General features: G+C 40.4%; 2 protein-coding genes across 2 annotated transcripts; both read right to left on the minus strand.

The window, feature by feature from the left end:
- Nucleotides 1-26,607: 26,607 nt before the first annotated feature.
- Nucleotides 26,608-42,062, minus strand: LOC139353947 (uncharacterized). The gene is made up of 3 exons (XM_070998148.1): nucleotides 41,359-42,062; nucleotides 27,483-27,619; nucleotides 26,608-26,726 (listed from the first exon to the last, which is right to left on the minus strand). Exons 1-3 carry the CDS (start codon nucleotides 42,060-42,062, stop codon nucleotides 26,608-26,610), a joined length of 960 nt encoding a protein of 319 aa, XP_070854249.1.
- A 5,228-nt stretch (nucleotides 42,063-47,290) lies between these two features.
- On the minus strand, nucleotides 47,291-51,001 carry LOC139353948 (uncharacterized). The gene has a single exon (XM_070998149.1). It carries the CDS (start codon nucleotides 50,999-51,001, stop codon nucleotides 47,291-47,293), a length of 3,711 nt encoding a protein of 1,236 aa, XP_070854250.1.
- Between the last annotated feature and the right edge of the window lie 21,088 nt (nucleotides 51,002-72,089).

Here is a 72,089-nt window from a genome sequence, read left to right on the forward strand (position 1 = left end):
GACAGATATACGAAATAAACACCGTAAATGATAGGGCCATTTACAGCAAACAATACCCTTATGCTCTATCAGATTTTGTAAATTCTGAAATAAGTCGAATGCTAAAAGAAGAAATTATAAGGCCAAGTAGAAGTCCTTATAATTCCCCTGTACTAGTGGTACCAAAAAAGGGTTTCAATGAAGATGGAACTCCAAAACTAAGATACGTAATTGACTATAAAAAACTTAATGAAAATACTATACCTGATAGGTATCCAATGCAGGACCCTTCAGTGATTTTATCTAATCTGGGAAAGGCCAAATACTTTTCAACAATTGACTTGGAATCTGGATTTCATCAGATTCTCATGAACGAACCTGACATTCAAAAAACATAATTTTCAATAAATAATGGGAAATACGAATTCCTAAGAATGCCTTTCGGTTTGACAAACGCTCCTAGAATATTCCAACGAGCGATGGACGATATTTTGAGAGAACAAGTAGGTAAAACATGTCACGTATATATGGATGACATTATTATATTTTCTAAAACAATAGAACAACACTACAAGGACTTAATCGGACTTAATATATTGCTGAACGCAAATATGAAAATTTCAATTGAAAAATCAAAGTTCTTCAAATTAGAAACCACTTTCCTTGGCTACGTTGATCCCCAAAATGTAATCAAAACAGACCCCGAAAAGATATCTACAATATTAAAGTATCCAATTCCGAAAAACATTCGAGAGCTTAGAAGCTTCCTAGGCCTTACCGGCTATTACAGAAAATTTGTACAAAACTACGCAAAAATTGCAAAACCGCTAACAATGTATTTGGAAGGTCAAAATGGTAAAGTATCCAAAAAAATGTCCCGTAAAACTTCCATACAGTTGGACGATTCAGCTGTAAGAGCTTTTAACGAGCTCAAAGATAATTTAATTGCACAAATCGAATTGGTACAACCTGATTACAATAAAAAATTCACTTTAACAACCAATGCGTCCGATCTAGCTATTGGTGCTGTTCTTTCTCAGGAAGGAAAACCAATAACCTTCATTTCAAAAACTCTAAATAAAGCCGAACAAGTATATGCAACCAATAAGAAAGAACTTTTAGCAATAGTTTGGGCATTTAAAAATTTGCGAAACTATTTATACGGCGTTAACAACATAGAAATCTATACAGATCACCAACCACTGTCTTTCTCAATCTCTCAAAAAAATCCAAACATCGAGATGAAAAGATGGTACTCGTTCATTGAAAGTTACTCTCCCAAAATAATTTAAAAACCAGGATCTACCAATGTAGTTGCTGACGCCCTATCAAGTATTCAAATTAACAACCTAACGGACAGTAACAAGTCGGTCTCAGATCAAAACACTCAGCATTCTGCAGAGAGTAGTTTTGAGAATGTTATACAAGAAACCCGCAAAACATTTTAAGCAACAATTGCTAATAGCAACGGGAAGGTATACAATAGATGAGATGGTCAATATATTCGGAAATACCAGACATATAATAGAATTTGATACCCCGGAAAATTTGGTATCAATCTTAAGGGAATATATCCCTCCTAACATAACAATAGGTATTCACTGTACTTTAGAAGACTTATACAAAATTCAAAACCCACTTAAAGAAAATTTCACGAATAAATTCGTATACACAAAAATATTCGTCCAAGATGTAGAAAATCCTGAAGACAGAGCATTAGTAATAGAAGAAACTCATTGTAGAGCACACAGGGGATTGGACGAAAATTACAAGCAAATTAACAGACTATACTATTGGCCAAATTTGAACAAAAAACTCCAGGAGTACATAAAGAACTGTACAATTTGTAATAGTAACAAATATAAGAGACACCCTGTACTAATTCCTATTGGTCAAGCACCCATCCCAAATAAAGAAGGAGAAAATTTGCATATCGACATTTTATACGCTCAGAATTTAATGTTCATTACTTGTATTGATTAATATTCAAAATACTTAGTTGTAAAGGAGATTCAAACTAAACTCAACATAGAAACCAAAATTTCAGAAATATTGCAACATTTTCCACTTGCGAAAACTTTAATGATGGATAACGAGCCTAGTTTTTCATCAACACAATTTAAATCCTTCGCACAAAGATGCGGTATTAACTCATATTTCGCAGATCCTCGCCATAGTACGTCCAATGGACAAATAGAAAGGGCTCATTCAACCCTTACTGAAATTGCTCGTTGCATCAAAGATGAACTTAACTTAGTTGATTATTCTGAAGTTATAATTAGAGGAGCTCAGATATATAACATGACTATACATTCCATTACCAACCAACGACCGTACGATATATTATACAATAAAATCCAACATGATACTGTTCCACAGTTATTAAAACAGGCAAGTTCTCACAACAAAGGTAGAAAGGAAAAGGACTATCTCGTAGGGGAAGTCATTTATGAGAAAAAACACGGGGAAAGGAATAAGCTTAACTCTAGATACAAAAAACAAGTAGTTAAGGAGAATTTGCATAATAAGGTTATCATAAACAATAGAAATCGCACGACTCATAAAGATAACATCAAATCTTAAACACAGTTTGTCTTAAATTACAGAAAATGAATTCAATAATATTTGTATTATTGATAGTAGCGGCCACCAATCCCGAAATAATGAATTACACGAACCATGATTTTTTCCTCTACAAGGATACAAAAGACATTCTTATTTATGATTCATACGTTGACCTATTTCATATAACTAATTTAAGTTTATATAAAAATATAATCAAACTCGAATCAGCACACATAAACAAAAATAATAATTTACAGTGGGAAATTTCCTATGATTTAGATATTATTAAAATGCTCCTCTCACAAATTTTACCAAGTAGGGAAAAAATAGGAATTAATGAATTAGGCACCCTTTGGAAATGGATAGCAGGGACTCCCGATCACGATGATTTGATAACGGTGCAAAATAAAATTGATGACTTAATCCAAAATAATAACAATCAATTTGTTATTAACTCTAAACTATTTAAAGAGATAAAAACCCTATCTGAGAATCTTCAAACAGTTATTTCAAATCAAGAATTTTCATTCAGAAAACACCGTCTTCGCTAGCTCACTTACGATCTGATAAATTTAATGGATACAATTACATTAGCAAAAATAGATGTTTTCAACACAAAAATTTTGAACGCTGAAGAAATCCAAGAAATATATAAACACGAACATAACCTGTAGTAGTTACTGACATATTAGATATTTCAAAATTTAAAATCGCCATACACCAAGAATTAATTGTAATATATATAAAATACCCCAGCATAACAAACCGTTGCGAAGTGTATAACGCAAGATCCATCTCACACAATGATGGAAAACTATTAATTGATAATCATGTCGCCAAATGTAACAATAGGTACTATGTAATTTCTAATTTTAAGACAGAAATATTTAATAATTATGGCACTCTAAGCCCAGAAAGTACTTGTTTCACTAGGCTACTAAATGGAGAAAAATCCCTTTGTAATAAAATCAGGGAATATAATAAAAAATTGATGTAATCCAAGAAGGAGCCATTTTTATAAATGGTTATAATACTGTTAATGATACTCATTTAAATGGGTAATTTTTAATTACTTTTAACAGTACTACTAGAATAAATAATATATCCTACTCTAATCTCGACCATAAGATAATAGATTATATCACTGCTAAACAGTATTATGATTTTTTAGTATCCGAATATCTTGTGTCAAATGATTCGGAACTTTCATTCGATAACATTAACATATTAAACCCATTTATTCAAATTAAACAAACTCAAATCCCAATAACATTTATACTGATCATGTTAATTTAAATATATGTAATTATCACGCTTGTATTTAAATTAAAAAAATATCTAATATTCAAACGACGGCAAATTCATATTGAAATAACCCCCGAAAATAATATCACTGAGGATCAAAATATAGTCGAATTGACAAATCATCTAAATTCAGTTTATCCGACACTTCCAATGAATCGGGACGATTCAATTTAGAAGGGGGAGAGTTATCCAGCTCATGATCCCAGCCTCTTTACCCAATTTATAAACAAACTCTTCATATACAATTCTTAGCTGAGAACGCTTTCCAGCTCGAGCGCCCAGCCGCCTTACCCAAGTCGTAAACAATTTCCTATAAACAATTCTTAGCTGGAATCCCCTTACTCAGCGTTCCCACAGAATCTCAATTAGCTCCCCCACTTCAATCGAAGTTCATTATTAAGATTCAATTGCGCCGCAGTCCTCCTAACATAAACTAAGCTAGGTCCAACTAATGTAAACACAAGCATCCGTTCAACACCCTGCGAGCCCCAAAACTGCAGCGTAATCCGTTTGGCAATTGAGCAGAGAATTAGATCATCCGATTTGCCGACTCTCTTGAGTCCAACCCTTGTCCACTCTTAATGAGTTCACCAATTCTCTTAAACCGAGGTTTGATTATCAGATAAGCGGCCCTTGGCCAGGCAGTCCGTTTTTGCATCCGAGAAGATCTGTTGTATAAGAAGTTAATTGTGAACCGCCAAGAATAAAAGTCGATACTAAAGAAATGTTGTAAAGTGTAACTTAGTGAATAAAAAATAAAAATAAATTTTTTTAATAAATTCACAAGTGAAGTTATTAATTTGCTCACAAACCGCTCAAAACGGTGTATCCTACAGCGTTAATGCTAGAATATAAATTTTAATTGCATTGTATTGCATATTGTTTTGTATAAGCCGACCACAAACTTTAAAAAATCGCAAATACGCAGCGCCAGTTTGTCACTCGAACATGCCACGCCCACTCTACCGTTCACAAACCGCGCAAATCTGTAGAGCCCACATTATTCATGCTAGAAAAAAAATTTAACTGATATGTATGTGGGAGTGATATTACGAGAATCACCCTAACAATCCCGATCTAGACAACGAGAACGACGAGCAGTAACACAAATTCCAGAAGAAGACGACCCAAAAGAAGTAAAGGACGAGAACAACGACGATCAGACGAGAACGACGAGTAGAGGCAGTATTTGACGAGATCTTATCCAAAGAAGACGTGCTTGTGTGAAAAGCAGACAGACAGATTTAAGCGTTATGGCGTTAGAGTGGCCGTGTCAAATTTTTTTTTATCAATCGATAGGTATTGACGATACCAATACATTTCAGTTAAAATTTTTTTATCTAGCATGGAAACTGTGGGCGTCACAGGTTTGGGCGGTTTGTGGGCGTTTTGGGTCAATCGATAGGTATTGATGAGAACAATACACTTCAGTTAAAATTTTTATTCTAGCATCAAAACTGTAGGAGCCACAGTTTTGGGCGGTTTGTGGGCGTAAAAGTGGGCGTCGCACATTGCTGAAACAAACTTGCGCTGCGTAAGAAGCTCAGGAATCTTCACTCCAAATCTCAATAGCCTAGCTCTTATAGTTTCCGAGATCTTTATGGAGTCGGAAACGCTTCCTTCTGCCTGTGACATCTGCCTGCGACGAATATAGTATACCCTTTTACTCTACGAGTAACGGGTATAAAAACCACATTTACCAGTTTAGAGCATCCTACACTGCCTGAGCATTGACCTTTTTTGTGCGAATCCAAACACCATTTGAAGGTCCTGAAAATTTAAGATGATGTTAAACTGTTAAGAAACTTTACATCTACCACTTTTGAAAAAACTCGCTAGTTTGGAGGGAAAACAGCTTTAAATAGGTAAAATTCATACACATTCAACTTGCGGACTACTAAAGCTTCAGGCTTGTGCTCTACGTCGTTAGAAAGGTATTAAAAATAATATTTACGTCTTTCAAACAAGTTTTGTGTAAGAACAACCCTTTAAAAATTATGGGGAAAAGTTTTTATTATCCGACTTTTATCATCTTTTTTTCTGATTGCTCAAAGACGGCTCTAACAATTTTAAAAAAAATTTTAAGCTATATAGTTCATGAGATTCGTCAACTTTTGACGTACGACACATTGCTGTAAAAGTTTGAAATTTATAAATAACTTTCAAAAAGGACACATTTACCAGTTCAGAGCACTGCCTAGCATGAAACTTTTTTTGTGCGTATCCAAACTCAGTTTGTCAGGTATTTCAAAATACAATTTACGTCTTTCAAACATCAATATTCTAATAAATAAGTAAATAAATTAATCACTGTGGACGGCAGTCTACGTAGTGACGAAGCGCACTAGGAGGGTGGGCGAAGGCGACTACTGCATATACACGAAGAAATTAAAATCTACAGTAATCTTCCGATGGTTACGAGTGATCAATCGAATGGTATTTCAAAAACTAAAAGTATTGCATACCAAGATTTACAAAAATCAATTAGTTTGGGAGAAAAAGTAATGAAAGTGTATAGGTGAAAATTTGGAAAGTTGGGTATAAACAGCCCCGATATTAACCAAGTTATATTCTCTCGTAAAATACGTGTCGAATGACACCTCAACTGTCAAAATGGGTTTCTCCGTTCAAAAGTAATACGCAAAACAAGATAAAATAAGATTAAAGTGGGCGTGGCAACTTTTTTTATTTTCGTGGCGCAGCGACATGTGAATGCCCTAATATTTTAGGAGCAATATTGTACATAAAAAGAAAACCACTAATATTGTTTTATAAAAGTAAATTATTTGATTATAGTAAAATTGAGCAAATCGAAATTACTTTTAATGTTATGCTTACGTATTATACATTAATATTACCATATAATTTTTTAGTAAAGTTATAGAAATTGAGTACGTTAGAATTGATTTCAATATTTAAAACATTTGAATACTACCATTTTTAGAAATTTCGTATTGTATATTTATTTTAAGAAGTAAAAATTATACAGTCGGATATATTTCGCTTTAGAAAGGGTATAGGTGCAGTGGTACGCGCCAACGGCGAAGAGAAAACAAAAGAAATCAAGTAAAGGGGTGAGAGAAAGACTTGGTTCACTCGGTTTGAGTTATTGAAAAGGAAACAAGCCAATAAAGTTGTGCGCAGCAGATTTACTTTTTTCGTTTTTATACCCTTGCAGAGGGTATATTGATTTCAGTCAGAAGTTTGCAACGCAGTGAAGGAGACGTTTCTGACCCCATAAAGTATATGTATTCTTGATCTGCATGACTAGACGAGTCGATCTAGTCATGTCCGTCTGTCCGTCCGCTTCTACGCAAACTAGTCTCTCAGTTTTTAAGCTATCGGGCTGAAATTTCCCAAAAGTCTTATATCTTTTGCAGGTAGTATATTATTCGGAACCAGCCGGATCGGACAACTATATCTTATAGCTCCCATAGGAATAATCGGACAAAAAAATTTAAAAAAATTATATCTTTGGTGTTTTTAAGCATATAACCTCCTAAGCTTGGAAATAACATTTTTTAATTAGTTTTGAATTTTGAATTAAATTTTATCGAAATCGGACGACTATATCATATAGCTGCCATAGGAACGATCGGAAAATTGGTGGAAATATAATATGAAACAAATTATAGCTTCGGTGTTTTTCAACATATAACCTCCAACGCTTGGAAATAACATTTTTTAATTAGTTCTGAATTTCGAATTTAATTTTATCAAAATCGGACGACTATATCATATAGCTGCCATAGGAACGATCGAAAAATTGGTAGGAAAATAACATGAAACAAATTATAGCTTCGGTGTTTTTTAAAATATAACCTCCTACGCTTGGAAATAACATTTTTTAATTAGTTCTGAATTTCAAATAAAATTTTATCAAAATCGGACGACTATATCATATAGCTGCCATAGGAACGATCGGAAAATTGGTAGGAAAATAATATGAAACAAATTATAGATTCGGTGTTTTTTGACATATTATCTTATACTATTGGGAATATCATTTTTTGTGTTTTTAAATTTAATAATTATAGCTGCAAGGGTATATAAGCTTCGGCTTGCCGAAACATTAAACATTAAGTTTAAGATGTTGTGCATTGATCTTAGTTTAAAGTGCGTAAATTTTAAAGGTATTTAATGGGTTTTGCGACAATAAAAATCGTGCAAAGGGTAAAACACAGCTCTAAAAGGTAAATATGCAAATAAACAAATAAAACGCATTTTTTAAACATACGCCTAAACATTTTTTCAGGAGCGTTGGCCAAGGTCTTGGGAAACCGGACAAAGGTTTAAGGAAGGCGATGACCAATGTAAAAAGCAAATTACCGTAACATAAAACTAGGCTTACTAACAATAATTGTCCTTTAACAGAAAACCTAAATAACACTATTTTATTAAAATAAATTTAAAAGTAAATAAAAATGTTAAATTTTTTTTTTTATAAGTTAAAACTCATTGAAAAATTCTGATTTTCACAAGGGATTTCACTTGGGACGTGTCACCGGCACGTGGCAGGCCATACGAAAAATGAGTATAAGGAACAAGTGAAATCCCGTAGGACTTCGGAAAATATTCACTTGAAATTTCACTTGTGAAAATGCGGACATCCCATACCATTTTCTGTATGAAGCGTCATTTGTTCTTCACTTGTGCAAGAGGACATGTCCCACGGGATTCAGAAGGTGATTCCCAAGTGAAACTTTTTTTTTGGGTATTCTTTTTAGGGTGTTGATGAGAACAATACATTTCAGTTAAAATTTTTGTTCTAGCATCAAAACTGTAGGAGCCACAGTTGTGGGCGGCTTGTGTGCGTTAGAGTGGGCGTGGCACTCTGCTGAAACAGCCTTGCGCTGCGCAGGAATCTCAGGAATCTGCATGCCTCTTCCCAGTATTGTAGCTTTTATAGTTTCCGAGATCTCAGCGTTCATACGGAGATAAAATAAATAAACTATATTAAATTTATGTATTCGGCACGCTACAGCAGAAAATTTACGTGTAGCTAAATAAATATATACTTTTGCGGGCCGAAGTCATAAATTTAATATAGTTTATTTATTTTATCGAATGTAATATCATTTTTCGTCACAATTGTTGATATCAGACATTTTTGTTAAGAGCGCTTTCGCCACTACTTTTTACCTCGTTAAGAGGTGTTTTTGTTTGATCAGAAATATTGAAAAATATGAAGAAATTAGAATGTTTTTTTAAGAAATGCAAATTGGTTTTTTATAATTGTTTATTGATTTAAGTATAAATAAATATATATATTCTTTTACGATGGTTTTAACTATTTCTATTCTTAATTTAAACTTCTAGCAGGTTTAAAAAAATTGAAAAAAAACAAACAAAAACAAGTAAGTGCTTAAAAGCCGCATTTAAAAACCCATAAGTGGTGCTTTTATGTTGTGGTTTGTTCGCAGATCCCTTTACATCCAGAAATGGGAGTGGGATAAGAACCAAAACGAGCTCACATGTGGGTAAATTATGAATGAGCCCTCGCCGACCACGTTAGGGCCTTTTGTCGCATTATCAACATTGTTTTCAAATGGCCTTTGTGTGTTTTTGGCTTTCAGCCGCTTTAATGGGCTAAGAGTGTCGCCCCAAATGACCCAAGTACTACTTACCTCCAGATACATGATGGCGCAGCCGATGAGCGTGATCATCAGGAAGATGGGGATGGCCACCTTGAAGATCTTGACGCGACGATGCCGGAAGAGATAGCCGGCGAGTACAAAGGTGCCACAGGCACAGCCAATCGAAATGGTCAACAGGGATATTCTAAAATACAAGAAGATGCTTAGCTTTTATGTTACTAAACAAGTACCAGTGGTAGAAAGTGGTTATGTCCTCCCTCCCCTTATTCTTGTTTGGGATGCTGGATTGCAGAAATGTCTTTTGTGTGGTTTGAAATACCTGATGAATTCATAAATTGTGTTTGAATATTGTCTAATGCTTTACTACAAGCTAAATTAAAACCAATCTAAGCTGTAAAGTATTTAAAAGTAAAATATGCTAAATGCAATTATTTGTAAAATAAGTAGCCTCTTTAGGCAGTTAAAGCTGTAAGATCTCTTTAAATAAAATCTCATATGTATATGGCACTGTTTCTTAAAAGTTCCAGTATAGTTCATTCTATTTGAATTCGTTGCTAGGCCTTGGTTATGGGTAAGTATGGGTAAGTATCTTCCCTAATAAATTCTGTATGGATAAAAAACTGCCAGATGGAATTTGGAAAATATTATTATAAAAACCTCTTTAAAAAAACCTACTGCACAGCATTCCATCTTTATTTACTAACTGAACCAGTACGAGGCGGAGCCCTATCAATTCGGGAGTCTCCGCCAGAAAATGCAGCAGCTGCAGCAACAACATCGCCTCACGGCTCGGAGATCCCCGTTTTTGGGCGGCAGGATGGGGCTCATTGATGAGGGCACCATGAACGATCTGCAGGCGTTCCACAGCTCCCCCAAGTGTCATCGCACCTCCATGGTGGTGAGTACATAGAAGCTCCATAAAGGGTCCAAGTAAATATGCATAAGATACTTTTTATTTAGTGCATAAATATAAGTGGTTATACCTTAAATAGTATTTTATAATTTCATCATGGGTACTCCTAGTCATGGTATTGAGGTACTTAAACTCTTGTGCAAAAAAAACTTCTGATATCAAACAAAAACACCTCTTAACGAGGTAGAAAGTAGTGGCGAAAGTGCTCTTAACAAAAATTTCTGATATCAACAATTGTGACGAAAAATGATATTACATTCGATAAAATAAATAAACTATATTAAATTTATGATTTCGGCCCACAACAGTAAACATTATATTATATATATTACATTTTCTGCTGTATCTGATGTCCAGGTGCGTGTCCCTATTGTCCACGCCGGATGGCTGCACTTCTGGCTTTATGCTGGAAACTTTAAGAAATAAACGAAGCGATTTTAGAACGCGTCCGCACTCTCTGCTGTCACTCTGTACCATTAGCAGTTTAGCTACTATAAGCATTTTAAATCTGGCTTTTATTTTTGATTTTCCGCTAAACTAGCGGGTTTTTCCAAAAGTCGTTGAACAAACGTTTTCTATTTCAAGCTACTTTATACACCCATAGGGTTTCCAAAACCCTAAAACTAAGATGGGATGCATACAAACCCACAAACAAAGGGACAAACATTTTTATTTTGGGAAGAAGAAAATCTTGTTTTTTGAATTACTTTTGAACGGAACATCGGATTTCAACAACCAGTGCGAGGCGGAGCGCTATCAATTCGGGAGTCGCCGCCAGAAAATGCAGCAGCTGCAGCAACAACGGCTCGAAGATCCCCGTTTTTAAGCGGCAAGATGGGGCTCATTGATGAGGGCACCATCAACGATCTGCATTCGTTGCACAGCTCCCACAAGTGTCATCGCACCTCCATGGTGGTGAGTACATAGAAGCTCCATAAAGGGTCCAAGTAAATATGCATAAGATACTTTTTATTTAGTGCATAAATATAAGTAGTTATACCTTAAATAGTATTTTATAATTTCATCATGGGTACTCAGATATAAATATATTTTCATAAGAATAAAATTGTAATATATTTTATTGGTTCAAAGTTACAAATACGAAGCAGGCTTTAGTCCGAGTTACCCGTGCCTTTAGTTTTGTGTAGTTTATTCACTCAGATTCAGTAAAGAACGCAGCACACATTTTGTAATTCAAGATAAATATTTGTTGTACAGTTTTTGAAAAATTGCAGAGCAAAGACTCAGTTACTTTAGCCTTGTCGTGGCACTTTCTAATAGAAATATTAAATTCAGCCAACAAATATACAAACAGAAGATCAAGTGAATTAATCAAAAGAGGCAATGAATAACGAAAATGGTGAACTGTCTGATGGAAAAACGCAGAAGAATCCAACCAAACAGCTCCGTAAACCCGTCAAACGTCTCAATGCTGAAGTTCGCGGGGTGGTGACCCCTGAAAATTCACCCAAAAAGCTAGGTAACTCACCGACTGCCCCTGCTGTGGAAAGTCGCCACACCATTAGCCGTCGAAGCAGTATGGCATACAAGAATTTCTTAGGAAAGTTCAGGAGATCCAACCCCGGAAGACTAACCGTTGAGGCCTCCTCTATTTGGCGAAAAATGAGCCTTCAGGAAAAGGAACAATTTCGAGCGGACTGTAGATAATCCGGTTGCTGAGGAAGTGCCACCTTTAGAAATAGTCAATGATATTGAGTCAGAGAGGCAAATTCATAACGACCAACTTCAAGAAACTACAGATAGCAATAAAAGATCCTGGCTGAGTTTTAATTGCGTTCCTAAAGCTCTGAGTAATGCAAAAAATTAGTTTCTTAAATATTAGTTTTCCAAATTGTTAATATTCAATGTAAAAAAGTGATAAAAATAAATTATGTTAGCTCTAAAACATCTTCAAATTCCAAATACCGCCAGCCGAGTGCGGAGACCCCGAGAATAAGCGGCGGAAAACTGCTGACCACGCTGACTGGGATCAGCAGCTGGGCCCGGGGATCCTACCAGTGCCTGTGCCGGGCGGGATTCTACTCGCTGCGGCATCCGGACGGATTCAACGGCACCATCATGGACAATTTAAGCAATAACTACACGGAGGTCTTCAAGTGTTTGCCCTGCGCCCCCGGCTGTGACACATGCACGGGTCCGGAGCCATGTCTGGCCAACTACCACTGGCCATTCAGGTTGGTATCCGTATCCGTGATTGTTTGCCAGTGATGGGAGAGATGATACCACCCTTTCAAGGTTTATGGCAAGGAAAAGTAGCCAACAGTGCTAGAGAGGGTTTCCTTTCAGTTAGTAAATAGAGATGGAATGCTGTGCAGTTGGTTTTTTTAAAGAGGTTTTTATAGTAATATTTTCCAAATTCCATCTGGCAGTTTTTTATCCATACAGAATTTATTAGGGAAGATACTTACCCATACTTACCCATAACCAAGTCCTAGCAACGAATTCGAATAGAATGAACTATACTGGAACTTTTAAGAAACAGTGCCATATACATATGAGATTTTATTTAAAGAGATCTTACAGCTTTAACTGCCTAAAGAGGCTACTTATTTTACAAATAATTGCATTTAGCATATTTTACTTTTAAATACTTTACAGCTTAGATTGGTTTTAATTTAGCTTGTAGTAAAGCATTAGACAATGTTCAAACACAATTTATGAATTCATCAGGTATTTCAAACCACACAAAAGACATTTCTGCAATCCAGCATCCCAAACAAGAATAAGGGGAGGGAGGACATAACCACTTTCTACCACTGGTACTGTTTAGTAACATAAAAGCTAAGCATCTTTCCTGTATTTTAGAATATCCCTGTTGACCATTTCGATTGGCTGTGCCTGTGGCACCTTTGTACTCGCCGGCTATCTCTTCCGGCATCGTCGCGTCAAGGTCTTCAAGGTGGCCATGCCCATCTTCCTGATGATCACGCTCATCGGCTGCGCTATCATGTATCTGGAGGTAAGTAGTACTTAGGTCATTCGGGGTGACACTCTTAACCCATAAAAGCGGCTGAAAGCCAAAAACACACAAAGGCCATTTGAAAACAAGGAAGAACGCTATAGTCGAGTACCTCGACTATCAGATACCCGTTACTCAAAGGGAAATGGAGATATGCAAGCAGCAAAGCGAAATTAAAATGCGCCACCTACCGGCGGTAGACAGATTTAAGCGTTATGAGCGTTAGAGTGGGCGTGGCAAATTTATTTTCGGATCAATCGATAGGTATTGACGACACCAATACATTTCAGTTAAAATTTTTCATCTAGCATCCAAATTGTGGGCGTCACAGGTTTTCGCGGTTTGTGGGCGTTTAAGTGGGCGTGGCAAACTTTTTTTAGGTCAATCGATAGGTATTGATGAGAACAATACATTTCAGTTAAAATTTTCTATCTAGCATCAAAACTGTAGGAGTTTCAGTTTTGGGCGGTTTGTGGGCGTTAGAGTGGGCGTGGCAGTCTACTGAAACAAACTTGCGCTGCGTAAGAAGCTCAGGAATCTGTACGCCAAATCTCAATAGCCTAACTCTCATAGTTTCCGAGATCTCAGCGTTCATCCGGACAGACAGACGGACAGACGGACAGACGGACAGACGGACAGACGGACAGACGGACAGACGGTCAGACGGACAGACGGACAGACGGACATGGCTAGATCGACTCGGCTAGTGATCCTGATCAAGAATATATATACTTTATGGGGTCGGAAACGCTTCCTTCTGCCTGTTACATACTTTCCGACGAATCTAGAATACCCTTTTACTCTACGAGTAACGGGTATAACAAGGGCTCATTCATAATTAACCCACATGTGAGCCCGTTTTGGTTCTTCTCCCACTCTTATTTCTGGATGTATAGGGATCTGCGAACAAACCACAACATAAAAGCACCATTTATGGGTTTTTAAATGCGGCTTTTAAGCACTTACTTGTCGAAAGGGTATGGAGGTTTAGGTACTCCATTTGTACCAAAATATGTTTTTTTTTTTCCATTTTTTTAAACCTGCTAGAAGTTTAAATTAAGAATAGAAATAGTTAAAACCTTCGTAAAAGAATATATATATTTATTTGTACTTAAATCAATAAACAATTATAAAAAAACCAACTTGCATTTAAAAAAAAATAAATTCTAATTTCTTCATATTTTTCAATATTTCTGATCAAACAAAAACACCTCTTAACGAGGTAAAAAGTAGTGGCGAAAGCGCTCTTAACAAAAATTTCTGATATCAACAATTGTGACGGAAAATTATATTACATTCGATAAAATAAATAAACTATATTAAATTTATGATTTCGGCCCGCAACAGTAAATATTTATTTACCTACACGTAAATTTTCTGCTGTAGCGTGCCGAATACATAAATTTAATATAGTTTATTTAATTTATCGAATGTTATATCATTTTTCGTCACAACTGTTGATATCAGAAATTTTTGTTAAGAGCTATTTCGCCACTACTTTTTACCTCATTAAGAGGTGTTTTTTTTTGATATCAGAAGTTTTTTTTGCACAACAGTTTAACCATGACTAGGAGTCGTCCCCATATGGCTGGGCTTTTGAAAAACCAAACACACACTTTCATGTTCCACTTCGGCTTAACTTTATTCTAATAAGGTATGGGTTGCTTACACTCACATTTTCCGTTTGAAAAAATCTAATAAGAATATTGTTCATTAAATTGTTTTTTTTCTTGTTTATTCCAATAAGTATGAAATATTACGTATACGGAGCTGAAACCATTTGCACATTTTACCGCCTAATATCTTCCAAACGTTAATTTTTAGGGTAAAAAGTGTTATACATCAAAAGTTGACGAATCTCAAGGGCTACAAGATATAACATTTAAAAAGAAATCGTTCGACTCAATTTTGAGAAAATAGTCAAAAAGAGGTTTTAAAAAATAACTTTTTATCGTCACTCTAAATCTATTATATTCATACAATTTTACTATATAAAGAGTATTTAGCAAATTAATTTACCTTTTCAGAGATATTTAGCTCGTTTCTGTAGCATTAGTAGTTTCGCTACTATAAGCATTTTATTTTTGATTTTCCGCTAAACTAGCGTGTTTTTTTAAAAGTCGTAGAACAAACGTTTTCTATTTCAAGCTACTTTATACACCCATAGGGTTTCCAAAACTTTAAAACTAAGATGGGATGCATACAAACCCACAAACAAAGGGACAAACATTTTTATTTTGGGAAGAAGAAGAAAATCTTGTTTTTTGAATTACTTTTGAACGGAACATCGGATTTCAACAACCAGTGCGAGGCGGAGCGCTATCAATTCGGGAGTCGCCGCCAGAAAATGCAGCAGCTGCAGCAACAACATCGCCTCACGGCTCGGAGATCCCCGTTTTTGGGCGGCAGGATGGGGCTCATTGATGAGGGCACCATCAACGATCTGCAGGCGTTCCACAGCTCCCACAAGTGTCATCGCACCTCCATGGCGGTGAGTACATAGAAGCTCCATAAAGGGTCCAAGTAAATATGCATAAGATACTTTTTATTTAGTGCATAAATATAAGTGGTTATACCTTAAAAAGTATTTTATAATTTCATCATGGGTACTCAGATATAAATATATTTTTATAAGAATAAAATTGTAATATATTTTATTGGTTCAAAGTTACAAATACGAAGCAGGCTTTAGTCCGAGTTACCCGTGCCTTTAGTTTTGTGTAGTTTATTCACTCAGATTCAGTAAAGAACGCAGCACACATTTTGTAATTCAAGATAAATATTTGTTGTACAGTTTTTGAAAAATTGCAGAGCAAAGACTCAGTTACTTTAGCCTTGTCGTGGCACTTTCTAATAGAAATATTAAATTCAGCCAACAAATATACAAACAGAAGATCAAGTGAATTAATCAAAAGAGGCAATGAATAACGAAAATGGTGAACTGTCTGATGGAAAAACGCAGAAGAATCCAACCAAACAGCTCCGTAAACCCGTCAAACGTCTCATTGCTGAAGTTCGCGGGGTGGTGACCCCTGAAAATTCACCCAAAAAGCTAGGTAACTCACCGACTGCCCCTGCTGTGGAAAGTCGCCACACCATTAGCCATCGAAGCAGTATGGCATACAAGAATTTCTTAGGAAAATTCAGGAGATCCAACCCCGGAAGACTAACCGTTGAAGCCTCCTCTATTTGGCGCAAAATTAGCCTTCAGGAAAACGAACCATTTCGAGCGGACAGCACTGATCGACATAAAACGAGTCAAGGGAATAGTAAATCTGTAGATAATCCGGTTGCTGAGGAAGTGCCACCTTTAGAAATAGTCAACGATATTGAGTCAGAGAGGCAAATTCATAACAACCAACTTCAAGAAACTACAGATAGCAATAAAAGATCCTGGCTGAGTTTTAATTGCGTTCCTAAAGCTCTGAGTAATGCAAAAAATTTATTTTCTTAAATATTAGTTAATATAGTTAATATTCAATGTAAAAAAGTGATAAAAATAAATTATGTTAAATCTAAAACATCTTCAAATTCCAAATAGTTCTTACGTTTAAGTTCGCCCTTGCTAAGGAGTTCACCTAAGATTTATTTTTATTTTTCTGAGTGCATGTTGCAAATGCAATTGATTTGCAACTATTTAAGCCAAGTTCTTTTGCTTTCCCCCTGCCAGTGTGACTAACGCCAGCCGAGTGCGGACACCCCGACAATAAGCGGCGGAAAACTGCTGACCACGCTGACTGGGATCAGCAGCTGGGCCCGGGGATCCTACCAGTGCCTGTGCCGGGCGGGACTCTACTCGCTGCGGCATCCGGACGGATTCAACGACACCATCATGGAGATTGCCTGGCAGGAGCAGCAGGACAATATAAGCAATTGCTACCCGGAGGTCTTCAAGTGTTTGCCCTGCGGCCCCGCCTGTGACACGTGCACGGGTCCGGAGCCATGTCTGGCCAACTACCACTGGCCATTCAGGTTGGTATCCGTATCCGTGATTGTTTGCCAGTGATGGGAGAGGTGATACCACCCTTACAAGGTTTATGGCAAGGAAAAGTAGCCAACAGTACTAGAGAGGGTTTCCTTTAAGTTAGTAAATAAAGATGGAATGCTGTGCAGTTGTTTTTTTTTAAAAAGGTTTTTATAATAATATTTTCCAAATTCCATCTGGCAGTTTTTATCCATACAGAATTTATTAGGGAAGATACTTACCCATACTTACCCATACCCAAGTCCTAGCAACGAATTCAAATAGAATGAACTATACTGGAACTTTTAAGAAACAGTGCCATATACATATGAGATTTTATTTAAAGAGATCTTACAGCTTTAACTGCCTAAAGAGGCTACTTATTTTACAAATAATTGCATTTAGCATATTTTACTTTTAAATACTTTACAGCTTAGATTGGTTTTAATTTAGCTTGTAGCAAAGCATTAGACAATATTCAAACACAATTTATGAATTCATCAGGTAGACAAGACATTTCTGCAATCCAGCATCCCAAACAAGAATAAGGGGAGGGAGGACATAACCACTTTCCACCACTGGTACTTGTTTAGTAACATAAAAGCTAAGCATCTTTCCTGTATTTTAGAATATCCCTGTTGACCATATCGATTGGCTGTTCCTGTGTCGCGTCAAGATCTTCAAGGTGACCATCCCCATCTTCCTGATGATCACGCTCATCGGCTTCGCCATCATGTATCTGGAGGTAAGTAGTACTTGGGTCATTTGGGGCGACACTCTTAACCCATTAAAGCGGCTGAAAGCCAAAAACACACAAAGGCCATTTGAAAACAATGTTGATAATGCGACAAAAGGCCCTAACGTGGTCGGCGAGGGCTCATTCATAATTAACCCACATGTGAGCCCGTTTTGGTTCTTATCCCACTCCCATTTCTGGATGTAAAGGGATCTGCGAACAAACCACAACATAAAAGCACCATTTATGGGTTTTTAAATGCGGCTTTTAAGCACTTACTTGTCGAAAGGGTATGGAGGTTTAGGTACTCCATTTGTACCAAAATATGTTTTTTTTTCAAGGCTACGCTTTGTCCAAATAAACCAGGCACATCGAGTAATAAGCCCAAAGTACCCTTGTGTTTTTTCGTACCTTCGGTCTTGGGATTGCATCTATTTCAGTCGAATCCGAATTTCACACGCTTTGTATTTTTCAGGAATTTCCTTTGATTTTTTTCCAGCAGCAACGGTGTATATAATCGCTTTATATAAGTTCCACTTAACTCTATTATTTGACGGTCATACAGCCAGTTTTTCGAAACCTATTTCGACTAACTTTCTTTATGACATATTGTCAAAAAGTGATTAATCCGACGCAACGGCATTTAATATATGTATTTTGTTGGCGCGTTCGTGCCAAGAATGGTCCAAGTTTTTCTCAAAGAAATAGATCAGAGGGTTTTCGTTTACTTGCTTCGTATTTCACTTTTTATTCTTGAATGAACTAACTTGGCGTGAGCTTAGTCTATCACTATGAGCTTAGTGCCAACACAGCGATGTTGCACTCTGCCTTGTTCGACATGAACATTCTCCCCCTTCGCAATGGAGTTGACGGGTCACATTCGACGACTTTGAGCGGATCTCGGTGGTGCAAACCCGTTCCTCGCCCACGCGGGTGACGAAAAGGTTGAGGGCCTTTGCCAAGGATGCGTGAATGCGACTCACGGGGCAGCAAGGATCCACCAAAGCTCGGACGTCAAACCGTTGCTCATCGGACCCCACCAAAATGGACGCAGTTGCCAAGATGCCGGGAGGCGGAGGAACCGGCAAATGCGGCACCTGTATCCTTTGGTTATGAGTGGCCTAGCGTGCTGGGTTGTGGTTGGCGCCATCGTCAACAATCTGGGGGAGCGAGTAAACAAAGGTTACGTGTTATGGATGTTGTGTATGATTGTGACATATACATATGAGGACTGACAACACAGGATGACAGGAACTTAGGACTAGTAAGACTGTCTTTAGGTCGCTAATTCTGGAAAAAAATGAAGGCCGCATTACTCGGAGTTGGAGGCATCCATCGAAAGGCGGATCATCTTCGCGATTGGATGATGCCACGTTCGATAAGAACATCTGCCATTTGAATCTTGCCATCCGCGCCTGGGCACACAAGTTGAACCTGCCCAAGACGCCATTCATTTGGTGGTAAGTTCTCTTCTTTTAGCACCACCAGGTCCCCCGTCTAAATTTCTCGCGTTGGAAAATGCTATTTAGTCCTTTTATGGAGCTCCTTTCCAACGGAAGCAAAACTGCTGATGCAGGGGCTTAAGCCGCTGCCATCGGTTAAGACTGGAAATCGGGTTTTCTTTAATCTCGGGCTCAGTCACGGAAACAAGCGGCCCACCGACTAAGAAGTGCCCGGGGCTGAGAGCTATGAGGTCAGTGGGGTCTTCGGACATTGGAGAAATAGGCCTCGAAATTAAACAGGCCTCAATTTTCGATAGGAGGGTAGCTAACTCTTCAAATGTGTACTTTTCGCCACCCGTCTGCTTGTAGAAGTGTTTCCTAAAGCTTTTGACACCCTCCCATATGAGACGTGCTAGGAGGGTTAAAGTGCCAGGTCACATTTTGGAGACTGTACTTGGACAGGATCAAAGACCTTGTGGCTTCAATGAAGTCGGCGGCGTCGTGCGGAGAAACGCGAGAAAGCTGCCACAAACTTCTTAGTGGTCAAGTCTGATGTAGCCTCTAGATGGATAAGATGGTACTGAAATACACAAAATTGCAGATATACCCTTTTGCTATTTTACACCCCCGACCGACATAGTTATACCCGTTACTCGTAGAGTAAAAGAGTATACTAGATTCGTCGGAAAGTATGTAACAGGCAGAAGGAAGCGTTTCCGACCCCATAAAGTATATATATTCTTGATCAGGATCACTAGCCGAGTCGATCTAGTCATGTCCGTCTGTCCGTCTGTCTGTCCGTCCGGATGAACGCTGAGATTTCGGAAACTATAAGAGCTAGGCTATTGATATTTGGCGTGCAGATTCCTGAGCTTCTTACGCAGCGCAAGTTTGTTTCAGCAATGTCCCACGCCCACTATTACGCCCACAAACCGCCCAAAACTGTGGCTCCTACAGTTTTGATGCTAGAATAAAAATTTTAACTGAAATGTAATGTCCTCATCAATACCTATCGATTGACCCAAAAAAAAGTTTGCCATGCCCACTTTAACGCCCACAAACCGCCCAAACCTGTGACTCCCACAGTTTTCATGCTAGATAAAAAATTTTAACTGAAATGTATTGGTCTCGTCGATACCTGGCGCATTTCAATCTCGCTTTGCTGCTTGCATATCTCCATTTCCCTTTGGTCCCTTTAGCTGAGTAACGGGTGTCGTTCTTCCTTGTTTTTTATTTCAAATGGTCTCGCAAAATCAATACCTGTGTGGGTAAATGGCCTGAAAAACGTAGATCTTGCACAGGGCAATTTGTAAATGGTACACGCTCGGCAAGATCGAATGGTGTCTTTTAAAAGATTCCTCAGCTTAGGTACCCATTACTTGGAGCAAATCATTAGGATCATCAATTGGTTACCCCCCGGATATGCGATGGGTAAAGAGGACCAAAAGTTTCCAAAAAAGGCTCCTTGCCGGAACGATGATTGCATGTATTTCCTCATAGCTTAGTATCTCCGACGCTCGTTAACGCCCGCTTGCTTTTAAGACACCATGGCTGTCGACAAAAGGGTTTAAATTAGAATCGTGCTGGAGACTGGCCCTTTGCCTAAGGCCTTGAATTCTACAGGAAACTTATTGCGCCGAGTGAGCACAATCAGCCTCATTTGGACGTCAGTTAACTCTGCGGCAGTGATTTCTGCCTTTACGTTGACATTTTGCTTCTGACACATCCTTGCAAAACGGAATACTTAAGCGAGAATACTTAAGCCCTCTCGAGTCCTGAAAAACGCTCCAAAATGTCAGTTTTCGGGGGCGCTATGGCGACCTTACATCTTATTGGGCGTTGTTCCAGCTCTGTTTCGAGCTGGACCGACGAATTGAGTGGTCACCGCTCCTGGTTGTGAAGCAGCCACTCAGGCTCCACCAGAGATTGCTGATCTTGAGCTCATAGACTGAGACGCCTCTATTTGCCAGATCATCTGGGTTGTCTTCCGTTTTCACATGAAACCACTGTTCTCTGTTGGTGAGTTGATCAATTCTCCCGACTCTGTTGGAAACGAATGTAGTCCAAGTGCATGCTGGCTTGCCTAGCTATGCAAGCACTATCGTGGAGTCTGTCCAATAATATGTGTCGTACTGAGTAGAAGGCATTTCGGAGACAACTGCTGCAGCGAGTTCAGAGAGAAGCACCGCACCGCATAGCTCTAAACGCGGTATGGAAAGGGACTTTACTGGAGCAACTCGAGTTTTGGATGAAAGCAAGTGAGTGAAGCAGCCATCAGTCGTTTCGACGCGAACAAAAATGGCAGCACCATAGGCGCTCTACGATGCATCGCAAAACCCGTGGTACTGCAGTTTTGCCGCTGGATGAAATCTTTCCCATCTTGGAATGCGAACTTCTTTCAGAATTGGATACCCCTTAAGAAAATCACTTTGTGACGAGATCAGTCGTAAGAGGCTGGTCCCAGCTTAACTCTCGCAGCCAAATTTCTTGCATACAAATTTTGGCCCGAACAATGAATGGCAATAACCATCATGGTAGATCAAACATTTTGGCTGGGATAAAACCTTTCGTTCGGTGTAATTTGTTCCAGAAAGTCGGCCCTAATCAAGTGTTTTTTTGAAATACCTTGTAAAAGTTTCTTCTATTTTGAGGTCAACTTGCCTGCACTCTCGAGGGTACCGCGGAGCTCTTTGAAGTGGACTGCTACGTGTGGTTGCCAGCTAGAACATCATCGACATACATAAGGTTAGAAATTATGTCACTTGCGATGGTCCTTCAATGTCCCAGGTGTACGTTGTTAGTTTATTTAAAGGGCAATGAAACAACATACCTCCCTTCTTTATCCGTTGTGGTGGTTTGTTATCTTCACACACCGAGCTGTATTCCTTACCCGGCTTCACTGGAACATCCTCCATGTCCCAGATCTTGGTAAGGATGCCGTCTAATTGAGATTCGGTGACAACCGTGCTGAGAAGGAAGATATTTGGCCCGCAAAGAATCCACCCGAATACGGCTAAGGAGTGTTCCGCAATCATTTGAAAGGAGGCCGCCTAAAATAATCGATGGAAGGATATCGGCGCCTATGAACACCTGGTAGAAATTCGGATCTGCTAATTAAATAGGGTGGAGGTCCCTCGATGACTTTTCGGGTATCGTTTAGGATGGGAGGTTTCCCCCCAAATGTGGTAATACATATGCGGAGGCTTCGATTTGGATTTGTGGCTTAACGAGGGAGCCTATAATAAATTTATAGCGCTTACGAGGTTGGGCAGCAACAGTTTGATTTACTCCCGAAACTTTAGCTGGTATGGATTCATAGGGGAACCTAAATAGGTTTAGTAACCGTTCTGATATAAAGGCCGCCACGGATCCGAAGTCAATCAAGGCTCGTGCTGAACACCTAATGCCCAAGTGGCAGCTCTCTATGAGCGACGTGCTCAGAAAGACTCCATGCGTATTCACGGCGAGGTAAGTTTGGGTGTACATGTGGGTTTTTGCAAAACAGTTCAGACAGAGTTTTTGTTGTTTGATACACTGTTCCCGGTCGGCAACCGACATATTTGGGAACCGGGGACACAAATGGATAGGATGGTTCTCCCTTGGACAAAGTTTACACGACTGTGGATATTCGGTGACCCTATTCTCAAAGTTATTGATAATCCGCGGCCCACTTTCAGGACGCGGGTCTTTGGTTTTGTCTTTGGTCTATTGGAGGAACGCGGCATCCACTAGGAAGAGGCACCGGTGTGGAAGTTTCAGGAATTGGTTGAACGCTAGCTCCTTCAATTATTTCGTTTAGTGTTTTGGCGCGCATCGTTCAAAGACTGAGTCACAGTGGTCATACTTGGCTTGCATGACTGTCATCGCGTCTTTTTTTTGGAGGACAGGTTTGTTGGTCGCAACAACACTGCCACATAGACCAGGTACTAGTGGTTTGAAGGTGCATGCGCGATACACCACGTAGACTATCTACTACTACTACTATAGTAATATAGTAATACTATAGTAATATAGTACTACTATAGTAATATAGTACTACTATAGTAATATAGTACTACTATAGTAATATAGTACTACTATAGTAATATAGTAATACTACTATGCTATCGATATTAATCGTGGATATTCTCAATGTCGTTATGATCGAGGATAATCCTCTTAAATGTTCTTCTCAAGGTAGTGATGTCAGAAAATGTGGGTAATTTATCTTCCAGATAGGTTATCCGAGAGGTTTTGATATGGCGTTGTTGTTACAAGACCACAGGTTATGTTTTGCAAGGGGCTTCAGGATGTGATCGTACATAGACTCGTACTTCACTCTGAATGTCTCAGATTTGGAACCACAAAAGTCCTACAAGGACTTCTCATCAGTGAGCTTGACAGGTGGTTGGTTGGCCAAACGCAAAAGAATTTTACTTCTTATAGATGGTGAAAAAAGAGGTAGATTAAAAGTTTAGATTTGCTATACTAACGAATTTGGCCAGCTCTCTTAAATGGAGTGGTTCTTTGTTAATAATTAATTCATTCAAATCTTTATAGTACTTAAATATTTTGAATTTGGATCGTATGATGTTAAGTTTTTGGCATTTTGACATTACATAGATCACATAAATTTTTACTTACAGCTTTAATTTTTTGAAAAAAAACCTTATCATATGTCGGGTCAACCATAAGTCTATTTAAAACTTTTATACTTTTGGCGTTCCATTTTAGATCATGCTGCCATAACTTTTTTGGTATATTTGGTAAGACCTTTATGAGGTTTGATCCCTTGATTACACTTATTCTTGTAGTCCTCATTCCAGTTGGATTCTAAAAGTTGGTTGACTTCCCTTGGGGCATCTTAGGGCGTCTATTGATTCTCCTTCGTTTACAGCTGTTTTGGCAATGAGGTCAGTCTTTTCGTTAATGTTAATGCTTGGCCAGGTACCCAAACTAGTTCTAGCTTTTTAACATCCGAATTCTCGATTGTGTTATTTGTCTCTTGAATCATGTACGCTTCTGACCTTTCTGAACGTTTTGGTACTTCGACTTAAGAAAGTCAATTTTGATTCCTGCAAGCTTACACTTAAAGAAGAGAGTGGAAACTTAAAATTGTGAGAAAAACCCGCTGGGCATTTCTAGTATCCCAATTCCACTTGAGACAGGCCCTATTGACCCATCTGTGGAAATTATATTTCATCCATTTCCAATATATTTCTCAAAGATTTCCCCATAAGGGCACGGAGTTCCTCAAATGAGTATTTATTTTTGCTTTTGCCTAGCACTTTTTCATTACACTTTTCATTTACACAGATCTTGTGGAGAGGTAAAACAGGTCGCGTAGCTTGGTATTGTCGAAAAAGAACTGAAAGTCCTTTATCGAGTTGGAGTAGCTTGTTTCAGCCGGAGCTTACCTGATGACCTTGAAGAGCAGGGTGTTTTCTGCTTTCAGCTTGATCAATCCTTTGGCGGTGAGAAATGTGGCTCTGAACATCAGTGGCATCACACCGGCAAGAAAAAAATTTCATGCTTGTTTGTACCAGGATGCACACCTACACATCTTCTCAAGGCTTCAGCCTAACCAATCTCTAAGGTTTGGTTCACTTGTTATAGCATATTCCTGCTTGCTTCTTACACACGATTTGAAAAGGTTTGTACTGACTTTTCCAGACTTGGTCGTAGTAGCGTATTGAAGAATTCTTGAGCTGATCTTAGTATCAGCTTTAATCTTTTTACATCTTGTACCGACATTAATTACAACCGATTCACTTGGGTTGAAAGAAAAACCAAGGCATAGTAGATTGAAGTCTGTGAGTCGTGCGGAGAAACGCGAGAAAGCTGCCACAAACTTCTTAGTGGTCAAGTCTGATGTAGCCTCTAGATGGATAAGATGGTACTGAAATACACAAAATTGGAGATATACCCTTTTGCTATTTTACACCCCCGACCGACATAGTTATACCCGTTACTCGTAGAGTAAAAGAGTATACTAGATTCGTCGGAAAGTATGTAACAGGCAGAAGGAAGGGTTTCCGACCCCATAAAGTATATATATTCTTGATCAGGATCACTAGCCGAGTCGATCTAGTCATGTCCGTCTGTCCGTCTGTCTGTCCGTCCGGATGAACGCTGAGATTTCGGAAACTATAAGAGCTAGGCTATTGATATCTGGCGTGCAGATTCCTGAGCTTCTTACGCAGCGCAAGTTTGTTTCAGCAATGTCCCACGCCCACTCTTACGCCCACAAACCGCCCAAAACTGTGGCTCCTACAGTTTTGATGCTAGAATAAAAATTTTAACTGAAATGTATTGTCCTCATCAATACCTATCGATTGACCCAAAAAAAAGTTTGCCATGCCCACTTTAACGCCCACAAACCGCCCAAACCTGTGACGCCCACAGTTTTCATGCAAGATAAAAAATTTTAAATGAAATGTATTGGTCTCGTCAATACCTGGCGCATTTCAATCTCGCTTTGCTGCTTGCATATCTCCATTTCCCTTTGGTCCCTTTAGCTGAGTAACGGGTGTCGTTCTTCCTTGTTTTTTATTTCAAATGGTCTCGCAAAATCATACCTGTGTGGGTAAATGGCCTGAAAAACGTAGATCTTGCACAGGGCAATTTGTAAATGGTACACGCTCGGCAAGATCGAATGGTGTCTTTTAAAAGATTCCTCAGCTTAGGTATCCAATACTTGGAGCAAATCAGTCGGATCATCAATTGGTTACCCCCCGGATATGCGATGGGTAAAGAGGACCAAAAGTTTCCAAAAAAGGCTCCTTGCCGGAACGATGATTGCATGTATTTCCTCATAGCTTAGTATCTCCGACGCTCGTTAACGCCCGCTTGCTTTTAAGACACCATGGCTGTCGACAAAAGGGTTTAAATTAGAATCGTGCTGGAGACTGGCCCTTTGCCTAAGGCCTTGAATTCTACAGGAAACTTATTGCGCCGAGTGAGCACAATCAGCCTCATTTGGACGTCAGTTAACTCTGCGGCAGTGATTTCTGCCTTTACGTTGACATTTTGCTTGTGACACATCCTTGCAAAACGGAATACTTAAGCGAGAATACTTAAGCCCTCTCGAGTCCTGAAAAACGCTCCAAAATGTCAGTTTTCGGGGGCGCTATGGCGACCTTACATCTTATTGGGCGTTGTTCCAGCTCTGTTTCGAGCTGGACCGACGAATTGAGTGGTCACCGCTCCTGGTTGTGAAGCAGCCACTCAGGCTCCACCAGAGATTGCTGATCTTGAGCTCATAGACTGAGACACCTCTATGCAAGCACTATCGTGGAGTCTGTCCAATAATATGTGTCGTACTGAGTAGAAGGCATTTCGGAGACAACAGCTGCAGCGAGTTCAGAGATATACATAGTTCTAAACGCGGTATGGAAAGGGACTTTACTGGAGCAACTCGAGTTTTGGATGAAAGCAAGTGAGTGAAGCAGCCATCAGTCGTTTCGACGCGAACAAAAATGGCAGCACCATAGGCGCTCTACGATGCATCGCAAAACCCGTGGTACTGCAGTTTTGCCGCTGGATGAAATCTTACCCATCTTGGAATGCGAACTTCTTTCAGAATTGGATACCCGTTAAGAAAGTCACTTTGTGACGAGATCAGTCGTAAGAGGCTGGTCCCAGCTTAACTCTCGCAGCCAAATTTCTTGCATACAAATTTTGGCCCGAACAATGAATGGCAATAACCATCATGGTAGATCAAACATTTTGGCTGGGATAAAACCTTTCGTTCGGTGTAATTTGTTCCAGAAAGTCGGCCCTAATCAAGTGTTTTTTTGAAATACCTTGTAAAAGTTTCTTCTATTTTGAGCTCCACTTGCGCAGCGAAAAGCCTGCACTCTCAAGGGTACCGCGGAGCTCTTTGAAGTGGACTGCTACGTGTGGTTGCCAGCTAGAACATCATCGACATACATAAGGTTAGAAATTATGTCACTTGCGATGGTCCTTCAATGTCCCAGGTGTACGTTGTTAGTTTATTTAAAGGGCAATGAAACAACATACCTCCCTTCTTTATCCCTTGTGGTGGTTTGTTATCTTCACACACCGAGCTGTATTCCTTACCCGGCTTCACTGGAACATCCTCCATGTCCCAGTTCTTGGTAAGGATGCCGTCTAATTGAGATTCGGTGACAACCGTGCTGAGAAGGAAGATATTTGGCCCGCAAAGAATTCACCCGAATACGGCTAAGGAGTGTTCCGCAATCATTTGAAAGGAGGCCGCCTAAAATAATCGATGGAAGGATATCGGCGCCTATGAACACCTGGTAGAAATTCGGATCTGCTAATTAAATAGGGTGGAGGTCCCTCGATGACTTTTCGGGTATCGTTTAGGATGGGAGGTTTCCCCCCAAATGTGGTAATACATATGCGGAGGCTTCGATTTAGATTTGTGGCTTAACGAGGGAGCCTATAATAAATTTATAGCGCTTACGAGGTTGGGCAGCAACAGTTTGATTTACTCCCGAAACTTTAGCTGGTATGGATTCATAGGGGAACCTAAATAGGTTTAGTAACCGTTCTGATATAAAGGCCGCCACGGATCCGAAGTCAATCAAGGCTCGTGCTGAACACCTAATGCCCAAGTGGCAGCTCTCTATGAGCGACGTGCTCAGAAAGACTCCATGCGTATTCACGGCGAGGTAAGTTTGGGTGTACATGTGGGTTTTTGCAAAACAGTTCAGACAGAGTTTTTGTTGTTTGATACACTGTTCCCGGTCGGCAACCGACATATTTAGGAACCGGGGACACAAATGGATAGGATGGTTCTCCCTTGGACTGTGGATTTTCGGTGACCCTATTCTCAAAGTTATTGATAATCCGCGGCCCACTTTCAGGACGCGGGTCTTTGGTTGGTCACAGTCTATTGGAGGAACGCGGCATCCACTAGGAAGAGGCACCGGTGTGGAAGTTTCAGGAATTGGTTGAACGCTAGCTCCTTCAATTATTTCGTTTAGTGTTTTGGCGCGCATCGTTCAAAGACTGAGTCACAGTGGTCATACTTGGCTTGCATGACTGTCATCGCGTCTTTTTTTTGGAGGACAGGTTTGTTGGTCGCAACAACACTGCCACATAGACCAGGTACTAGTGGTTTGAAGGTGCATGCGCGATACACCACGTAGACTATCTACTACTACTACTATAGTAATATAGTAATACTATAGTAATATAGTACTACTATAGTAATATAGTACTACTATAGTAATATAGTACTACTATAGTAATATAGTACTACTATAGTAATATAGTAATACTACTATGCTATCGATATTAATCGTGGATATTCTCAATGTCGTTATGATCGAGGTTAATCCTCTTAAATGTTCTTCTCAAGGTAGTGATGTCAGAAAATGTGGGTAATTTATCCTCCAGATAGGTTATCCGAGAGGTTTTGATATGGCGTTGTTGTTACAAGACCACAGGTTATGTTTTGCAAGGGGCTTCAGGATGTGATCGTACATAGACTCGTACTTCACTCTGAATGTCTCAGATTTGGAACCACAAAAGTCCTACAAGGACTTCTCATCAGTGAGCTTGACAGGTGGTTGGTTGGCCAAACGCAAAAGAATTTTACTTCTTATAGATGGTGAAAAAAGAGGTAGATTAAAAGTTTAGATTTGCTATACTAACGAATTTGGCCAGCTCTCTTAAATGGAGTGGTTCTTTGTTAATAATTAATTCATTCAAATCTTTATAGTACTTAAATATTTTGAATTTGGATCGTATGATGTTAAGTTTTTGGCATTTTGACATTACATAGATCACATAAATTTTTACTTACAGCTTTAATTTTTTGAAAAAAAACCTTATCATATGTCGGGTCAACCATAAGTCTATTTAAAACTTTTATACTTTTGGCGTTCCATTTTAGATCATGTTGCCATAACTTTTTTGGTATATTTGGTAAGACCTTTATGAGGTTTGATCCCTTGATTACACTTATTCTTGTAGTCCTCATTCCAGTTGGATTCTAAAAGTTGGTTGACTTCCCTTGGGGCATCTTAGGGCGTCTATTGATTCTCCTTCGTTTACAGCTGTTTTGGCAATGAGGTCAGTCTTTTCGTTAATGTTAATGCTTGGCCAGGTACCCAAACTAGTTCTAGCTTTTTAACATCCGAATTCTCGATTGTGTTATTTGTCTCTTGAATCATGTACGCTTCTGACCTTTCTGAACGTTTTGGTACTTCGACTTAAGAAAGTCAATTTTGATTCCTGCAAGCTTACACTTAAAGAAGAGAGTGGAAACTTAAAATTGTGAGAAAAACCCGCTGGGCATTTCTAGTATCCCAATTCCACTTGAGACAGGCCCTATTGACCCATCTGTGGAAATTATATTTCATCCATTTCCAATATATTTCTCAAAGATTTCCCCATAAGGGCACGGAGTTCCTCAAATGAGTATTTATTTTTGCTTTTGCCTAGCACTTTTTCATTTACACAGATCTTGTGGAGAGGTAAAACAGGTCGCGTAGCTTGGTATTGTCGAAAAAGAACTGAAAGTCCTTTATCGAGTTGGAGTAGCTTGTTTCAGCCGGAGCTTAACTGATGACCTCGAAGAGCAGGGTGTTTTCTGCTTTCAGCTTGATCAATCCTTTGGCGGTGAGAAATGTGGCTCTGAACATCAGTGGCATCACACCGGCAAGAAATAAATTTCATGCTTGTTTGTACCAGGATGCATACCTACACATCTTCTCAAGGCTCCAGCCTAAGCAATCTCTAAGGTTTGGTTCAATTGTTATAGCATATTCCTGCTTGCTTCTTACACACGATTTGAAAAGGTTTGTACTGACTTTTCCAGACTTGGTCGTAGTAGCGCATTGAAGAATTCTTGAGCTGATCTTAGTATCAGCTTTAATCTTTTTGACATGCTCTTTATGTGACATGTTGACAGGTATGATCCTACCTATTAAAGTAACACTTTTTTAATTAGGTACAGCCACATTCTCTACGACTACATTCGCTACCTTTTTACATCCCCTACCGACATTAATTACAACCGATTCACTTGGGTTGAAAGAAAAACCAAGGCATAGTAGATTAAAGTCTGTGAGTTTGTTTTGCAAATTGTCAACCGTACTGTTGATTGCTTATCTTGACGAAATTATTTCGAAATCATCATAAAATTGCATAATCTGAGTGTTTTTATCATTGATTTGATGCAATCTTTTTGTGTATATGTTAAACAAGATTGGGGATCAGCAGGATCCTTGATGAATCCCGCCTTTTGCACCCTGTATTAAAGTTCCCAGTTTCAACACACGATTTGATAGAAAACTAAGAATCCAGTCTATAAAGGCTTTTGGAAACCTACAATTTTTCATAATCAATTTTAGGAAATTCAGATTTACACAGTTATACGCATTAGACAGGTCAACAACTGCTAGTACAACATTTAGCCTATTCCTTTTTCTTGAAGCTACACACATCATTTATGGACATCGCCGCTCTGTTTTCAGGAGGTATTTGCTGAATTAAAAATTCAAAAAGGGAATCTGATTTATCCAGATCGAACCTATTTAACTTTTCGTCCTGAGAGTTTATTAAATTTTTTTAAAACCTCCACGCAGTTTTCGTGTTTGCTTAGGTGTTTAATTCAGTTTTCTTCTTAAAAATAACTAGTTTTCTTAGCAAATTTGACTGTTTTTTTTCATTTGACTTGAGATTAACTGCATTCACATAACATTCATACGACGGATCACGACATGCTTTACTTTGACTATCAGAAAGTTCCTTGAAAAGTTGCTTTAGTTCATCATTCCACCATGCCATTGGAGTTTAGTTAGCTCCAAAACAATACGTGGCTGCCTTGACTTCACTCGTTATATTTTTAGTGAGGTTTGATACACTACCACATGACTTTATTTTTCCTAATTTGTTAAATAATCTCTTTTTTGCTTAGGACTTTATAGCTAAGCTTAAATCAGCATTTATTTTGTAATGAATTGGAAACGTATGGCTACCACCAAAGTATAAACTTTTACATGTCCATTCAGTACAGTGAATACCTTTGGTGAATGTCAAATCTAGCACTGATCCCGACACTGAGTCTATGTTTCTTTTAAAGGTTTATTGTTGTTTTTATACCCGTTACTCGTAGAGTAAAAGGGTATACTAGATTCGTCGGAAAGTATGTAACAGGCAGAAGGAAGCGTTTCCGACCCCATAAAGTATATATATTCTTCATCAGGATCACTAGCCGAGTCGATCTAGCCATGTCCGTCTGTCCGTCTGTCCGTATGAAAGTTATCCAACCCGTGAAACGGTTCCACTTATGAAATTTATAAACAAATTTTTGAATTCAATCTCAGCTATGTTACCCTTGCCTTCAGCGACATTGCCTTTGCCGTTGTTTAAGATTCTGCCTTTGCCCTTTCCATTCACTTCGAGGGCCGCGCTTGACCGTCCTGCTAAGATAAATAAACCAATCGTAAAGTAAACACAAGCTTCCGTTCGAAGCCCAAACTTTTCCGTTCAAAGCCCACAGTATTGCGTTCTAAGTTCAGAACATATTGCGTTCCGATTTTCAATCAAATTGCATCGGTCAGCATAATTTCATTTCACAACGAGATGCGACAGTTTCAGCATAAGCTTTTATTTTAAACAAAAATTAAAGTTCTGGAAGCTTAAGAAAAGGAAAGCTTCTGGCCGAGGTTCATTGGATAATTTTTTAGAATTAAGATTCAGTCCTATTTTACCCGAGACCGCGATCGGTTCACAATTTTTAAAAAGTGTCTTGTATTATTTGGATTTAAGAATAAAGGTTTATCACCCAAGTTTTAAAAATAAAAAATAAATTTTTTTAATTCATCTATTAACGACGAATTTAATTGGCGCCCAACGTGGGGCCGCGTTAATTAAAAAGTTCCAAAAATTATTTAGTGAAAAATAAGTTAAATATAAACGGAGCTCGCGCGGCCAACAACTCAACATTTCTAGTGGAGAAATTAAAAAATCCACCAAACATCACAATAAAGTGACAGTGGTCGTTAACAGTAATTAAATGAAAATTAATAAATGAAATAATCCATTTAAAGGTGAACTTTAAAAAAAGGGTGGACCAAAATCTTAAATAAAAAAAATACAAGAACACAAAATAAAGCAAAACCAGAAACGCACTAAACAAAAACAGTTAAACAAACCAGCTCTTACAACAACAACAACTAAATCACAAAACACTGAAACAGGAAAAATTAAAGAAGGAAGGAAGGGCATTCTATTGCCAATAATTTCTACTGAATCCAGGAAGAAAGATCAACCCACAACAATTTTCAATAAAAAAAAAATTAAATTAAAAATTATAATCTAAGATCAGGGAATTAAAAAATAAATAATATAAGATTTAAACATTGATAGAAAGTAAGATAGATTCACGATTTAATAAAAAATATTGAGAAACAATCTGGAAGATTTAATAAATAGCTTTGGTGAAATAAATCTAACCATGGCAACCGGAGGTTCAGCACCAAATTTTTCTGCAGGTAGTATAGCCACAGCAGGCGGCTTAACAGTGGAAGTAATAAATAGATTGATAAATGTTTAATTAAATGAAGTCAGCAGGAAAATAGAAGGTTTAGAAGGAAAGTTAGCCACAGATGCAAACACTGTGGAGAATTATAAAATACAAATAATCGACCCAACTATAAAATGCGATACAACACTTGAAGTGGTAAAATCTTTACCAAAATTCACGGGGGAACCAACACAATATGTAGGTTGGAGGGAAGCCGGAGAAACTGTAATGAGTCTCTATAAAATTCAAAGTGAACAATATTTTATCGCCTTAACAATTTTACGAAATAAAATTTTGGGAGCTGCCCATGATGCTCTTACCAATCATGGCACCGTTTTAAACTTTCGAGCAATTTTATTTAGATTGGACTTTATATATAGCGATAAACGACCAATACATATTCTCGAGTCAGAACTAAGTATCCTCAGGCAGGGACGAATGACAGTTACAGAATACTATAATGAGGTCAATAAAAAAATGACACTACTAATAAACAAAACCATAATGACATACGGAAAGGACAGCGTAATTGCCAAAGAATCAAACAAAACAATAAGGAGCAATGCTTTACGAATTTTTCTATCTATCTATCTATCTATCTCAGAAACTCTTTTCTCATTAAATCCACCAGATTTACCCAATGCTTTGGCAAAGGTCCAAGAACTAGAATCAAACAATTTCCGCGCTCAATTTGCAAACAGGTTTAATGGATATAAAAATGAAAATAAATATCAGGGAAACAACTTACGATTTTATCAAAAAAGACAGAACAATAATACTAATAAAACGGGAAATTATTGGAGTAATAACCAGAATTATAATTGGCCACAAATGGGAAATTTTTGGTAAAACGATAATCATAATAATAATCAAAAGCAACAAGCCGTCGAGCCAATGGATGTTGATCCATCGATTCAACTCCAGAATAAACCTAGTTACAATCGACAGCCAAATAATAATGGGCAGGCAAATAATAATCGAGGTAGATACAATAATAATTATTATCAAAATAATAATCGATCAAATTACTATCGCGCTAATCAAAATAAAGAGCAAACTCAAGCTCAGAAAAGGGAACCAGATGGAACTGTAAATCAGCCAGCTAATAAAATAACCAGATTAAACAATATCAACGAAGATCATTTTTTAGGACAGACCGAAAAATTAAGAAGCAGTTAAAGATTTTAATAGGTACAGGAGCCACTGCTTGTTATATAAAAAAGGGAATTTTCGAAAATAAAAACAAGGAAGAACGCTATAGTCGAGTACCTCGACTATCAGATACCCCTTACTCAAAGGGAAATGGAGATATGCAAGCAGCAATCAATCGATAGGTATTGACGACACCAATACATTTCAGTTAAAATTTTTTATCTAGCATGCAAATTGTGGGCGTCACAGGTTTTCGCGGTTTGTGGGCGTTAGAGTGGGCGTGGCAGTCTACTGAAACAAACTTGCGCTGCGTAAGAAGCTCAGGAATCTGTACGCCAAATCTCAATAGCCTAGCTCTCATAGTTTCCGAGATCTCAGCGTTCATCCGGACAGACAGACGGACAGTCGGACAGACGGACATGGCTAGATCGACTCGGCTAGTGATCCTGATCAAGAATATATATACCTTATGGAGTCGGAAACGCTTCCTTCTGCCTGTTACATACTTTCCGACGAATCTAGTATACCCTTTTACTCTACGAGTAACGGGTATAATGAGTTATCAATATACAAAAAGGTAACTAGAGTTCATGGGTATTCAATTATTAGGTATTACCATATTAAAAATATATTTGAAACAAGACAATTATTTTATGAAAACGAAGGATTAGAATCTGATCTGCTAATTGGATTTAATTTATTAAGAAAAATTGGAGCTATAATAAATATAGAAAAGGAAGTATTGGAATATAAAGGGAAAACAGAAAAGTTAAAATATTATGATAATGAGGAAAAAAATGAAATAAGTTTAATTGAAGAAAATAATATTCTTCCGTTAAAAGAATTTATTATAAAAAAATATTTTGATGAAAAAAATAGCGAAAACACAGATTCATTATTTGTGGAAAATAGTGAAAAAAGCTTGGGAATTCAAAATCCTGAGAGTGCCGACGAAGTAAATACCGTCAATAAAAATACAAATATCTTGGGAATTCCAAGTCCTGAGAGTGCCGACGAAGTAAATACCGTCAATAAAAATACAAATATCTTGGGAATTCAAAATCCTGAGAGTGCCGACGAAGTAATTACCGTCAAAAATCAAATTAATAAAAATCGTTTGAAATATAAAAACTTCAAGCCCGCCGTCGTTGAGTTATCCGACAAACAACAGATAAACAATATAGGTACTGATCAATTAGACGGACTAAAAGAAAAAATAGTTCTCTATATTGAAAAAGAGCATTCAAAGATAAATATGCAAATTCCTTTTAGAACAGACATAAAGGGGGAAATAAATCTTATTCACGACAGGCCAATATACGGGAAACAATATCCGTACGCTTTTTCTGTCACCGACTTCGTGAACAGCGAAATCAGTAGAATGTTAGCAGAGGAAATTATAAGGCCTAGTCGAAGCCCTTATAATTCACCAGTTCTGGTAGTACCAAAGAAAGGAGAAAATCAAGACGGAAGCCGTAAATTAAGACTCGTCATTGACTATAAAAATTTAAATAAAAATACCATACCTGACAGGTACCCAATGCAAGACCCATCAGTAATTCTATCTAATTTGGAAAAAGCAAGATATTTTTCAACAATAGATTTAGAATCAGGTTTTCATCAGATATTAATGAAAGAATCTGATGTAGAAAAAACATCCTTTTCAATAAATAATGGAAAATACGAATTTTTAAGAATGCCATTCGGACTAACAAATGCACCAAGAATTTTTCAGAGAGCAATGGACGACATCCTAAGAGAACAAATAGGGAAAACATGTCATGTCTACATGGACGACATTATAATATTCTCAAACTCGATTGAACAACATTATAAAGACTTAAACAAAATTATAAATATATTATTAAAGGCAAACATGAAAATCTCTTTAGAAAAATCAAGGTTTTTTAAACGTGAAACCAGTTTTCTAGGATACATCGTATCTTATAACGTCATCAAGACAGACCCAGAAAAAATTGACACCATAATTAAATATCCGCTTCCAAAAAATATTCGGGAACTAAGAAGTTTCTTAGGCCTTACGGGCTGTTATAGAAAATTTGTTTTAAATTACGCCTCTATAGCCAAACCTCTAACAAAATATCTTGGAGGTCATAATGGCAAAATTTCAAAAAGAATGTCAACAAAAATGTTAATTCAGCTGGATGACCCAGCTATTAAAGCTTTTAACGAGCTGAAAGAAAATCTCATTGCTCAAGTAGAATTAGTTCAACCGGATTATAATAAAAAATTTACCCTGACCACCGACGCTTCGGACGTCGCAATTGGTGCAGTATTATCTCAAAAAGGTAAACCAATTACTTTAATTCAAAAACCTTGACTAAAACGGAACAAGTTTATGCAACTAATAAGAAGGAACTTTTAGCCATAGTATGGGCTCCTAAAAATCTAAGAAACTACTTATACGGAGTGATTGGAATTGAAATCCAAACCGATCATCAACTATTATCTTTCGCAATCCCTGATAAAAATCCTAATATTGAAATGAAACGCTGGTACTCCTTCATAGAAAGTTTTACTCCTAAAGTCATTTATAAGCCAGGTACAACTAATGTAGTTGCAGACGCCTTGTCAAGAATTCAGATCAACAACTTAACTGACACTAACGAATCGGTCTCAGATCAAAACACTCAGCATTCAGCAGAGAGTAGTTTTGAGAATGTTATACAAGAAACCCGTAAACCCTTAAACCAGTTTAAGCAACAATTGCTATTAGCAACGGGGAGGTATACAATACATGAGTCGATTAACATATCAATCTTAAGAGATTATATTCCTCCTAATTTAACGGTAGGTATTCATTGTACTTTAGAGGACTTTTATAGAATTCAAAAACCACTTAAAGATAATTTTGTGAATAAATTTTTGTATACAAAAATATTTGTCCAAGATGTAGAAACTCCTGAGGACAGAGCACTTATAATCGAAGAAACACATTGCAGAGCACACAGGGGACTTGACGAAAATTATAAACAAATCAGTAGATTGTATTATTGGCCAAACTTACTTACAAAATTAAAAGAATATATAAAAAATTGTAAAATTTGCAATGAAAACAAATATAATTCCAATTGGAGAAGCCCCAATCCCGAGTAAAGAAGGCGAAAATTTACACATCGACATATATTACGCGCAAAGTCTTACTTTCATAACTTGTATTGACGCTTAGTCAAAATTTTTAGGAGTAAAAGAAATCCAAAATAAATTAAATATCGAAAACAAAGTAATGGAACTTCTTCAACAATTTTCTTCAACAACCAAGCTTTACCTCGGCCCAATTTAAATCTTTTGCACAAAGGTGCGGTTTAACTTTACATTACGCAGACCCGAGGCACAGCACCTCAAACGGACAAGTTGAAAGGGCACATTCTACACTAACAGAATTAGCTCGATGCATTAAATAAGAATTTAATCTAACCGACTATTTCGAAATAGTAATAAGAGCCGCTCAAGAATATAATCAGAGCATTCATTCTACAACGAACCAAAAACCTTTTGACGTACTATATAATAAAATAGAGCACGATAACATTCCTCAAATTTTAATAAATACACAAGAGAAAATGTTAGAAACACATGATGAAAACAGAAAAGAAAAAGTATATCATGTAGGACAGGTAATTTATGAAAAGAAACACGGGGAAAGAAATAAACTTAAAACTAGATATAAAAAACAAGTAGTTAAAGAAAATTTACCTAACAAAATAATAATCAACAATAGAAATAGAATTATTCACAAAGATAATATAAAATTCTAAAAATTTATATGTTACTTTTTTTTCCTTTTCCAGAAAATGTTTTATCAGGTGCTCATACTACACCTTATTTTATTAACAAAATCAGAAATAATAGACTATACAAGTCACGAGTATCTTTTATTCAAGGACAATAAAGACGTATTGACGTACGATTCATACGCAGAATTATTCCACGTAACTAACTTAAGTTTTTATAAAGAAATAATAAAATTGGAATCAGATAATATAAAAAGGGATACTAATAAAAGGTCACAATGGGAAATTAAATATGACATAGAAGTAATCGAATTAATTTTATCCCAATTAATATCAACTAGGTCAAAAAGGGGGATAAATGAGATAGGCACTGTGTGGAAATGGTTAGCTGGAACTCCGGATCATGATGATTTTATTAAAATACAGATTAAAATCGATGAATTAATTGAAAATAATAATAAGCAATTTATTATCAATTCCAAACTGTTTAAAGAAATAGAATCTCTTTCTGATGATTTTAAAAATGTTTTTATTGATCAAGATTTACCACTGCGAAAACATCGCTTACGATCTGCAAAATTTAATTGACACAATCACACTAGCAAAAATTGACGTTTTTAATACCAAAATATTAAACAATGATGACATTATGGAAATATTAAAACATGAACAAAAACCAGTAATTATCGCTGACTTAATGGACATCTCTGTTTTTAAAATCGCACTGCATAAAGAACTTGTAATAATTTATATAAAATACCCAATAATAAAAAACAGATGCGAAATATATTACGCTAGAGCGATTTCCCAAATCGATGGGAAACTAGTATTAAGCAATCAAGTCGCAAAATGCGCAAATATGTTTTATGAAATGTCTAACTTTAAGAACGAACTTTTTAATAATTATTGCACTTTAAATAATGAAAAAACTTGTTTTACCCGCTTATTAAATGGCAATAAATCCACTTGTAAAAAAATAAGAGAGAAAAATAAAAAAATAGACATCATACAAGATGGTGCCATTCTTATAAATGGTAACAATATTGTGAACAACTCTCATTTAAACGGTTCATTTTTGATAACATTTAATGGTACAACCGAAATTAATAATATTTCTTATACCAATTTGGAAAACAAAATTCTTTACTACTTAACTAAGAACCACTTCAAAAATTATGAAATATCCGATTACATATTATCAAATAACTCAGAACTTTCTTTAGATAATATAAATATTTTAAATCCTTTCATTAAAATTAATAATACCAAAATATCACTTACCTTTATATTATTAATTTTAATCATTATATATTTGATTTTTTACTTATTATAAAATACAAAAATGTCATATTATTTGTAACCAAAAAACAACGGCCAGAACCAGAAAAACCTATTAACCAAGAAAATTTTTTAACAGAGTTAAGAGATCAATTAAATGAATTGCATATTGAATCGGGACGATCCATTTTAGAAGGGGGAGAGTTATCTAACCCGTGAAATGGTTCCACTTATGGAATTTATAAACAAATTTTTGAATTCAATCTCAGCTATGTTACCCTTGCCTTCAGCGACATTGCCTTTGCCGTTGTTTAAGATTCTGCCTTTGCCTTTGCCATTCACTTTGAATGCCGCGCTTGACCGTCCTGCTAAGATAAATAAACCAATCGTAAAGTAAACACAAGCTTCCGTTGGAAGCCCAAACTTTTCCGTTCAAAGCCCACAGTATTGCGTTCTAAGTTCAGAACATATTGCGTTCCGATTTTCAATCAAATTGCATCGGTCAGCATAATTTCATTTCACAACGAGATGCGACAGTTTCAGCATAAGCTTTTATTTTAAACAAAAATTAAAGTTCTGGAAGCTTAAGAAAAGGAAAGCTTCTGGCCGAGGTTCATTGGATAATTTTTTAGAATTAAGATTCAGTCCTATTTTACCCGAGACCGCGATCGGTTCACAATTTTTAAAAAGTGTCTTGTATTAATTGGATTTAAGAATAAAGGTTTATCACCCAAGTTTTAAAAATAAAAAATAAATTTTTTTAGTTCCGTTGCCTTATACGAAGCGCAAGTTTGTTACGCGAATATGCCACGCCCACTCTAACGCCCACAAACCGCGAAAACCTGTGACGCCCACAATTTTTATGCTAGATAAAAAATTTTAACTGAAATGTATTGGCCTCAACAACACCTATCGATTGGTCCAAAAAAAAACTTGCCACGCCCACTCTAACGCCCATAACGCTTAAATCTGTATACCGCCGGTAGGTGACGCATTTTAATCTCGCTTTGCTACTTGCATATCTCTATTTAGCTGAGTAACGGGTATCTGATAGTCGAGGTACTCGACTATAGCGTTCTTCCTTGTTTTAATTGTTTTTTAAGGATTGAGTGTTATACTAAATAACTTTGATACTCATTGTGTGAAGTTACAAGAATCTCTGCCATCACTTTCTCTTGCGGTAATTTGGCTATTTTGATTATTATCTTTTGTAGCTTTGATCAGATCTATGATTTCGTTAGATACAATGAATTTTATCCTCAGTGGATAGACCAGGGAAAAAAGGAACATGGTCAGATGTGTCATTTGTATACGGTTCCAAATGGAAGTGAGGTTTCTGCACCGGAACTGTATTTTTGAAAACTGCATTTTCCTTGAGTTCCTTGTTCTGTGTCTGACTATCCTGTTTGTTGACGGGAAGAAAGTTACCATCATAATTCTCCAGGAGAGAGAAATTTTGAGATACTGAGTAAGTACTTAATACCTCCTTCCTAGCAACCTTCTTGATTGTCATAACTTTATTAATGTCCTGCTCCTTCGCCCATATTGTAAAAATTTGTCTATCCTTGGCACTGTGGTTTTTAGCATTACTCAGAATGCATTCAAGCACCGAGCAGGTACCAAGACATGCCTTGTCACCACATTTCTTACAGCGTTCTGATGACTTGCATTTGTCAAAGTCTACCAAACTTAAAGCACTGACGCACTTTCGTTATGTAGTGTAGTGTAGTGTATACCTTCAACGAACAGATTTTAAACAGAACAGTCTTCTCAGGTAAATCAGCTCCATCGAAGCTGACCTTAACGATCTCGGTTGGTGTCAAGTTGTACTTAACACCCAATTCGATCTCAACACTCAAGAATATCCAGTTTGTGGGAACATCCCTAATAACTCCTAGTGGTGAAGAATAAAAACGTTTTATTTCCCAATTTGAGTGTACTGTATTTCAATGATTAACTTTGTCACATTTTCTTGTATGTCCGATGCTTTCCGTTGTAGTCTTAACACTAAGTCCTAAAAAATCTCTAAAGTGTGACGCAGCACCAAAATACATTAAAAAGGCCAAAGTTAGTATTTCATATACCAAAGAGAATAAGATTCAAAATTAAGTAACGGCTGTAATGCGTTCATCAACATCCCGGGCCGCCCTGAAACAATGTTTCAGAAATAGGCAGTACAGCTAACTTGGTGATAGGCCGGATCGTCTCTCCAGTAGACGTCTTAAGTTTTACAGCGCGTACAAGTCCATCTGGTCCAGGATGAGCTTCCACTACACGGGCTAGTATCCAAGCAGCTGGAGGGAGATTTGAGTCCTTTACGAGGACTACATTGTCTACTGCGATGTTGCGTTCCTTGTTGTTCCACTTTTGACGTTGCTGTAGGGATGTCAAATACTCTTGATGCCAGCGTTTCCAAAACCCTTGATACATCGATTGCAAGTGCTGCCAATAGTCCAGACGATTGATCGGTAAATGAGTCAGATCTCCCTCTGGAACATTTGTGAATGGGCGCCCAATTAAAAAGTGGGCCGGAGACAAGTAGGTGATGTCAGTGTCAGGTGTGTAGCATAGCGGTCGCGAGTTTACTACTGCACTGATCTGAGCAATTAGAGTTCGCATTTGTTCACAGGTTAGAACAGTTTTTCCTACAACTCGACGCAGATGTAGTTTGACGGAACGTACTGATGACTCCCGATTCCCTCCCCAATGTGGCGAATGGGGAGGTATAAAACTCCATTTGATTCCATCATTGGCCAGCGATTGTGTTAGATTGCGTTGATGCCTCTGCGAAGATAGAAGTTGCTGCATCTCATCTAATGCCCGTTTGGCACCAACAAAATTCGTCCCGTTGTCGCTGAAGATTTGTGAGCATTTTCCTCGAAGGGACATGAAACGCCTAAGACATGCCAGGAATGTGTCTGTGCTGAGATCGGTTGCCAGTTCCAAATGTATGGCGGATGTCACAAGGCAAACAAAGAGGCATATGTAGCCCTTAGTTTTTCGGGGATTGCGCCCTCTCCTTTCCTTAAGTATAAATGTGGGAAAGGAAAAGAAGACAAGGAGTGGTCATGTTTACAACAGCTCTGCCTAAACTTATTTTACTTTATTTACATTAAGGTATATTCAAATCTGTTAACGTAAAATTATCGCTTGCAACTCTGTTAAAATATTATATTCGATACCGCACGAAAAGAATCGTCGCATAGAGTACTCGCTTTTGCTTTCTGTTTTTCCGAGGAAGAAGATGTAAAACGGATTATCTTATTGTCTATCAATTAAATAAAGTCATTAAACTTAATTGTTGAGATTATCTTTGAACCATCACCGGCGATCCTACAAATTTGGTGTCAGAAGTGGGATTTACTTGGAAAAAGGGCAGAAAAGCGGACGTGCCACACAGATTCATTAAAATCAGAGTGCGGACAACATTGTTCTAGAAGGAGGGAAAGCAGTTCACTGGCAGATCGTATACACCTGAGAGGTAAAGTAAGGTGCGCAACCTGCGCAAAGGTTCTGCAAGTGAGCGAGGAGGCGTCAAAATCTTGCTTTGGGAAAGCGCAAATTGGGTGAAAAAGCCTGAAAAGCAGCGTCACCTTGGCCACAGGGTGTGTCGTGCCAAAGAAGGAAGACTTGAGACTACCAGCAAGTACCAGAACTGCGCTGTTCGCAGAAGAGGACAGTGAGCGATCTGGATCATTTTTTTTTTGGTTTTTTTTTACCTATAACCTATAATATTTCACAAAATTTAACCATTAAGTTAAGTACAATAATTTGTTATAATTGAAAAATTTCTACTATATGTAACCAGAGAGTTACAACGAGTACAGAATGCAGAGGGAAGAAATTTTGTCGCTTAACGTAAACGAGCTAAAAGAGCAATTATCACAGCTTAATTTAGCTACAAGAGGTAGAAAGCAAACATTGCAGGACAGACTTCTCGACCACTACAACTTACCGGCTGACGACATCGAAGATGAGGAATCTGACTACGGGGATGCAAGTTCAATGCACAACCCAAGACCCAAATCAGACGAAGGCCGTAGTTTATTTACACTGCGCGACATTGAGGACTCACTTTCTCAGTTTAATGGTTCGAGCCAGCCGTCTGCTCACAGCTGGATCCAAGAGTTTGAAGATAATGCCGCAGCAGTCCAATGGAATAGTCTTCAAATGTTTATCTATTCGAAGCAATTGTTAAAGGGAGCAGCTAAAATATTTGTTCGAAGTCAGCCAGGTATTTCCAACTGGTCAACTCTCAAGCGAGCTTTAGAAGCTGAGTTCGGCTCAGAGGTATCGGCAATTGAAGTCCACCGAACATTAAAAAACCGGCGAAAAGGCCCAAATGAGGATTACAAGGAGTATCTCTATTCACTCATGGAAATAGGAAAGCCTGTCAATCTGGACGACCCCAGCCTTATAGAGTACTTCATCGAAGGGATACCCGACTCGAGAGCCAACAAAAGCAACTTATACCAGGCCAGGACTCTGCAGGAACTGAAGGAGCAAAGGTATATGAGAAAATTCGCTGCAGTCGCCCTCAATTGCTTAATACGGCTAAATCTCATTATACCAATGAAGACAAGAAACCTGATGTGATCAAACAGCATTCCAAAAAATGTTTTAAGTGTGGTGATCCTTCGCATTTTGCCAGGGAGTGTAAACAGGCCATTAAATGCTACAGATGCGAACAGCTTGGCCACAAGGCATCGAATTGTCCAATTGTTTAAGGAAATTTCCTGTAATGGCGTTCGATTTTCCGCTTTGATCGATACAGGCTGTGATCTTTGCCTTATCCTTGATGACGTAGTTGAGAAGCTAGGAAATATCGAGCTTACATACGAAAAACACTGTTTATTGGGTATTTGTAACAGCGAGCTAAATACGCTTGGCAGTTTCGCAACCACAGTTGTGGTAGACAACGCTTGTTTGGACTTAAACTTTCACGTTACCAGCAGAAATGATATTAAGTACTCAGCAGTCATCGGGAATAGCGTCCTGAAGCTGGTGGACTTGATATTCTCAGAGAATTCGGTAACATTTCAACAAAAAGGGAACCACAACATCCTGGAATCTTTTGCCGGAGAGAAAGCAGTCCAGTCTGAGTTACACATATTCCAGGAATACCCCCAGATGTGTCTTTTTGCTGAAGGTGAGGATCCCGAGATCGACGTCGCTCACCTGGAGAGACCAATTGCTAAAACTGTAAGAGATTTGATCAACAACTACAAGCCAGAGAAGAAAAAGGACAGTCCCATTCAGATGAAGATATTGCTAAATGACGAATACCCAGTCTATGAACGCCCTCGGCGCATTTCACCTGCAGACAAGACAATTATCGACAACCAGGTAGAGAAATGGTTAGAAGAGAAGATTGTCCAACCAAGTTCGTCTGAGTATGCCTCGCCGGTTGTCTTGGTACCGAAAAAGGATGGCAGCAAGCGCCTTTGCTGCGATTATAGACGACTAAACGCTAAGATTGCCAAGGATCATTTTCCGATGCCACTTATAGACGATGTCATTAAAAAAATTGCAAGGAAACAGCCTCTTTACAACACTTGACTTAGCGAATGAATTTTTCCATGTACCAGTTGAGCAAAATTCGAGAAAATATACATCTTTCGTGACACATGCAGGGCAATTCGAGTTTTTATATGTCCCTTTTGGAATTTCGAACTCACCAGCCGTATTTTCAAGATACATTTATGCGATTCTACTAGATATGGTGTAAGATGGTACAGTCGTAACATACATGGATGATCTCATTATTCCCTCTAAGAATGTAAATGAAGGAATACAAAAGTTAGAGCGTGTCCTAAATCGAGCTTCGGAGTTTAACTTGAAAATTAAGTGGAGCAAATGCCAGTTTCTCAAGGGAAAGGTAGACTTTTTGGGGTACATTGTCGAAGGAGAGACCATAAGACCGTCAGAGGCCAAAACTCAAGCAGTCAAGAACTTTTCAATTCTACATGACCGAAAGAGTCTTCAGCGTTTCCTTGGACTAACATCCTATTTTAGGCGATTCATTGCAGATTACGCGTTGAAAGCCAAACCACTTTCCGACTTGCTTCGTAAGGAAATTCCTTTCCGATTCGCCGAAGAACAGCTTGTAGCATTTGAGCAACTAAAAGTAGCATTGATATCTGCACCGGTGTTACGTTTATATAATCCTAAAGCTCAAACGGAGATACACATTGACGCTTCTATGCACGGTTACGGGGGTGTTCTTCTGCAAAAAGATCCGGACGATCAACAGTTGCACCCTATTTAATACCTAAGTCGAAAGACGAAGCCAGCTGAAGAGAAATACCACTCTTACGAGCTCGAAGTGTTGGCTATAGTTGAGGGTTTAAAAAAATGGCGTGTCTATTTACTTGGGATAAAGTTCAAAATTATAACCGACTGCAACGCATTTGCTTTAACGATGAAAAAGCGTGGAGAAGTTCCTCTAAGAGTGGCACGGTGGGCATTGTTTCTCCAGGATTATGACTATGTCATCGAACATCGAAGCGGCAGCAAAATGCGTCACGTAGACGCCTTAAGTCGTGTTTCATGTCTAATGTTGGAAGACACTTTGCATCACAAGTTGCAGGAAGCACAGTCGCAGGATGAATGGGTTCGGGCAGTAATGGCCTCCCTCGAAAACAGCACATATGGTGACTTCTTTATTAAGCATGGCATATTGTACAAGGATCCTGTCAAAGAACTGATTGTGGTGCCGACATTAATGGAGGAAGAAATCATTCGTATGGCCCATAAGCAAGGACATTTCTCAGTAAAAAGAACTCAAGAGGCTGTCGAGAAGACATTTTACATACCGAACTTATCGAAAAAAGTAATAAGAGTGGTCAAGAGTTGCGTCGAATGTATTATTTCTGAAGGCAAGGCAGGCAAAAAGGAAGGTTTCTTAACACCCATTAACAAAGATGACAAGCCGTTGGAAACATATCATGTTGATCATGTAGGACCAATAGAGCAGACCAGCAAGAACTACAACTACATTCTCGTCGTGATCGATGCGTTCTCTAAGTTTGTCTGGCTCCACCCGACAAAAAATACAACCGCTGAAGGAGTTATCGATCGACTTACCCGTCAAGCGGCAGTGTTTGGAAACCCTAAGCGCATAATATCAGATAGAGGGGCAGCGTTTGTTGCAAACACATTTAGGCAATACTGCGACGAGAACGGGATACAGCATCTAATGATAGCCACTGGAGTTCCCCGAGGGAATGGTCAGGTGGAGCGAATCCATAAAATCGTAATCCCAATGTTGGCCAAGCTTTGTCAAGAGAAATCGTCCAGTTGATATAAACATCTAGAGGTTGTGCAGCAAGTAATGAACAGCACACCCCCAAGAAGCACGAAACTATCACCCTTCAGGATATTAACAGGGGTTGAAATGAGGACCAACAAACTATCCGAGCTCAACACGTTCCTTGAAGACGCCGCTATCGAAGAATTGGACCAAGAGAGAGAGACCGTTCGTATGGAAGCGAAGAGTAACATCTCCAAAATTCAGCAAGAGAATCGTAGGTCCTTTAACAAGGGTCGTAAGAAGGAGCTGAATTACAAAATCAACGAACTCGTCGCCATAAAGCGCACACAGTACGGGACCGGCTTAAAGTTAAAACCAAAATTTTTTGGACCTTACAAAGTAGTCAGGACTCTTCCCCATGGCCGATATGACGTGGAGAAAGTTGGTGACCATGAAGGTCCAGGGAAAACATCAACCGTCGCTGAATATATGAAGACATGGAATCCTCAGTCAGACTCAGCAGAAGAACCATCAATCGAGCCGAATGATGAATCAGGATGGCCGATTGTGGGAAAGGAAAAGAAGACAAGGAGTGGTCATGTCTACACAACAGCTCTGCCTAAACTTATTTTACTTTATTTACATTAAGGTATATTCAAATCTGTTAACGTAAAATTATCGCTTGCAACTCTGTTAAAATATTATATTCGATACCGCGCGAAAAGAATCGTCGCATAGAGTACTCGCTTTTGCTTTCTGTTTTTCCGAGGAAGAAGATGTAAAACGGAATATCTTATTGTCTATCAATTAAATAAAGTCATTAAACTTAATTGTTGAGATTATCTTTGAACCATCACCGGCGATCCTACATAAATGGTCCAGCGTAATCACAGCCTGAGTGCTGGAAGGGTAAAGCTTCTGTTATACGGATGCCTGGTAGATCGGCCATGAATTGGTGCTCCGTGAGTTTCCGTTGGCGAAAGCATTTGATGCAGTTGTGAACCAGATTTCTTATCAGGTTGCGCGCACCAAAGATCCAGTACTTTTGACGAACAATAACAAAAAGTGCAGAAACTCCTGGATGAAGATTTGTCGTATGCTCGTGTTCCAAAATCATTCTTGTGATGCGGCTCGACTTGGGAAGCAGTATAGGGTGTTTTACATCAGCTGGTAATTGTGAGTTGTCCAGTCGTCCACCAACTCGAAGAAGGCCATCCTTGCAGATAATCGGCGAGAGCTTCACCAACTGGGAGCGGCTATGAAGTGGCTTGTTTTCCGTCAGTAGTTTACGGTCTTCCATGAAACATTTCTGAGCCTCTTGCAGGCAAAGAATGCGAGCAGCCTGAATCTCCTCAAAGGTGAGCATCTTTCCATTTGCCAGCGTTGCAGATTTAATGACCTTGGTCTTTTGGATGAAGCGTAAGGCGTAAGCTACAACGCGTACCAGCTTTGTCCAGGACGAGACGCGTTGAGTTAAAGCTTCGATTGGTGACAATGAGGAAGTTTCCTGTGCGGTTAATGCAGTGGTCTTCACTTCCTCTTTTCCATGGTTTTCTAAAAGGGAAGAACAGAACTTTTTAGAGGTCAACTTTACCGCAAGCATTTCTGGATCTTGCAGCCATGAAGGTCCCATCCACCATAGGTCGAAATGGATAAAGTCCGAAGCAAGCATTCCTCGTGTGGCGCAGTCCGCCGGATTCTCTTTTGTGTTTACGTGATGCCATGCGTTGCGCGGTAAGGCTTCGAGTATTTCTGAGGTTCTGTTGGCTACAAATGTTTTAAGCTTAGATGGTGGATGTGATAGCCAGGCCAAGACTATGGTTGACTCACACCACGCATGTACTTCAATGTCCTTGTGTTGTAGCGCAGCCTTGACTGACAAGAACAGTCGGCTCAGTAGCAAAGCGCCACACAGTTCGAGATGTGGTAGAGACTGCTGCTTTAGCGGAGCAACTGTGGTTTTTTCTGCAATGAGTGGAACTGATACGGTGCAATCAGCTCGCACTACTCTGCTATAGATGACTGCGGAATATGCCTTGATGGATGCATCTGAAAATCCATGCAGTTCGATGTGATCTTCATTGTTTTGGACAAACCGTGGCAGGCGTAGGTCGCGAAGGATGTGTAGGTCGTTACGGCATTTATTCCACCAGTCCGCCATTTTTGGAGGAAGCTCCGTGTCCCAGCCGAGGTCGTGTAGCCACAATTCTTGGAACAGAATTTTAAACTGCACTACCACTGGCGACAGAATACCCAGCGGGTCAAAGATGGGTGCCACATCTGACAGCACTTGGCGTTTGGTGTTGTGCGGATTTGTTGTGAGGCAAACCTTGTAGGATAACATATCCTCTTTTGGATCCCAGTGAATGCCAAGAACCTTTGCTGTAGAATTGGATCCTTTGCCTTGTACTTCGGTTGTAGCGAGAGATCTGTCAGCGACAAGTGATGAATTGGAAACCCATTTACCAAGTTCCATGCCTGCACATTTCATCAACTGGATCAACTCATTTTGATTGCGAATGAGCTCCTCCTCGGTATGTGCTCCGGTCAGTGCGTCGTCCACATAGAACTGCTCCTTCAAGATCTTTGCAGCGGTAGGAAAGTCGTGTTGATGGTCGTGAGCTAACTGATCCAGGACCCTCACTGCCAAAAATGGTGCGCAGGATGTGCCGTATGTTACCGTGGACAGTTCACAGTGTTTAATAGGAGTCATTTCATCTTCTCTCCAAACAATTCGCTGAAAGCCACAATGGTTGGCAGCCACCCAGATTTGTCGATACATTTTGACAATATCTGCTGAAAATACGAACTTGAACATTCTGAAACGCATACAAATCGAGAAAAGGTTTCGTAGAATGCTGGGTCCAATGTGCAGAGCTTCGTTTAAGGACCGTCCATTCGTGTCCTTGAATGAGCCGTCAAATACGACGCGTAATTTTTGGGTAATTACAGGATGATGTGGCAAGTAAAAGCTCGGATTTTTTTTAATGTCTTCTGGCGATAGTTCTCGCATGTGGCCCAACTCAAGATACTCACGCATAAATTGTACGTACTGTGAATGCAGATTGGGGTCTTTCTTTAGGCGGCGCTCTACACCCCTGAATCTTGTTAGCGCTCCCTGTAAAGTATCCGAAAACTGTTCCATAGAGGTTTTGAACGGAAGTTCGACGATGTAACGCCCCTTAGAGTCCCGAGTGTGCGTCTTCACAAAGTGCTGCTCAACTTCATCGTCCTCCGGTTTCCCATGGAATTCCTGGTTGACATCCTCCAGCTCCCATAAGCGTCTTAGCGATTCGTCAATGTCAATAGCCGTGTGCATTGTTGTTGTAGATGAACATCCGGTAGTAACGATAGATGTGATGACCCATCCAAATATGGTCGAAATGGCGATGATGTTGCCCTGGTTGTCGAACATCTTTTGACCGGTGAATACGGTCCAAACGTAGTCGCTGCCCAGGAGTATATCAACTGGCGCCAACGATTGATAGTCAGAATCCGCAAGCTCAAAGCCAGCGAATGCCTTGAGTGCTGAGGCGGCGATATCATGTCTTGCCAACGTGGAGGTAATTTTGCTGAGTACGTGAGCACGCACCTTCATTGTGTGATCTGAGATCCTTGACTGCAAGTCCAGTGTGCTGCAGCCTCTAGTTGTCTCAGCCTTGATTGACGAGATTCCGGTAACCAAAATTCGTGACGGTGAGCGTGCCAGTCCGAGCGCCTGTACGCACCGCTCGGAGATGTACGACAGTTCCGAGCCACTGTCCAAAAGCACCCGACAGGTAGTGTGCGATCCTGTTGCGTTTCTTACAAAGACTAGAGCTGTTGGCAATGCACTTTTTCGTAGCCCTTGTGGCTGTGTTGCGGTTGTTGATCCGTTGCAGAAGGATTCAGCTGTGGGAGCCACTTGTGCCCGTGCGATATGGCTGATAGTGACGGTAGCATCTTCGGGAGCGCTTGGGATGTGTCTTTCATCATCTCGTGAGTGTGTCGCAGCGACAGCGGCTTGCGAACCAAGAATATCTGCATGTAGCAGAGAGTGGTGACGATTGTGGCAAAACTTGCATGTGAATTTGGATTCACACTTTCGCGACACATGCCCAGGCTTAAGGCAGTTAAAAAACAGTGATTTTGCCTTAACAAATGTGCGTCTCTGCTCGATTGACAATTCACAAAACTTTGAGCAGGCGTAGACCTTGTGCTCCTTCGAGTTACACTTCACACAAGTGTTTGCTTCCATCGATACTAAAGCGTGTGACGATCGCTTTGCCTTGCCATGTTGTGGGCCAACCTTGGAGTCTATGTCTGATTCACTTTTGCTGAGCTCAAATTCCTCGCAACGTCGGTCTAAAAACTTGAGTAGATCATCCACAGACGGAGATTCCAGTTCCCGGCTTCCTTCGATCCATTTGCGACGGGTTTCCGCGTCGATCTTGGCTAGGATGAAGTGTATAATCCAGCAGTCCCTATTAGTTTGCCCTGCTGCATACAGGCCGCGTACAATTTCGGTGGCTCCGTCCGTCACTGTAGGAGACACAGTTTTGGGCGCTTTGTGGGCGTTTGAGTGGGCGTGGAACATTGCTGAACAAACTTGCGCTGTAATATAGAAATAACCTCAGAGCACTTCTCATACTCTTTCTCTACCTTGTCCCAGAGAGCCTGTATCTGCTGAAGTCTGACCTCATTAGTGTGAACTTCTGGTATTACCCTAGCTTTGAATTCAGTTCAGTATGTAGTTGGATAGAATAAATCATAAACTAAACCGGAAGGGATAAATGCGAAACATGTAAAGTCGGAACGCTGCTTGAGCTTTTAATTAGGACACTTCGAAGTAATATATATTTATATATACATATTCGCATTTATCCCTTCCGGTTCTGTTTATGATTTATTCTATCCAACTACATATTATTTTCAGTTCTAAGTTTGGAAAATGTATCTAGTTTCTTGTTACCGACGTCCCAAATGCAGTGCAGTGTAAACGGCCTGTCTTAGCCATTATGCGACGCGTTGCAGTACGGAATGCTCGGAACCCCAAGTGTGCCAAGTAGGTAGAGTGTGTGTTTTAATTTTAAAAAAGAAACAAAATCTTAAAACAAACCGGCGGTTTAATGCCGGCAAATTTTTTGTTTCCCGTTTTTGCTTGTAATTTAAATTATATACATATATATATACATATGGGTATGATAGGTCTATTAAAATTTTTTTTGTGTTTTAATTTTGTAAAGTTGCGCGGAATGTACCACTTGTGGTGTGTAGATTATGCTTCCGATCGGAAAGATCAAAATGATATATATATATATATGTTTTCACAGAAAATGTAGGCCTTAACAGTGGAGCGGCGAACTTGGTGGAATGGGGGTGTGTGGAAAAAATATATATATATTTTATCGCAAGTGGAAACCAAGTTGGAACTACTTAGCTTGTGGATAACGATGAAAAGAAATCACATCATCCAAGTTCTTCCTAAAGAAATAAACAGAGCTGTTGCTTTTAATTGCTTCGTATTTCACTTTCTATTCTTCAATGAACTAACATGGCGTGAGCTTAGTCTATCGGGTATACTGGGAACAGATAGAGAGGTCGTTAACCGGTTCGGAAACATCGACCACTGATGCCAACACAGCGATATGGCACTCTGCCTTGTTCGACATGAAAATATTTCAATTCCTTATCTTTTTCCTTTGCCCACAGTTGTACACTTTAAGCAATTCCAGTAGATGTTACAGTGCTACTATTCTACTCGTATATTCCTCAAATATATTTATACCCGTTATTCGTAGAGTAGAAGGGGATACTAGATTCTTCGAAACGTATGTATCAGGTAGAAAAAAGCGTTTCCAACACAATAAAGCTTATAAATTATTGATCTAGCCATTTATGTCTGTCCGTATGAACGCTGAGATCTCGGAAACTATAAGAGCTAGTGCTTTGGGTCTTGGCGTGAAGGTTCTTGGGCCTCCTACGCAGCGCTAGTTTGTTTCTGACAACTTCTAATTTCATTGCAATAAAAATAAAATTTAACTATTAAAAGTAAAACACGTCTCAGGAAATATGTTTCTTGGACGTTGATGCACTATGGTCAGTACAAACAAGTGGCCCTTACGACACCAAGCAATGCTTGTTACGCGCGGAGCCCTATACCGATTTGGGCAAGTAAACGAAATCGCGGACATGGAAAAAGACGACATAACAATAGACAGTTTAAAATACATGCTTACATAGAATGGCTAGTAACAGAAATTTACAAATTTTTGGAAGATAGAAAATACATAAGTTTATCATAATTAGTTGCATTAGGGCTATCAAACAGTAAGACGTGACACAGTGCATTATAGTCGTCACAAAGAACCCGAAAAGGATCATGAAGGGCATAATTGGATCTACAAATTGGCAGGGACAACGGACGAAAACGACGAACTGTTCTACAGGGTACATTCCAGTTGAGGGAACTAAGAAGGAAGGGAGAGTCGACATCACCATTAATTAATTTATGCAAAAACATAACTCCATGACACTATCTACGATGGTTCAGGGTTGGTAAGTCCAGCAAGCGTAACCTCGCATGATAAGAGGGCAATCGACTTCCTGTGTCCCAGTTTAAACCTCTCAAAGCAAATAAAAGGAATTGTTTTTGAACGGACTCTAACATATTTTGGTAACACCTAATTTGAGGTGACCATATAGACGAGCAATATTCCATTGACGGACGAACAAGAGAAACATACAAAAGCTTTATTGTGTAGGGATCATCAAACTCCCTTGACCAACGCTTCATAAACGCCAGGAGATTTCTGGCATTGTTAGTTATAGTAGATATATGGTCTTTAAAACTAAGTTTATGAGCAAATAGAACGCCAAGATCCTGAACAGAAACAAGGAAGAACGCTATAGTCGAGTACCTCGACTATCAGATACCCGTTACTCAGATAACAAACTTTAAAATAAGTTAGCCGCGCACTTTGTTCTCTCTCCCTTGCTCTCATTTCTCGGCTCTGGTTTTGTTTCAGCCAGCGCCAAGAATGAGAAAGCAACACATAAAATAGACAAAAAACATTTATATTTATGTATGCTTTCTAAACATACACAATTTTAAGGCACATTCTGTATTTCAAAATATTTGGTTGAATAGCTTCGTTTGAAAGAATTCTATTTGCCGCGGATATTAGATTGCAATTTTTTACATCCACACATGCATAAACACATACATGTATGTATGTATGTATGTATGTCGTTTTCTGGCTCTAGTGTCAAGGCTTGTCCTAACTACTTTGGTTTGAGAGCATTGGACTGAAAACGGAAGTTTTGTTGGGACAATCTATAGGTATTTATTAAGCTAATTCATATTCTTTGAAAGAGATAAATAAAGATGTACAGATCTTTAAAGGTTTTTGACCGTCAATGGGACAAATGGATAAAGGGTTCATTATTCAATAGAATAAGTTAGCCGCGCACTTTGCTCTCTCTGAGCGCCGGCAGGGCTTTTTTCTTTGCCGCTAAGTTCGGCCGGCAACTATTTACATACACACACATACACGCGTAAAAGCATTTCGCATTGTCTGGCTCTGACGTCATAGCTTTTTTCTTTGGAGGTTTGTGGGCGTTAGAGTGGGCGTAGCAAAATTTTTTTTCGATAGGTATTGACAAGACTAATACATTTCAGTTAAAATTTTCTATCTAGCATCAAAACTGTGGGAGCCACAGTTTTGGGCGGTTTGTGGGCGTTAGAGTGGGCGTGGCAGTCTACTGAAACAAACTGGCGCTGCGTAAGAAGCTCAGGAATCTGTACGCCAAATCTCAATAGCCTAGCTCTCATAGTTTCGGAGATCTCAGCGTTCATCCGGACAGACGGACAGACGGACATGGCTAGATCGACTCGGCTAGTGATCCTGATCAAGAATATACATACTTTATGGGGTCGGACACGTTTCCTTCTGCCTGTTACATACTTTCCGATGAATCTAGTATACCCTTTTACTCTACGAGTAACGGGTATAAAAATACGTTCAAGGGCGTTATTTCCGATAGAATAAAAATACAGAGATGGATTACAACGATAAAAGGTCATAAAGTTAAATTTAGAATAGTTCACATTCAACATGTTAATCGTGCACCACGTATACAAACAATCAAAATCTAATTGAAGGTCATTATATGAATTAGGTAAACACATGGACAAACATAGCTTGACATCATCTGCATACATTAAAACAGTTGACGATTTTATGACATAAGGTAGATTATTAATCATTAAGCCAAAAAGTAAAGGTCCCAGGTGGCTACCCTGTGGCACTCCAGAAGTAACATTAATTATTTTAGAAATTTTATTATTAAAACTGACCAATTGAGTTCTATTAGAAAGGTAGGAAATTATCCACTCTAGTAGGTTGGGTGGAAAACCTAAAAGGGACAATTTATAAATAAGAATCCTATGGTTCACTGAATCAAAAGCTTTAGAGAAATCGGTATAAATCACATCAGTTTGATGATGTGTCAGAAAACCTCTAGTAATTAAATTCAATCACATCACATTCAATTCACATCAATCACTGGTTTGAAGATAGAGTTCAAATGAGGTAGTGGGTATGGATAATCTTCATTAATGACACTATTGCATTTCGTATATGTCGATTGAAAAAAGTCTTCGAATAAGTTGGAAATATCAAGCAGCTAGATTTCCGTTTAGAATTGACGAAAGAAAAGAAAAGCTTAGGATTACTTTTGAAAACACGCTTACAACGAGACAGGTAATTTTTGTAACAATCGGAATTGTACTGGACAAATTTCACCTTAGCTGAACTATATTTGGTGAAGTCTGTCTGTAAGCCGGACATTTTGAATCGTTTAAATAGTCTGGTTTTCTTATTCTTTAGATAAGATAGTTGACGGGTAAACCATGGAGAGCTGTAAGAATTCTTCATGGAGGAAAGAGGGACATGTTCATCAAATAGACGGTAAAGGACCTCATAAAAGTACCTAACTGCATCATCAACAGGAAGGTCAACTTGAAAGGACCAGCTTACTGTCGGTAAAGCTTCCACTAGTCTGCCGTAATCAGTCCTCTTAAAACACAAACTAGTCTGTACATTTATTACAGTCCTAGGATTATTAAAAAATCCATTAATACAGAGCTGAAGGGTAGGATAATAACAATCTTCAGGTAATGATAGTGGCGAAATACGACTGGCTTCAGCATCGCTAATATTAAAAACAAAGATTAAGTCAAGAAGACGACCAATATGATTGGGAATCCTGTTAACTTTCTGCAAAGATAGTTCAACAAGACATCAATAAAATCATTTTGCATCCTAGGAATCATTGCCAATGAGTCAATACTCTCCAAACAAGAAATATTGGGAAGATTAAAGTCACCAAGCACAATAAGTTGGTCAGCTTCAGCAAGCAACAAGGATATAGAATGTATGGCGGACAAGTGCAATAGATACACGTTAAATTCAGAGCCAGGAGATATGTACGAGCAGGTTAAAAAAATGTTTCTTTTTGGGAAAGATAATTTTACGGAAATAAATTCAACACCTGATGATTCAGAAATATCAACAAACTCAGAAGTTAAATTGGATTTTACTCCAGTAAGAACGCATCCACCTCGACGGGTCTGACGATCCTTCCGATAAACAAAAAAGCTATTAGACAAAACCTAACTATCGTGTACGGATGGGTTAAGCCAGGTCTCAGTAAGTACAATAACATTGGCCTCAAAAATTGAACTATTTATATAAAGCGTAGAGAGTTTACTAAGAAGCCTCCGAACATTCTGATAGTGAATTAGGAAATTTATTTTTTTGAATTTATATCAGAGCTGGGCGCCGACAAAGAAGTCATGGAAAGGGAGCTATTCTTTTTTATATACTCGTGGACAATTATATCAGCAGGCCAAAAATTGGGGCAAAGAAGTTTAGAGAACAGCCCATCCGGAACAAGTATTTTAAATGAAGAGTAATCTCTTATCTGTTTAAAATTAAATTTGGTGATATCAATACCATTTTGATTGGGAAGGGGGAGGTCTGTGACAATATGATGCATCACGTCATTTACTGTTATTGCTGCATTCAACCTAGACACAAAAATAGATTTCCTAGGTACCACGACAGTGAGTGGTACCGGAGAAGAGAGAGCAGGGCTATGGGTGTTTTTCCTAGGGATCATGCTAGTAAGTGGGACAGGAGGAGGTGCAAGGGTATTAGCTAGAGGCAGTACAAGGAAGTGGCAACAGCCGGTGAACGGCTAGTAGGCCTTAATGACTCAGGCGTAACTACAGTCCCTGAATCTGGCAGCGATTGCCCCGTGGCGTCATTCGTTGATGACTCGAACCCATTGGGATCATCCTCATCGCACGACACATAGCCTGAAGTGAAACAATATTTTTAAAGCCATATAGTGTATTCAAACCTCGATCACATTATCCGCGGGCCACCAACTAACGGAGTGCGCAACAGACCGTGTACAACAAGTAAGAGCAACATGCCTTTTAGCTCCATTCCTTTTTTTCGCTATAATTCAAGAGTCAAATGAGTAGTATGAAAACATCCCTATGTGACAATATTGATTATGTATCCTATCCCTCATTATGAGAAAGGTGCACGTGAGAACAATGTGACAATATTGATCACGTATTCTTCCCCTCATTATAAGCAATTAATAGTCACGTGAGAAAGGTGCACCTGAAATATGTTCACAACAATAAAATAAATAAAATACAAGGAAGAACGCTATAGTCGAGTACCTCGACTATCAGATACCCCTTACTCAGCTAAAGGGACCAAAGGGAGATCGAGTATGCAAGCAGCAAAGCGACATTGTAATGCTCAACTTACCTGCGATCACATTATATTGTTATGTAGGCGGACAGACAGATTTAGGCGTTACTATTATAGGCGTTTGTACGATTTTTGGGCGGTTTGTGGGTCTGACGCCACAATCTGGGTCTGACGGGCAATCTTTTATTAGGTCAAAAAATACGAGACAAATTAGGGTAAAATATTTTCTAGAATAAAAAATTATATGTGTCACAGTTTTTGGCGGCTTGTGGGCGTTATTATAGGCGTGGCATATTCCATGAAATCCCAATTCTGTATCTTTGATAGTTTCCGAGATTTCAGCTTTTAAATTTGTGATTGGTATAAGGTTGTGCGCGGTTTCTGGGCCCTATAGCTTACGTGGGAACATTTTTTCAAGTCTGTCGATAGGTATTGAGAACTATACATTTCAGCTAAATATTTTTGTCTTCCGCTAAAACTTTAGGGGCCGGAAATGGCTAGATCGACTTGGCACCATCAAGAAAGGCAGTATGAAGTAGAAAGAATGTATGTGTAGCCTATTAATGGCGGGGGCTAATTTGCATATTAATGGCCCCGCTTCCCCTTATTAATTTATGCGGGCTCCAGCACAATTAGCATTATCCATAAATTTACTGATTGTAAGGGGTTAGGATGTCATACAAATTTCACGATCATGTCCAGAAAGAGTATACTTAATTGCCGCCATCCCCCACACCCCCATGTGACACTATGAGCGATTAATCTTTAAGAGGTTGGCGGTGGCGTTAATCCGTTCCAACGGGGCTTCCAAATAATTCTTCCCTCTTCACGGAAGGAAGTAACTTGATATATATAAAAAAAATATTTAGGAGGTGTAGCTGAGTACGTGAGAAATGGCGCACACTTGCCCCACACCCACATGTGACATATACATACCCTTTAGTTCCAAAGTTCTCGTGAATCACCTTGTGAATCCCGTGGGACATGTCCTCTTGCACATGTGAAGAACAAATGAGACTCCATATAAACAGTTGTATGGGATGTCCGCTTTTTCACAAGTAAAAATTCAAATTAAAATTTTCGAAGTCCCACGGGATTTATCTTGTTTCTTATATTCATTTGTCGTGTCATTTCATCATCCACTTTCGGCTAACGGAACCCATTCACCCACCTTTAAAACTTACGTACTTTAAACTAAGATGAATGCACAAAATCTAAAACTTAATGTAACACTTACCTGACTTTATTGTATTAACTTAAAGAAACGATGAATGTAACTCTTCTGCACACAATTTAAATGGATGCTTTCCTTTCAATCACTCAAACAAAATGCACTAAGTCTTCCTCTCACCCCTTTACTTGATTTCTTTTGTTTTGTTTTCGCTGTTGGCGCGAGCCACTGCACTTATACCCCTTCTAAGGCGAAAATTTTCCGACTGTATAATTTTTACTTCTTGAAAAATGTTAATATTCAAAATGTTTTAAATATTTAAATCAATTTTAACGGACTAAATTTTTATAACTTAACTAAAAAAAAGGAAGAACGATATAGTCGAGTACCTCGACTATCAGATAACCGTTACTCAGCTAAATAGAGATATGCAAGCAGCAAAGCGAGATTAAAATGCGCCACCTACCGGCGGTATACAGAATTAAGCGTTATGGGCGTTCGAGTGGGCGGGGCAAATTTTTTTTAGATCAGTCGATAGGTATTGACGAGACCAATACATTTCAGTTAAAATTTTTTATTTAGCATGAAAAGTGTGGGCGTCACAGGTTTTCGCGGTTTGTGGGCGTTAAAGTGGGCATAACAAACTTTTTTTTGGGTCAATCGATAGGTATTGATTAGAACAATACATTTCAGTTAAAATTTTTATTCTAGCATTAAAGCTGTAGGAGCCACAGTTTTGGGCGGATTGTGGGCGTTAGAGTGGGCGTGGCACTCTGCTAAAACAAACTTGCGCTGCGTAAGAAGCTCAGGAATCTGCACGCCAAATCTCAATAGCCTAGCTCCCATAGTTTCTGAGATCTCAGCGTTCATACGGACGGACAGACAGACGGACAGACGGACATGGCTAGATCGACTCGGCTAGTGATCCTGATCAAGAATATATATACTTTGTGGGGTCGGAAACGCTTTTTTCTGCCTGTTACATACTTTCCGACGAATCTAGTATACCCTTTTACTCTACGAGTAACGGGTATAATTATATTGTAATAAAAATGTACAATAAGTAAACATAACATTATGAGTAAATTCAATTTACTTAATTTTACTATAATCAAATAAATTACTTTTATAAAACAATATTAGTTGTTTTTTTCGATATACAATAATGCTCCTAAAATATTAGGGCAATCATATGCTGCTCCACGAAAAGTTTTCCGCAGAATTGTTAGTCGCTAGCCGAACATAACAAAGAGACGCAAAAGAAGTAACGGATCGGCAGAAATTTGTCTCTAAGAGTGCCGAGTGCAGGCAGATTATAAGACAAAGAAAGATAGGGAACCTCCGAATATCTGCCTCTTTTTGTTGCACGATCGTTTTCGTAGGCAGCCTTCTACGCTGCGCAGACTTCTCTGCTGACGTCAACAGTGGAACATCGTTTTAGGCACAAAAAAAAAACAAAAAAGCTTTTTGCCTTGAGCCATGTCACCGCGTCCCTACTGCAGAACTTAAGGGTATGTATGACATATATTCAACAGGTGTTGTTGTGTAAATTAGGTTAAGTATGGGGGTAGCTGCAGAAGAGTCCCTCGCTGCAGTCTTCAAATAGTAGCCGGTTGAATTATGTTTAGTATGGGGATAGCTGCAGAAGAGTCCCTCGCTGCAGTCCTCAGTCAGTAGCCGGTTGGCCGATGGTCAAAATTGATGTGATCTCTAAAAATGATAATTGTCCAACTTCCTTCGCAGCAGCCCTCGATTAGCTGCCGGTAGTCGGTTGATTAGCTCCTCATCTACTGAAAAGTTACGATGATTACACTGGAATATTAACTGCCCTCCGTTCTCTGCTGGCCTAGAGACTCAGTCAGTGTTTAAGTAACAAGAAGTTATACGGCGTTGCCGGAGTTATTTCAGAATGAAGATGTGTTCTTTATTCTTTGAATGTTGAAAATGAACTGAATCTTTAAGCTAACATAATTGAGCTTCATAGCGGCCACTACAATGGGCAGTGCTTGCCGGCTTTGCAGTTTGGCCGGAGCGGACTTTTGGGCTATCGGTTAATGCCGTCGCCCGGCTGAGTTAGTTAACTACTCCCCCCTCAGGAATAAGGCCGCCCTCGGCCGACCCTATTTGGGCGATCACTTCTACTATCTTGGCCGCCGATAAGTTAAGCCGATGCAGATCAACGCGCAGCATATCGCTCCTGTGACTAGTACTATCTGATGTGAATGATAGTCGTTGATATCCTCCCCAAATCTTTTAATGTGTTCCAGATTACGCTCACTCAAGCGGTGAAGGTATGGAAGACTGAGTATGTTGTGCTCCATAGTAATATTCAGGGAGGGCGAGCAAGCTACTCCTGGGGCCCTTTTTTGGGCCATGTCATTGTTGACATAACGGGTTTCATTAACCGTGGCACTCTCAAAAAAGGCGATGAGGTGAGTGCCTCGTATATGGATGTAAGTGTCATTATCCACACTCACACGTGCCGGACGATCGTTTACAATAATTATGCCTTCATCTACGTAGGTAACGGGATGTAGATCGCTGTGCTGGATGTCACAATGCGCTATGCCCCAGCGTGGGGCTCCTGGGCGCACGACCTTCTATGCGCCAGCTGGCAAATTGTAGCTCCAGATGTTACGGAGCAATTATTGACCGTGTGGATTTCTCCATTACAATCCGCTATGATCTTGTCCTCTAGCCTTAGCATCATGTCGTGATGTGACACGGGGAAAATGGTGATTTTAATACACGCCGATTTGATTTTAGGGAATTTAATAATAAAATGCAATATGTTAATGGACTGAAATATTTTCACGGACGCAACGGACAATATGTCTTTGATGGGAGTATCTGAGGGCTCCTCCATCCACATACCTTCCAGGTCTGCATGGTCTAGTATGTTAGGGCTAACGATATTGACTTTAGCAAGCGCTATTGCCAGTAATAAACTGTGAGGAGTTGAATAACTCCCCACAAATAGAAGCAGCAGCAGATGGCCGGCCGCTTACCAGATACGCGGCGAATTCGCGTAGTAACGGCGCGGCGGGGAGATCGAGAGAGTTTGGAGACCAACGAAGGAGAGCGAGAGAGTTTGGAGACCAATGAAGAAGAGCGAGAGAGATTGGAGACCAAGGATGGAGAGCGAGAGAGTTTGGAGACCAATGAAGGAGAGCGAGAGAGATTGGAGACCAAGGATGGAGATCGAGAGAGAATGGAGACTTCGCGGGCAGAGCAAGAGTGCCGTATGCAGAAGGGAATAACGGAACTCCACTGGACTTTGGACTCTCCCGTGAACTTTGGACCGGGAGAGGAAGTGCCACATCTCGGCAGTGGAGCGGCACACAGGCGTGCCACAAGCGGCACGGGAATCAGCGGAACGGCAGCAGTGGGCGGAACATCTATTGGAAGCGGTACATAAAGGACAAGTGGGTCATCCAGGAGGCACGAACTTTGGACCCAGAGTGGAGAGATCCAGCGGGCCGTGCGCAAAAGGGAAATAACGGTGCTTGGAGGCCCTATATAAGGCCGCAGAGCGCTGGCAGCTGGATCAGTCGATCAAGAGGAGTCAAGCCTTCAAGATCAGTCAAAGTACCAAGTGAGCAATCAGTCAAGCAAGTAATCTACGAGGGAGCTACAACCAAGCGAGTCGTCGGAAGCAGCGCCGTGGGAAGCATAGAAGGAGCAAGATCGCCACGTCGAGACGTTCGGGATTAGGACATCAGGAATCTCCGAATTGAGACACAGGTGGCTGAGTTCTGAAAGGCATCACGCGGCTAAGTCAAGGCGTTTGTTTTCTAACTTTGTCACGACCACACCCTGGCGAGTCGCCCGGCGGGTCTGTCAGAGACAAGCAAAAGAGTCCTACGACGAAGAGCCGTCAGCTTGGGGAGGAAAGTTGTCTGCGACCCAGCGTACCTTGCCCGACCAAGCAGGACCTGGCGTGACGGACGAGCGGTAGATCGATTTGTGGTTTCGAAAGGCGTCAGCCTGGAGAGCCCTGCGATTACCGGCGAAGTTCCCGAGCAGCGACCGCACAGCTCCCCGAGCGCCAGAACAACGAGATACTGGCCAGAAGACAGCGCAGAGGACATCGACAGCGACGCCAGCAGACATTTCCGGCAGCCACGTTACCATCGCCGCGCGGAGCTCATTGGGGAGCGCAGGAGCGTCGCGGACGTCACGCATTAGGGTGAAGCCGGGTGGAACGTTCGTCTGCGCTAGGCGTAAAGCGAAGTGAACCGCTAGGCAGTCTTGACTGTCAGCGCGAACTGAGCAAGAACCTAGCGGGACCGTCCGGGACAGAGCAAGGGACAGTATTGCCTCGAAAGGCGTCAGCCTGGAGAGCAAGGCTTGTTCACCCTAGTCTGAGAACGGTGACGCTTCCGTCAGCCCACAAGGCCGAATTCTCTGCGGGTCTAAGGCGCGACAAGCGACCCCGAGGCAACGCGTCGGCAAGCAAGCAGAGGCGGCCACCACGAGCGTCCCGAGACCCAGGATCCAGAGGAGGACGAGTCAACGCGTCGAGAAGCCAGAAGGAGGAGCACCAGCAGCCGGCGGAACCAGAACAAGGAGACACAGAAACCAACATAGCCACACACCCGCTGTACCAATACCACGAGAATAAATCCCACTGTTACCATTTGAACACTTTGTTTTCTCACTGATCTACGGGCAATCACGTCATATAAATTTGGTGGGACGAACACACAATCTTCTGAGCTAGCCGCACGAATCTCGTAGCGAGCAGACATACAAAATCAGTTCGTTACATCTGGCGCCCAACGTGGGGCCACGTTGGCGAGCTCAAGCAACAAGTAAACGAGCAGACAGCAGAAACATCAGATGTCTAACAACGGGTACGAGGCGGCAGGATTAGGCGTCAGGCCGAAGCGAGAGTCATCCATACGCCACACGGAAAGGACAATCAGGATAGAACAAGGACATGGATAAGGATCACACGTTGATCCAGACTGCGAGGCCACAGGATTAGGCGTCAGGCCGAAGCGAGAGTCATCCACACGCCACGCAGAAAGGTCAACCATAAGGGTAGGACACAAGGACGTAGATAGGGATGGATGGTGATCCCGACCGCAAGGCAACAGGATTCAGCGTCGGGCAGTTGCCAGAGGCATCCGCGATAATGCCAGGCGGAAGGGACACTTACAAAACGGCACAAGGATACGGGTAACGTAGAAGAGAGTATGCGCGGAAGGAGACAAGCAACACAAGACGCGCAGTCCAGACATACACCGCAGCATCCGGAGATTCTATACGGAATGCGCCGGACGAGCTCGTCTAGTTGTTACCCGAAGAAAAGGGGAGGACGGTGCAGAATCAGATCTAGATTGGAGACCAAGGATGGAGAGCGAGAGAGTTTGGAGACCAATGAAGGAGAGCGAGAGAGATTGGAGACCAAGGATGGAGATCGAGAGAGAATGGAGACTTCGCGGGCAGAGCAAGAGTGCCGTATGCAGAAGGGAATAACGGAACTCCACTGGACTTTGGACTCTCCCGTGAACTTTGGACCGGGAGAGGAAGTGCCACATCTCGGCAGTGGAGCGGCACACAGGCGTGCCACAAGCGGCACGGGAATCAGCGGAACGGCAGCAGTGGGCGGAACATCTATTGGAAGCGGTACATAAAGGACAAGTGGGTCATCCAGGAGGCACGAACTTTGGACCCAGAGTGGAGAGATCCAGCGGGCCGTGCGCAAAAGGGAAATAACGGTGCTTGGAGGCCCTATATAAGGCCGCAGAGCGCTGGCAGCTGGATCAGTCGATCAAGAGGAGTCAAGCCTTCAAGATCAGTCAAAGTACCAAGTGAGCAATCAGTCAAGCAAGTAATCTACGAGGGAGCTACAACCAAGCGAGTCGTCGGAAGCAGCGCCGTGGGAAGCATAGAAGGAGCAAGATCGCCACGTCGAGACGTTCGGGATTAGGACATCAGGAATCTCCGAATTGAGACACAGGTGGCTGAGTTCTGAAAGGCATCACGCGGCTAAGTCAAGGCGTTTGTTTTCTAACTTTGTCACGACCACACCCTGGCGAGTCGCCCGGCGGGTCTGTCAGAGACAAGCAAAAGAGTCCTACGACGAAGAGCCGTCAGCTTGGGGAGGAAAGTTGTCTGCGACCCAGCGTACCTTGCCCGACCAAGCAGGACCTGGCGTGACGGACGAGCGGTAGATCGATTTGTGGTTTCGAAAGGCGTCAGCCTGGAGAGCCCTGCGATTACCGGCGAAGTTCCCGAGCAGCGACCGCACAGCTCCCCGAGCGCCAGAACAACGAGATACTGGCCAGAAGACAGCGCAGAGGACATCGACAGCGACGCCAGCAGACATTTCCGGCAGCCACGTTACCATCGCCGCGCGGAGCTCATTGGGGAGCGCAGGAGCGTCGCGGACGTCACGCATTAGGGTGAAGCCGGGTGGAACGTTCGTCTGCGCTAGGCGTAAAGCGAAGTGAACCGCTAGGCAGTCTTGACTGTCAGCGCGAACTGAGCAAGAACCTAGCGGGACCGTCCGGGACAGAGCAAGGGACAGTATTGCCTCGAAAGGCGTCAGCCTGGAGAGCAAGGCTTGTTCACCCTAGTCTGAGAACGGTGACGCTTCCCTAAGCCCACAAGGCCGAATTCTCTGCGGGTCTAAGGCGCGACAAGCGACCCCGAGGCAACGCGTCGGCAAGCAAGCAGAGGCGGCCACCACGAGCGTCCCGAGACCCAGGATCCAGAGGAGGACGAGTCAACGCGTCGAGAAGCCAGAAGGAGGAGCACCAGCAGCCGGCGGAACCAGAACAAGGAGACACAGAAACCAACATAGCCACACACCCGCTGTACCAATACCACGAGAATAAATCCCACTGTTACCATTTGAACACTTTGTTTTCTCACTGATCTACGGGCAATCACGTCATATAAATTTGGTGGGACGAACACACAATCTTCTGAGCTAGCCGCACGAATCTCGTAGCGAGCAGACATACAAAATCAGTTCGTTACAAAACTTTGCAGCTCCATTCTAAGCATCCTGTTTCGAGATAACAACATCTCATATAGGTGCCCCAAGTCAATTTGGGCTCCTTTAGCCGACCTCAGAAGTTGATTGACAGTGGCGGAAATATTATTGATTTGGTCTTGAACCTTATTGTTAATGTTTATCTGCCTATTGTTTGCATTAATTAACTGAAATTCATTAAGTTTAATTTTTTTGAAATCCTCTGCGTCCGGCGTTCCTGTCACTACCTTTAGCGCTGTTCATAAGAAGTCTAAGCTTCTAGCTACTCTATGGTGGATGCTCAACAACTCGAGCAGGTCACGCAATACCAAGTGGCTAGGTGTGAAGAATAGTGAAAATATTAAAAAATTTACCAGACGAATGACAACATGGATGTGTTTCGCCTACCTAAGGTTGTCCTTATGGACTACCCTCCCCTTAATGAGGACTTTGGTCCCCATGTCCGCTTCCACAGTTTTCTCCTCACATAACGGTGAAAGCTTGTTGCCTAGCCTCCTGTTGGATTTCACTAGGACTTTGTCGCCAACCTTAAACACCCTATCTTGTCGGGAAGAATTTTCCCTGGCTCTAAGCTTGTCTTGGGCCTGCCTAATCCTATCCTGAATTTCGTAGTGTGGGTCACTCGATTGTGCCATAACCTCATCGTCTGGCCTCTTGTCGATGACCGAATGGATAGATTTGTTGTATCTGGCAGTGGCCAGCAAGATTAACTCCACGGTGTCGCTAATGCCTTTGTCAATTTTAAGGCATCTGGCGAGCTCCACTAGGGTGCTGTGGGAACGTTCCGTTTGAGACGCTGTGGAGGGGTGGAGCATTCGAGATGCTAACGCCGAAGTGGTTTTCCAGCATGGTTAAAATAGTGTGCGAGTTCAATGATGGCTCATTGTCGCAATAGATGACTTTAAAAACGTTCAAGAGTTGTAGCAGGGCCGGTTTAAGATCCTCAATGGTTCTAGATGGAATCGGCTGGACTATGGCAAATTTCGAAAATTTGTCAATGCACGTAAGGAAGTATTTCCTATCTGTGAAAAAAATATCTATATGTAGCATTTCTCCTACCCGCGACGGGACTGGCGTTTCGCCTAGTTCTTGTTTCCTTGGGTGCCTGTCATACTTTGCCCTGGCACATATCCTGCAGTTAGTGACGATTTCATTTGCCAACTTTGCCATTTTTGGAAAGTAATACTCTGAGAGTACTTGTTTAACATTTTCCTGTGCCGATCTGTGGGCCCTATTATGCTCAGCAGTGAGGACTTCTCGCCTCTCAGCGACTGCAAAAGTATCCGTAACACGGTTTTTGCAGTGCCAAATCTTGGTGGCTGGGAATTGCCGAACCAATTCATCCTGTATCATTGCTAGCGTGTGCAAATCGCAATGAATGGCGTTTACGCCCTTAGGGACAATAATGTCAGCGAGCTCCTCTAGCAACGATTCCTTGCATACGAAGTTAACGTCAGGACGTTTCTTGTTTCCGAAGAGCACGAAGGTGCGTTTCGACGGAAAGCGCGCTTCCTCTAGATTTAACTGGTTCTGAAAGCAATTCAAGGGTTTATCCGTGGTTTCAATTGTGTGTGTTAGCGACATTTCACTGTGAATAGTGGCCGCACACGAATAAGCTTCTTCCTCCTCCACAACGTTAAGTTGCTGTCTGGAGAGGGCATCTGCGACGAGGTTATCCTTGCCGGGCTTGTAAAAAATTTTAGCGCCGGACTCGTCAATGCGAGCTTTCCACCTTTTGATTTTCGCATTCGATTCCGACACTGCGAAAAAAAAAAAAACTCCTGGCTACCCTGTGGTGCACGCCTAACGAGTCGAGCAGGTCGCGAAGGTGAGCTGTGTCCACGTCCAAAAGTTTTTTCATGTGTGACTGGGGAAACATATCGCTCATATTTTCTGTTTCTTCTACTACGCGCCTGTACTCTGAAAGGTTTGCTGAATGTCTAACGAATGCGAATTCCTCCCACACTAGTATTCGACCGTCAATAATGGGGATGTACTTGGCTTGTGAATAGTCGGTGATGTGCGCCGACGCCATGGTTAAGGAGAAGAGGATTGGAATGATTTTGGACCTGTGGAATGAATTCAGAGCTATATTTTTGTTCATGACAAGGTTGCCCACCACCAACGGAAATTAACTTAAACTTAAAAAAAATATTTTATCAGCTATGCTTAAAGCTAGTAAAATTTGTGCCAAGTGGCAAAAAGGTAAAAAACTTATTTTTTTATTTAATGTTGTCCTTGTGGACCACCCTCCCCTTGATGAGGACTGTGGTCCCCATGTCCGCTTTCACAATCTTCTCTTCACACAATGGTGAGAGTTTGTTGCCTAGCCGCCTGTTGGATTTTACAAGGACTTTTTCACCAACTTTGAACACCCTGTTCTGTCGGGCAGCATTTTCCCTGTTCCTGAGCTTGTCCTGGGCAATTTTTATCTTATCCTGAATTTCATACTGTGGTTGATCCGACTGTGTTTGAATTACGTCGGCTGGCCTCTTGTCGATGACCGAATGGATAGATTTATTGTATCTGGCTGTGGCCAGCAAGATTAGCTCGACGGTATCACTGATGCCTTTATCAATTTTAAGGCATCTAGCAAGCTCTACTAGAGTGCTGTGGAAACGTTCCACTTGTCCGTTTGAGGGGCGGTGCATTCGAGATGCTCACGCCGAAATGGTTTTCCAGCATGGACAAAATGGTGTGTGAATTCAACGATGGTTCGTTGTCACAGTATATGACCTTGGCTTTCGGGAAAACATTCAAGAGTTGTAGCAGTGCTGGTTTAATGTCCTCTATGGTTCTAGAGGGGATTGGTTGGACCATCGCAAATTTTAAGAATTTGTCAATGGATGTAAGAAAATATTTTTTATCCGTTGAGAAGATGTCTATGTGTAATATTTCCCCAACCTGAGACGGGATTGGTGTTTCCCCAAGCTCCTGCTTTTTGGGATGCCTGTCATATTTAGCTTTAGCACATGTTTTGCAGTTAGCGACGATTTCGATAGCTAGCTTGGCCATTTTCGGGAAGTAGTACTCGGAGAGTACTTGTTTAACATTTTCCTGTGCCGATCTGTGGGCCCTATTATGCTCAGCAGTGAGGACTTCTCGCCTCTCAGCGACTTCAAAAATATCCGTAACACGGTTTTTGCAGTGCCAAATTTTGGTGGCTGGGAAGTGCCGAACCAATTCATCCTGAATCATTGCTAGCGTGTGCAAATCGCAATGAATGGCGTTTACGCCCTTAGGGACAATAATGTCAGCAAGCTCCTCTAGCAACGATTCCTTGCATACGAAGTTAACGTCATGACGTTTCTTGTTTCCGAAGAGCACGAAGGTGCTTTTCGACGGAAAGCGCGCTTCCGCCAGATTTATCTGGTTTTAAAAGCAATTCAAAGGTTTATCCGTGGTTTCAATTGTGCGTGCTAGCGACATTTCACTGTGGATAGTGGCCGCACACGAATAAGCTTCTTCCTCCTCCACAACGTTAAGTTGCTATCTGGAGAGGGCATCTGGGACGAGGTTCTCCTTGTAAAAAATGCGAGCTTTCCACCTTTTGATTTTCGCATTCGGATTGGATTCCGACACTGCGAAAGTCAATGGTTGGTGGTCAGTAAAGATATTTATATCCTTGACTGCATATAAATAATGGCGCAGTTTGGCCAGTGCCCAAACTATGGCTAGTAGCTCCCTTTCGTTGGTAGCATAATTAACCTCCCTGTCCTTTAAAGTCCTCGAGATCATAGTAATAGGTCGTCCCTCCTCGGATAACACCGCGCCGATGCCATGTGCTGAGGCATCCGTCGTTAGATCGAACGCCTTTTTATAATCGGGGTACCTGAGGATGGCATCCTCGAAAGCCTGAATGTTACGCAATTTTTGAAAAGCCAGCCGTTGCTGCTCACTTAACTGCACCTGGATACTTTTGGATCTGTGCCTACTGACAGATTCGTTTTCCCCTTTTAGAATGTCAGAAACGGGTCTAGCTATCGATGCAAAATCTTTAATAAAGCATCGAAAATAGCTAGCCAGGCCTAAGAATGACCTGACCTCGAATACGTTTTTAGGTTCGGGGAATTCCAGAATGGCCCTAATTTTATCTGGGTCAGTAATGGCACCGTTGTTGGTGACAATGAATCCCAAAAAGCTAACGCTTTTTTTGAAAAAACGTGATTTCTGCGCTGACACCCTCATGTTAGCATCGGGTATCGTCCTTTCGTTCAATTTGCGAAAGTCTAACACCAGCCGCATTTTTCGGTTGCCCGATTCGTCAACGCCCTTTTTATCTACCACCCATATTGGGTTATTGTAGGGGGATTTCGACTTTTGAATTACGCCATTTTTCAGCAAGTCTTGAATTTCGCTGTTGACGAAATCTGCCGCTCCCATTGGGTATGGGTAAAGTTTGGCATAAATGGGTTCCTCACTAATAGTTCTGATGGTGGCAACCACCGACGTGTTGTGAGGAAGGGTTTCGTTGGGGGCTTTCTTCCTGTCGCGGAGCATTTTTACAAAAGCATCCCTAGCTAGAGGCGTTGCATCGGGGCAATCTACGTTAGTAAAATTGACATCGGTGCATGATTGAAATTCTACTTTTTCTACTACGTTGCCCCAATTGAGGTGGCCGGAGGCTAGACAAAGCGATACCCCTGCCTGTTTTAACAGGCATCAAAGGAGGACAAATCAAGTAAGATGAAGAACGTGGCCTTCAAGTTAAAAATTGATACAAAGCATTTCTTTGTAATAGTGGTGGCGCCATGAATAGAATGGATTCTAAATGGCGATTCTACCGGCCTTTCAATCCCTCATATGGTCGGATAACATTTTTTGAGGCGCCTGTGTCTATAAGAAGCTTCATGTCAATCCCGGCTACTCTTCGTCTGATGACGGGTAGCAGGGATTTTCCCCTAAAAAATTAATGTCGTCCGAGTCGTACTCGCAAATGGCGTCGTCGTTAATTTCTTGCGCCGCGCTACAAGCTGCAGTGGTGTAGGTTTTTTTTGCATCGCCTGCGCTTTGCGCGACATGGTGAACCCTCTGTTTTTTGTGTGGTTCCGATCGATCGTACGCGGCCGGCTTCCTATTTTGGTTTGCCGGGGCCTGAGATGGTTTAAGCATCCTAGACAGTGACGGGTCAACATCCATGGGTTCGGGAGAATTTCTTTGAAGCTTATTACTGCGTGGAGCAGAGTGTACTTAAGCTTGTGCTGTTTATTGAAGTACGGATTTTTACTAGTACCTGGTTGCGGATTAGCATGAGGATTGGCCTGTTAGCGCTCTTGCGCATTCGGAAATAGTTTTTTGTCCCGATCCTCCTGGCTTCTTGCAAAAGATGATGCAAAGGTGTACCTTTCATGGTTGGATTCCACTTCTTGAGCCAATGCAAGTGCTGGTGGCATTTCCTTCGGCTTTGCCGAGAAGGGAACGTCGGTGTGACTGCGTTTTAGTCCAGAGATAAATACGCGGAGGGCACTCTCCCGGAACTTTTCGCATGAAACTTGTGCCGCCGAGGCTTCATATGACATAGTTGCCTTATTAGTGAGGAGGGTAAGCTTCCTTTCCACCTCGTCGTAATACTGTAGAAGCGAGAGATTTCCCTGTCTGAGGGTACCCATCTCCTGCTCTATGACGTGCATTGTTCGCTTGTCATTGTATGTGAAATCGAGTCGATTTATAATCGCATCGAAGTTCAACACGGTGCCAAATGAAGATAGTACGGCATCGACAGGGCCTCTAATCTTACTCCTAATAATAATAACCGCCTGATAATGGCGTGAACTACCCTCGAAGATTTTAAATATGTAATACGAGCCTACTGCCGCTTGCCGCCAGGAGACGTATGTCTCCTAGGTCCCCGCAAATTCGGGCAGGCACTTGACAGCGTCTAGCGGATCATTACAAACTATGTCCCTGTTTATATCTATAGGTGCATAAACCTTAATCTTAGGGGCTACTGCTTGGGCGGTCGCGATTTGTACCGCCGCCACTTGGCTGGCCAGTTCCTGAATAGTCTGGCCGTCTGCGGCCGCTTCCTGTAGAGCGTGTATGGTTTTGTTAATGAATAGATGTAATACAATTAAGTATTAAACAGACAACCTCCCAATGAACAAATAATAATGCAAACTTAGATTGTGTGAACCGCACGCTCTCAACGCCAGAATCGAAGTCAAGCAGAATATCAAGAGAGAAAAAGCACAACGAGAAGATAGGAAAAGAAGCATGATAGTCCCGTTTCCTTAAGCGGTTGCCTAGGAAACCAAGACATCGGAATGTGCGTCTACCTCTCGTACACATACATTAATGCAAACATGAATTGCACAATTATCCATGTGACTTTTGTATATTTGAACATGCAAACTCCAACACGCCGCCTCAAAAGTTACATTGATTATCACTTCAATTCCTGACGTGAGTTTGTGCTTTAGTTTTAATTTGTATCTTCATGTCATTTCTTTTCTTTTTCAATTCTGGGAATACATTAGATCCAGCATTTGCTGCAAGAGTTGGGGAAACCCAGTAAAACCCAACTAGATCCATACAAAAATTAACATAATTAAAGCTTTGACAAATGAAATTAAACAGGAATATGAAAATTGAAATTAATTACAAGTACTTCATGAGATCCATTTGAAAAAATAAACAAGAATATGAATTCAATTCAATTACTTAAGTCTTATTAAGTAAAAAAAAATAATCATAAATGACTTCATGGGAT

Source organism: Drosophila suzukii (genome assembly GCF_043229965.1).
Source record: "Drosophila suzukii chromosome Y unlocalized genomic scaffold, CBGP_Dsuzu_IsoJpt1.0 scf_Y1, whole genome shotgun sequence".
Taxonomy (NCBI): Eukaryota; Metazoa; Arthropoda; class Insecta; order Diptera; family Drosophilidae; genus Drosophila; species Drosophila suzukii.

Coding starts and splice junctions, on each gene's coding strand:
- LOC139353947 (XM_070998148.1), bottom strand. CDS start 42,062: ATGTCCCTTCGAGGAAAATGCTCACAAATCTTCAGCGACAACGGGACG. Junction 27,620..41,358: donor ACGATCCGGCCTATCACCAA/GTTAGCTGTACT, acceptor CTTCCTTCTCAG/CACGGTTGTCACCGAATCTC. Junction 26,727..27,482: donor ACAAGGGATAAAGAAGGGAG/GTATGTTGTTTC, acceptor GAGGTGTCTCAG/TCTATGAGCTCAAGATCAGC.
- LOC139353948 (XM_070998149.1), bottom strand. CDS start 51,001: ATGTTCCACGCCCACTCAAACGCCCACAAAGCGCCCAAAACTGTGTCT.